The sequence below is a fragment of the Sebastes fasciatus genome, chromosome 9, assembly GCF_043250625.1.
Source record: "Sebastes fasciatus isolate fSebFas1 chromosome 9, fSebFas1.pri, whole genome shotgun sequence".
Classification (NCBI taxonomy): Eukaryota; Metazoa; Chordata; class Actinopteri; order Perciformes; family Sebastidae; genus Sebastes; species Sebastes fasciatus.
This window is the reverse complement of record NC_133803.1, coordinates 27276230-27332320: the sequence shown is the minus strand read 5'-3', so window position 1 is coordinate 27332320 and position 56091 is coordinate 27276230. Positions and strand designations below refer to the sequence as shown.

The 56091-nt window shown below is 40.5% G+C and overlaps 1 protein-coding gene across 1 annotated transcript; it reads left to right on the top strand.

Moving 5' to 3' along the window:
- Positions 1 to 14830: 14830 nt before the first annotated feature.
- Positions 14831 to 24233, top strand: LOC141773591 (uncharacterized). Its single transcript, XM_074645435.1, has 26 exons — positions 14831 to 14987; positions 15384 to 15586; positions 16594 to 16782; positions 16932 to 17113; positions 17273 to 17405; positions 18130 to 18240; positions 18402 to 18476; positions 18580 to 18752; positions 18874 to 18969; positions 19053 to 19130; positions 19254 to 19349; positions 19473 to 19568; positions 19691 to 19786; positions 19910 to 20005; positions 20129 to 20224; positions 20348 to 20443; positions 20567 to 20662; positions 21223 to 21282; positions 22062 to 22121; positions 22245 to 22340; positions 22464 to 22559; positions 22683 to 22742; positions 22866 to 22961; positions 23085 to 23180; positions 23353 to 23393; positions 23490 to 24233. The coding sequence occupies exons 2-26, from the start codon at positions 15410 to 15412 to the stop codon at positions 23585 to 23587; spliced, it is 2589 nt and encodes an 862-aa protein (XP_074501536.1). The 5' UTR covers positions 14831 to 14987; positions 15384 to 15409; the 3' UTR covers positions 23588 to 24233.
- Positions 24234 to 56091: the final 31858 nt, after the last annotated feature.

The following is a 56091-nucleotide window of genomic DNA, read 5'->3' as shown; positions in this document are numbered from 1 at the left end:
TATTTTAGACAGAAAAGGGTTAAGAAGCATGTACTCATTTGTAAATAATAGTAATAATCCACAATTAAAAGCTGGTACTTTATTCATTCATGGAGCCCTGCAAGTCACTGCATTTTCTACAACACTGTCCTGTAAATATTTCAGAATAGGTTTTGGCAACCAAACTACTTGGTACGCACGGACAGCGGTCGCCTGGATCAGAGCCCTGTGTTTATAGAAATTACTGCCAAATTACCCCAATATTAACCTCAACATTTATCGAAAATTATTTTATTATAAACAATATTTAATAGTGATATGCTAAAATAGCATATAATCGTTAAAATAGGGCCCTTAGGCTTGAGAAGCGGCTGTGCGCTGCTCTTCATCGGAGGTGGAAAACCAAAAGTAATAGAAGACTGATTGTCTACACAAATGTAACCTGTAGCTAATGTAATGATTCAGGGAGTTTTTAAAGAAATTTCAAATAAGTTATTTGCTAATTATTATATATTTATCAGCAGACATGGAAATAAAACATATCAATTAACTTTGTATTATTTTCCTGGAAATGTATTAAATAAATTAGTGATAATCATTAAATAATGTTTATAATAAAGTAATTTTCAATAAATTGAGATAAATGTATCACCTAATTACCATGACATTTGTGGACCTGTAAAATGAAGTGTTACCAAAATCTGAAACGATTGCATGAAAGACTATAGAGCACACATAGTATAGTTGTCGGACCGTGGTCAGAGCTGGCCGATGCCACGCTATGATTGGCCCCTCTGCGTTCAAGGGGCGGGACTTAGCGAAGGGTCAATTAAGGTCTCAACTGCTGCCGTTTACTAAATGCTAGTTTAAGATGATCACTCTCACTGATGTGTGGCAGCACACGTTGCTTATGCTGCCCCCATCAATAACATTACTTACTGTTTGTGTGTGTGGTAAGCAGATCAGACATTATTTATTTATTTAATTTAATTATAGCAGTAGTGTATTTCTCTGTATATGTGTGTGCTCTGTGTACAGTGAGCAGATGGCTGGCTGGCTGCCAGAGGAAATGGTCCCCTATTATTTATTAGCTGGGATGGCAAAGGATCAAACAAATTTGAATATGAGCCACCCACTCAGCACTCACTCACACACACACAAGCAGCATAATATGCCAAACCTGCTTTCCTATTTACATATCTCTCTCTCTGCCTCACACAGAGGAGGTGACTTGCTTATTAAGGTGTGTCACTGTAAGCATATACAAACTCTCACTTTCTCCCTCTCACATACACACATACAGTGTACAGTACTTGTAGCTTCACTCTGCAATGCAGCAGCAGTGTTGGGCTCTCGGTGTCACTGTCAGTCTGCCAGTATACACGTCTGTCCTGGTTCCTTCGTGACTGTCTGTAGCTGGTGAGTCACCCTGTCTGTCTCGGTCCTTTTTTTCCTGACAACACCCAGCTGCTTTCACATATTTCATGATTTCTGGTAACTCAGTTAAAAAGCCTGCAGTGTTCTCCTCTTGGTCATTGAGAGAGTTGAGACGGGAGAGAGTGTGGCTCTGTTCAAACTGGGACAGGAAACCTGCAGCACTGCTTTATGAAATCCCTACAAAGTTGGAAGGAGTGAAAAACTGATATTCATGGAAACTTAAAAGGACTCTTTGTAAGAATCAGAAATTGCTCGTTAACCGCGACACCTGTGGCCGTTAAGTCAACGAAAGTCCGCGTCCTGTTGCTCATCGCTCTACATAGACATGAACGAGCATTGATCAAAACAGTGAGGCGACATACGTCAGCTAAAACCACAATATCACTCTATATTTCACCTGTTTGGCAGTAATGTTAGCTGACCAGACGAAGGTCTCTCCATGGATCGATGCTGATACTGTGTTTCCTGCTTCAGCCTCCCGACCGCGGTCGGAGGGAACAGGGGAGACACCGACACCCGGTCACAGACGATAACGTTACTCGCTCCGGAGCCCTGACACTTCACTCAGCAGCAGGAAACAACACGGGAAACCTCTGTTGGTCTGGAGGAGCTGCAGCATTTATTTCTGCACAAACGTCCACTGTACATTCACTAGATATTCTCAGAGCTAAACTAACTCTTCTGCAGTGTGTAGTGTGCGCGCATGCACGTGAGAGTGGAGCGAAAGAGCAAGAACGAGCGCGGTGTGTGAGTGAAGGCAAGCAGTGCAGAGAAGCAGACACAGCATTGTCTCCCCTATTATATGTCTTCTGGCCGCGGTCGGGAGGCTGGAGCAGGACGAGTTGAAACTGTTTTGCAAGACGGGCTTCACTATATCTAACTTTGCGTTTTTTGTGCTTCCGTGTAGTTTTATGTTGGAACAGCGTAGCCACATAAGAGTGTAAGTTTAAGAAGTTACAAACAGTACCTTTAACAAATCTATTTTCGCTAAACTATTGCTAAACAAAGCATTTCCTGTGAATACATTTGTTGTGCTCGCATTCCTTCCGACACAGGAACGTTTTTTTCTTCTTTCTCATACCACATCCATACATGGGTAGTAGTATACAGCTGTTAAAAGAAAACTCATTATCTTAATAATTTTTTTGCTTATGTTTGAGGAAAATCTTATAAAGGGTCCTTATTTTTGCTGAGTACTGTGCACTGTGGCAACGGCTGTCTTAAGGCCTTTAAACACCGGGAGTGTGGTGATTAAACAACACAAAATGCAAAAACACTCGCCTGCGAATATTAACTTTTTGAATAATAAAGTTTGCCGACTTGGTTCGGACTATGGAGTCTCTGTGTTGTTGTGCACTATAGTGTATGTTTTGAATATGTTTGTTCCGCACAGCTTGATTGGTTGATGCTTTTATTCACGGTGGGAAAGCTCAGAAAATTCAACCTTGTTCCCAAAAAAAATTACGTTGTTTTCTCCGCATAATATTTGTGTTCTATGTGAAAGTATTCATGACAACAAAATCACACAAAAAACCTCGGGAAGGCAACAACTGTTCTATGACTATGTTATTCCTCACATGTAGCTCGAACCGAGCATGCTGAAGGGTCAACAACAACAGGGTCCGGGGTCTGCCCTGGAGTCTCCTCCCAGTTGGATGAGCATGGAAAAACCTCCAGGCTTCATCCAGATCAGATGCCTGAAACATCTCAAATGGCTCCTGTAGACCAGAAGGAGCAGCGGTTCTGCTCTGTTCCCTGCAGACATCTGAGCTCCTCTTCACCCTGTCTGCTAGGATGAGCCCCGGGCACTCGATCCGACATCTAACCCTCAGCTGAAAAACAAGATCCTGAGATGAACTCCTTCACTTGGGGTAAAGAAAAGGGATGTCCTCTGAGATAATTGTGCTGAAATACACAACAACATACAATATATCACACTGGGCCAACAGACAAGGACTCAGAAGCAGGACTCAAACACAAGTGCTGATATAATAAAACGTCTTTACTTGCAAAAGGTTCGGTACAAGACAGGCAAGAGTATCCAAAAACCCTGGGCAAAGTCGTAGTACACGGAAGCAAGGGTTAAAACACACGAGGAACAAAAGGCTGGACCGCTGACTGTGAGAGCAGATGAACTGACAACAGACAAAGGACAACATGAGGACTATATACACAAGGGCAGAGGGGTAATCAGGGCCAGGTGAAACTAATTGGGGCGGGGCAGGTGATCACACAGGTGGGAAACAAACAGGGACAGGAAGTGAAGGATCTGAGAGACAACGGTGAGTATAACAAAATAAAACTGGAAACAATGAAAACATGACCTTAATCAGGAGACACAATAGAGCGGTGGTTTCCAACTTTTTTTTCTGCAAACCGAAAGATTATGCGTTACATTTTTCCCCACTGCTCATACGTGTGCCAACTGCAATTCCACCGCATCCTCCACCATCCTCCTCCTCCCAGTGTGGGAACCACTGCACCGCAGTATAGGCTAATTGATGAAACACCACACCATAAACAATATTATAATAAACCATCTGTCATCATATTGGTCATGCAGTGTCACATCCAATTGTGAGCAAAATAAATCATGCATTTCAGTGTGACATCCTGCAATAGAATACAATATGATATAACACACAAACAAATTCCATATTGCCACTGTCAGATGAAAAGCTCAGTTTTCCGGGTCCATCCAAAGGTTCTGGATAGAGTTACGTAAACCTTGTTTGTACAGTTAGAGGGCAATGTACTGTAACTGCAATGGCCTGTAGTAAAAATATGATAACACTTCATTTTACAGGTCCGCAAATTTCATGGTAATTAAGTGATAATTAGCAAGTAACCTCTTTGAAATTTCTTTGGAATTACTACCAAATTACCCCAATATTTACCTCAAAATTTATCGAAAATGACTTTACTATAAACATTATTTAATAATTATAAAATAGAGCCCTTAGGCTTGAGAAGCAGCTGTGCGCTGCTCTTCATCGGAGCTGGAAAACCAAAACTTCAAACAAATAAATCTCACCATTGTGTGACTTACTGTGAGTTTTATAAGAAATTTCAAATAAGTTATTTGCTAATTATCATCTATTTATCAGCAGACACGGAAATAAAGCATATCAATTAACTTTGTATTGTTTTCCTGGAAATGTATTAAAGAAATTACCAGCTATTTATTACTACTTATTGGGAAAAAGGGGACTATAATTATTAAATAATAGTTATAATAGATATAAAATAATTATAATAAAAGTCATGAGTCAAGTCCCAAGTCAAGACAGCCAAACAATGTAATTTTTGATACATTTTAAGGTAAATATTGGGGTAAATTGGCAGTAATTCGAAAGAAATTTCAAATAGGTTACTTGCTAATTATACAATGCAAAAATATAAACGCAAAAATATAAACACAACCAAAATGTCATGTTCTGTTGTTTTGATGCATTATGATATACCGGTAATAAAATATGGCATGCCAGCTCTCTGACTTAGATTTGAATCTACTTTATTCTCCAGTCATGAGCTTGCTTGGCCCTCCTACTGCCAGCCCCGAGGCTGAGGGCCTATTTTGGGTTTTGGCACGGAGATCTGGAGAAGTGGGCAGTTTGATGTCATTTAAAATGCTCTTTTTTTCTATCTCTCTTTTGTTCTGAATGGGCAGTCATAAGTGAGCAATGGTTCAGTCAGGCAGATAGTCAAGCTAAATGTAGGCATATATCCTGTGTGCACATTAGTTCCTTACATCACTGGCACGCTCCCTTCTGCCTCATTGACTCTGCTTGTTCTTACATAATTGTCTGCTGAGCCGTGAACAACTGCTGGCTAACGTGACCTCGGTGCTTCCGCTGGTTTAGTCTCAGTCGCTAATCCTGGATTGTGAAAACTCATTTTCCCAGGAGTCACTGCAGGTGCTCTGCTCCAAGCATTCCCCGAGAATCTGTCAACAAAGAAAGTGACTGAGAAATGATGCGTCAGGAGGATCTTTAAAAATAAATAAAACTCATTGAGACTCAATACGATTTTCAGTGTCATTTTTGTATCCCATTTTTATATGACAGGATGCAAAATCACTTATGCAACACGAGACGTGGCGTGCTCCTGTCCCTCATCATGTCTTCAGAGGGAGCAGTGAGTTATGATGCAGGACAGCTTCTCAGCTTAGGGCTTTGGTGTGTTTTATGTGTGTGTGTGGGGGTTGTTGAGTGGGTGTGTGAGAGACAGCAGCTTGTATCAGAAATGTTCACTGACAAGCTGCAGTCTCTGCTGCTAAACCCAAACTCATATACCTGCATGAGCTGGGCATTGCATTAAAACTAATACTGGGGTGTAAACGTTTACATAACCTACAGTTCACAGACACTTACGTCAAGAATTGCCCATTTATCGCAAATCGTTATCAGCGGCCCGGAATGAGTTTTGAAGTGGGAGGGACGTCCGGTTTTGGATGACGTAATACAGGGTTTCCGACAGAATTTTGTGGGACTGTGGTGGGTGGAACTCAGACCCTCTGGGGGCAGGGGTCTGCAACCTGTGGCTCCGGTTCTTTAGCTCCTCTCCAGTGGCTCCCTGTGGACTTACTGTATAAACATTAAAATGAATAACCGTTTTTTGTTTACATTTTCATATTTATTTATCATTGTTGTAGGTCTATGGTACGACGGAGTATTAGGGCCACATTGAAGAAAAAAAACAAATCTGAGATTTCGAAGATAAAGTCATAATATTATCAAGTAATAATTTGACGTGTTATTTTCTTTTTTTCTCGTAAAGTTATGACTTTATTCTCGTAATAATACAAATTTCTCTCTCGTAAAGTTATGACATTATTCTCGTAATATGACTTTTTTTTCTCGTTGAGTTGACTTTATTCTCGTAATATTACGACTTTTTTTCTCGTAAAGTTCTGACTTTATTCTCGTAATATTACGACTTTTTTCTCGTGACTGGTAAATATTGGGGTAATTTGGCAGTAACTCCAAAGAAATTTTAAATATGTTACTCGTTAATTATCACCTAATCAATCGGCCAATTGATTGGTGAACATAAACAATATACCTGCTAAAATGCTGATGTTAGCATTTAGCTCAAAGCACTGCTGTGCCTATGTACTGTTATGGTCGGTCTTAACATGTACAGCCTCACAGAGCTCCTAGCATTACTGTGGACTAGTATGTGTTTTGATTGTTATGTTAAATCACAGATTAATATTGGATCTGGCTCTGGATGGATATAAGGGACCTTCAGGCACAGACCACAGGGCCCTCCCCAACCTCTAATTGCCTGTCGAACTATAAAATGGACATCCACCACCCCCACCACTGACTCACACACGAGACAGAGAACGCCAGCTTCTTACTTAATTAGCTCTCCATTGAGAGATAACTCCTGTTGAAGGCCAATCTTCAATCTAGTAGCCCAGAACTATTATAGACACCCCTTGACAATAGGGGGAAGCAACACTGAAGACTTACCATCAAGAAATGAGTCGAGCAATTAATGTATGTATTTAAATGACTTCCTGAGCTGCTCATCATACATCCTGTGTGTATTTTTAGCATCACCCTGTGGTGTGAATTGTTAACCCTCACACGTGTTGTATCTTGTCACTTGTCAATAACAAGTACCGCTTCTTTAAAATGTCTATTTTAACACAACATATGTCACATTCTAACACATTCTACAACAACTACTACTACGAGTTTTAGGGACACATTGAGGAAAAATAAATAAATCTGGGATTATGAGAATAAAGCCATAGGTTTGTGGGAAAAAAGTTGCAATATTATGACAATAAAGTCAAAAGTTTACGAGAAAAAAGTCTTAATTTTGAGAATAAAGTCAAGTTTATTAGAAGAAAGAGTTGTAATATGAGAATAAAGTCATAAGTTTACGAGAAAAAAGTTGGAATATTATGAGAATAAAGTCAAAAGTTTTCACACTTTTTTTTCAGACATTTTTCAGATCTTTTTTTCAGACTTTTTTTCTGACATTTTTTCAGACTTTTTTTTCCATACATTTTTCAGATCTTTTTTTCGGACATTTTTTTCAGACTTCTTTTGTCCGACATTTTTCAGATCTTTTTTTTCAGACTTTTTTCAGATCTTTTTTTCAGACTTTTTTCAGAATAGATATTTTTTTTCAGACTTTTTTCAGATCTTTTTTTCAGACTTTTTTCAGAATAGATATTTTTTTTCGGACATTTTTTCAGATTTTTTGTTTTCGGACATTTTTTCAGACTTTCTTTCAGACATTTTTCAGATATTTTTATCAGACTTTTTTTTCAGACATTTTTCAGATATTTTTTTTCGGCCATTTTTTTCAGACTTTTTTTTCAGACTTTTTTTCAGCCATTTTTCACATATTTTTTTCTGACTTTTTTCAGAATAGATATTTTTTTTCAGACTTTTTTTTCGGACATTTTTTTCAGACTTCTTTTGTCCGACATTTTTCAGATTTTTTTTTCAGACTTTTTTTTCGGGCATTTTTCAGATATTTCTTTACAGACTTTTTTCAGAATAGATATTTTTTTTCTGACATTTTTTCAAAGTTTTTTTTCAGACATTTTTCAGATATTTTTTTTCAGAATTTGTTTTCTGACATTTTTTCAGACTTTCTTTCAGACATTTTTCAGATATTTTTTTCAGACTTTTTTTTCAGACATTTTTCAGATATTTTTTTTTGGACATTTTTTTCAGACTTCTTTTGTCCGACATTTGTCCGATATTTTTTTTCGGACATTTTTTTCAGACTTCTTTTGTCTGACATTTTTCAGATATTTTTTTTCAGACTTTTTTTTCGGGCATTTTTTCAGACATTTTTTTCAGATATTTTTTTTCCATACATTTTTCAGATATTTTTTTTTGGACATTTTTTTCAGACTTCTTTTGTCCGACATTTGTCCGATATTTTTTTTTGGACATTTTTTTCAGACTTATTTTGTCCGACATTTTTCAGATTTTTTTTTCAGAATAGATATTTTTTTTCTGACATTTTTTCAAGGTTTTTTTTCAGACATTTTTCAGATATTTTTTTTCAGACATTTTTCAGATATTTTTTTTCACACTTTTTTTTCAGACATTTTTCAGATATTTTTTTCAGACTTTTTTTCTGACATTTTTTTCAGACTTCTTTTGTCCGACATTTGTCCGATATTTTTTTTTGGACATTTTTTTCAGACTTCTTTTGTCCGACATTTTTCAGATATTTTTTTTCAGACATTTTTCAGACTTCTTTTGTCTGACATTTGTCCGATATTTAGACTTTTTTTCCGGCATTTTTTCAGACATTTTTCAGATATTTTTTCTGACATTTTTTCAAACTTTTTCAGATCTTTTTTTTCAGACTTTTTTTTCTGACATTTTCTCAGACATTTTTCAGATATTTTTTTCAGACTTTTTTTTCAGATCTTTTTTTTCGGAATTTTTTTCACCCTTTTTTTTCAGTCATTTTTCAGATATTTTTTTTCCATACATTTTTCAGATATTTTTTTTCAGACATTTTTCAGACTTCTTTTGTCCGACATTTCTCAGATATTGTTTTTCAGACTTTTTTTTCGGGCATTTTTTCAAACTTTTTTTTCAGACATTTTTCAGATATTTTTTAGTATAGTATGACTTTATTCTCATTAAATTACGACTTTTTTCTCGTAATATTATGACTGTATTCTCGAAATATCTGATTATTGTTTTTCCCTCAATGTGTCCCTAATACTCCGTCGTATGTTACAAATCCACATGTGTAGTTTCTCTTGCTTCATTTTCTTGAAACCAATATCTGTCTTGGAATAAGGCAAACACAAACAAGCTGATCTACTTCTCTCATCCTGATGGCAGGTTTTTGCACTTTCAGTTTCTCTCTCGTCTCACATTACTAGCAATTAAAGGACCGTATATTAACTAACAACATGTTTATCATACGGTTTTGTTGCTGTCCAATAAATCTATACCAAACATCCTCCTACAGCTTTAATAGACAGAAGATAGAACTGAAATTTGAAAAAAACAATACACTTCTTAATTCCCTGATTATAATCTGTCTTGTCTTAATGTGTATATTCAGCTACTTATTTATCTTTCAAAACCTGTCCACTTATTGATGCATTGACATTTTTATGTGTAAAGCCTTCTATTAATCATGTTATACTGTCCCATATAAGACCAAGACCTCCATGCATGAGTTGCATTGTGTGTGTGTGTGTGTGTGTGTGTGTGTGTGTGAGTGCTAAAGAAAGAAAGAGGATGAGAAAGTGTCTCAGTAGCTTTATTGCTTTCTCATCCTTCAGTGTCAGCCGGGCCGCCGCTGTCTTGCAATTCTCTGGTCTAGATGCCTCAGCAGCACACTTGAAACAGTGTGTGTAAATGAGTGTGTGTGTGTGTGTGAGGATATGTGAGGAGGACGGTGTTTAAGGAATCAGATCACAATCTGTATAATGCCACTGCAGGGTTGAGAGACTGAGGAGGAAAGAAAGACTGAGAGGGGCAGAGAGAGAGAAGAAAGTTGTCGATTGATCTCAAGAACGCAATCGTTATTTTGGAGGTTGTAGCGGGTTCAATTTTAAAGCTAGAGTAAAGACATTGGCATCATATGACACTAGAAAAGTTAATGAACCCATTGGTACCAACCATATCTCGAAGGAGGTTAAATAACGCTCCAAATTTACGCAAAACGTTTGGGAGGAGAAACTGGCATGACCATTTTCAAAGGGGTCCCTTGACCTCAAGATATGTGAATGAAAATGGGTTCTAGGGGTACCCTCGAGTCTCCCCTATACAGACATGCCCACTTTATGATAACCACAGTCACGTCACAATTACGTGGATTACATATAAATTGATTACGTGGGTTATATACGAGTTATAGTGCATTACTTTTCGTAGGTGTAGATACAAACAGTGTATGAGAACAGTCTGACAGGTTAGGTGTGAAAGCACCCTTCGTTCCTGAGTTTAGTTCCTGGGGCTCCTTGTTTCCTGGAACTATTTGGTAAAAAAGGGCTATAAGGGCGCCTGGGTTAGCTCAGTTGGTAGAGCGGGCGTCCATGTATTAAGGCTTGGTCCTGACCGCGGCGGCCCGGGTTCGAATCCGGCCTGTGGCCCTTTCCGCATCCACTCTCTCTCTCCCCCCTTTCCAAGACTCTATCCACTGTCCTCTCAATAAAATGGAAAATGTCCCCAAAAAAATAACTTAAAAAAAAAAAAAAAAAAAGGGCTATAAAAGGTTTTGTTGTTACTGATGAAAAGGTAACGCAGTACAGAGAGATAACTTGAATTACAATAGTTCGACATCCGTCTTCTCTTCGCTGCCTTTCGCACTTCTTGACTCCCCCCGTCTCTAAATGCTAGGGATAATAAAAACACAAGAAGCAGAATAAAAGCTGTATTCACTAATCCTCTACAATGAAAGTACTGTAATCACTCATAACCAAATACTAATAAATGGCAAACAGTGAATGTGCTTCCTGCTTGGCTATGCAAATGTGAATTGTGCCCCTCATCTGAGTAACACTTTGTTTACTCAAAGCCAAGACGGATGAGCTAACATCCCTCCTGCTCTTCTGCCACTGTTGGCACAACAACAGCCCCCTGATTGCGAGCGCTGTTCATTTGCATTGGACACATGGTGGAAATGAGATTCCCATGGTGATGGATGGGCTCAGTCTCACTGCTATTTAAACAGACTGACTGAAGACCTGTGGGGACGCGTTCCCAGCGCCACACATTCCCAGTTTCTTCATCCACAATCCCATCTCCAGATAATAGACTTGGAATGGGAATTGTCACTCTGGTGGATTAATGCTGTTTTCCCACGCTGGTTCACGTTGCAAAATTACTTAAATGGTTATTGATCATCTCCCTTCTACATGTAACAACCCAGTTGAAATTATTTTAAGGGACAGTTCTGCTACAGTGGTGAAAAAAGTTAGTCTGGATCACTGCTGCTATTGACTTTTATAATGAATTATTGATAATGCAAGGGCCATAAATATCTAGTCGTGATGATGACGTAATGTAATGACAGCTACTCTAATGTCAGATGACTTTGTTCCCATTCATTCCATTCAAACTGTTATTCCCTTTCTATTTTCATTGACAGGTATATCGGGAGCAAGCAGAGAACCAATGTGCAAACAGACGATTAATGCCGGGTACACACTACACGAGAATCAAGCCAATTTTGGGACAGATTCCCCGACGGTCGTCAGCAAAACACAGATTTTTTGATGGTTCTAAAGATTATCTTTCCAGATATTCCTGTGGTGTGAGATCTGTTAAGAGTGTTTTCTTTACATCCCCCTGATCGGCTCTGAAGTCCATCCTGGCTGCACTGATTTCAAATTGTACATATTAAACATGTTCAATATTTACGATAAGATCTGTTGTGTGTGGGGAACCCCGAGGACAGCGGACGACACAGTCACGTGGGAAAGAACGATAGCCAATGGAGAACCAAGCTGACTGAAGTGGAAGGATAACCACTGCTGTCGTGGCGGCCGCGGCTAATGAATGAGCTGATGCATGAGCTAATGCAAAACACGAGGCTTAAACTAGTAGTAAGACGGACCTCAGAAATGGAGGACCAACTTGTTGATTTGTGGCAACAACACAAATGTTTATTTAACATGTCTCCCTGACTTCATCCATCCTTCGTCAATTAAAGTAGTGCAAAAACTAACATCGCTAATTCTTCCTGTCCGTCGTCCGCCATGTCTGTTTACACTAAAGTCACGTTTGATCGCGAGATATTTTGCGAGATTTTATTTTTAATCGGGGCTCTTGTTGTTTATAAAAGGAATCTGTTAGTGTCTGGTGTCCTGTTTTGGCTAAATCTGCTCATCACACACTATAGGAACAAAACTGTTAAATTTAACATAACATGTCGTTATGTGTGGAGTCTCTCACATTTTCGAAATCTGTTAAGATTTGAAAAAATCTTTTAGTGTGGGCCAGCACCTACAATTTCCACACATTTATCTCCCTCGGGAGTCCAGAGGACCCGAACATCACATATGTAATATAATTGTGTAATTATTTCATGCAAAAGAATCATCCATCCATATGATGCAGTTTCTCGTTTTTCAGCAAAATGTTAGCTTGTGTTCAGCAGGTTTTCCAGACTGTCTTTTCTTTACATCACCCATTTAAATGGACCAATTACACCACTCGCCATTCCGAGTGACACCGTGTATGGAGTAGCAGCAAAGGATTGGCAGTGAGAGAAAGAAGGTCTATATACCTCCGTGATCCACTGACTGCTGATAATGTCACGTTTTGTGCTGACCACAGGCCTTTCAACCTGGCACACTTGCACCTATTTGTTCCTTTTGGCTAGTTCTATTGTATCTCTGACATCGATGTGTTTTTAACAAAGTGGACAAATGCATTACAAGATAAATAGCAGCACTAACATTAGCTGTTGTTAATGTTATGGCCTGGTATTGTTGTCAATAGCCCAGTAATGAGGGAATCCATTTCACTCCAACTGCAATCAATGAGAGTGTTGCCTGAATGAGGCCAGCGTGGCTGCAGGCCAGATGGATAAATACCTCTTGTAGTGAGCCGGAGACTCTATGGGAGCTTACAATGAGTGCATGTGGATAACCGAGTTTTCCCAAAAAACACAAACAAACCCACACAAAGACTGCACAAGGTCTAAAAGACATTTGTTTTATTTATCACATTTGCACGTGTGCTCAGTCACAAAACTATCAATCACCAGCATAATAACCGTTCTGTTCCTGCAACACTATAAGACCATTGTTTTAGGCTTAGAATAATGGAGCATGTACAGCACATGTACACAAACAGCTACACAAAGTTTGTTGGTGGTACGCTGCAGGCTATTAAAATATAGAATAATTTATACTATTATTGTTATTAAGTCATTTACCCTAGACAGAAAGAGCAACAGAGCGCAGAACAACTTGAGTGTGAGACCTGAAAGATAATAACTATATTTGGTAATTACGTGTAATTCTGTGGTTTAACAGTGAAGTCAGTGGGACTGCAGACTGGAGTCTCTAAATGCTGACAATTGTAGTTTAACAGTCAATGTTTGCTACGTCCGAACAGCGGTCTCCTGGATGAAAGTCCTCCCTTTGTTTGACCCATCCATCCAGCCTGACCTCCTCCCTAAGCGGACTATGTTTAGAAATGTATTTGGGATACATCAAAAACAAACATAATCCCCGAGAAAATGTTTCCCTCGCAACGTAATTGACAGTACAGTTTAGTTGTACGGGTGTGTGGGGCTGATGCTGTTAACTTTGCACACCATTAGCTTAGGTCCTAACCAGCATTCAGCTCTTCGGCAGGAGACTCCACAATCAATAAACTTAAAGGGACTGTTTGTAAGAATCAGAAATGCTTGTTAACAGCGACACCTGTGGCCGTTTAGTCAACAAAAGTCAGCGTTGGGCTCACGCTTGTGCTCGCTCTAAATAGACATGAACGAGCATCGCTCAAAACAGTGAGGCGACACACGTCAGCTAAAACCACAATATAACTCTATATTTCACCTGCTTGGCAGTAATGTTAGCTGACCAGACGAAGGTCTCTCCATGAATCACTGCTGATCCTAGTGTTGGCTTTTCCTGCTTCAGCCTCCCGACCGCGGCCGGAGGGAACAGGGGAGACACCGGAGTTTTGGTCAGAGACAATAACGTTTCTTGCTGCGGAGCCCCGTCACTTCACAAGACACAGGAAACCTCTGTTGGTCTGGAGGAGCTGCAGCAGTTATTTCTGCAGTGTGTAGTGTGCACACATGCACGTGAGAGTGGAGCTAAATAGCGTGAACGAGCGCAGTGTGCATGTCCAAAGGCAAGCAGGCAGGCAGAGGAGCAGAGCACAGCAGAGACTCCGGCCCTGGAGACCAAAGCTATGGTCTCCCCCGCGTCTTCCGACCGCGGCCAACACTGTTTTGCAAAAGGGGCTTCACTAGATATATCTTTGCGGTTTTGGTGCTTCCGTGTAGTTTGTGTTGGAGTCTGAGTCTGAACAGCGTAGCCACACGCGAGCGCGCATGGGACACCGACCCGGATTGATTTATACGTCTAAGAAGTTACAAACAGTCCCTTTAAGTATGCTTTTGTTAAGCATATCTCTGATAAGTACATAAAAAGTAAACTGAAAGTATATACTCTTATGTTAAGTTTAAAAGAAGTATACTAATAGCACACGTGAATAAACTTTTTTTTGGGTAAGGGTCTACGAAGGCCAAACCAGTGTTTTTGCATGTTGCACTGACCCACCCATTCTGTGCTTCCTTCACAATTCTATTGAAGTGAAAAATAGTCATTAGTGCTTCACTGCATTTTGTTTTTATTTAAAAGAATGTTACCGTGGTTACTGCACATCCAGTCACATGTCATACAATTCTAAGCTGAACTGAATTTAGAACTGTATGACATCACGACTTGATGACATCTTAAAGGCGTTCTAGAACTGAGAGCTTACATAAGGTGATGAGAAAGTCCTACCAGACAGACAAGAAGCAAGGCAACAAGCTCCTTGTCAGGTAAATCGAACCAAACCGAAGAACCAAACTTTGAAGCCAAACTGTGTAAGGTGAGTAACTCTATACTGCTCTCTATGTAACAACATTTTGAGCTCCTAAAATCCTCTAATTTACAACCAGAGGAGGAAAATAGGAGAGAAATATACAATATTAAGATCTATTTAGTCAGTCATTAAAAGTAGCCACCTATTGTCCCTTATTCTAAATTTAATTGAGGTGAGAGGTCATAGAGATAATCAATTTTTCTACAACACTGTGAAATATATAATGAAACAAATGATGTGCTTGTGTCAGTAAATGTAACACGCAGTTTTGCAAGTGTGTTATAATCTGTGAGAATGTAGATTAGATTTACCAATTTGATATTGAAAAAGTAAGTCTCAACAACCTGAGCTCAATCAGCACTCATAACATAATACATAAAACGTTTTCTCTTTTGTTCCCAGTTCACTTTCCAGCTCTTTGAGAGAAAATGAATACATCAGCGAACAACTCAAATAAGGACCAGCTCCCAATCCCCAGAGGATATGAGTACCAGAAAGTTCTGGCTGAAGGCAATAATGCACAAGTCATCAAGTGTGTGAAACCACGCACTAGAGAGACTATGGTTGTGAAGATTGGCAAAAACGGCAACGACCTCATTCACGAGGTAGGACACTGTTTGTTTTGATGACTGATTTTGATTTCATGGGTGTAAAATAGACATTTGAAAAAATGGGGTGGGGTGGGGTATGTACTAATGGCTATGGTAATAATGGCAGTACTGCATACTATATACAAAACTACACCAAAGTGGTAACAAAGAGCCTGACTGGTACAGTGTCCCAGACCATGAATGGGCAGCACAGACTATCACGCTCAATACTTGAACTGGAGGAAATATACTTGAATTATCAAGTGATTTGATTAATTTAAAGAGGATTTGACTGAAACAGTTGTGATATGATGAAAACAGAGACATGTTCAATCATTTTCCCCGTTTACATTCATCATTCATCATTCACAACAAAAAATTGCCATTTATCATTTAAGGAAAGTGGCTTCAAGGGTGAAAAAAAAAAGACATTTGCCTGCACTGTAGTCAGTGGGCGTGGTTTATAATTGACATTTTGGGTGAAAGTAACAAACACTGCGTGCTGTAAATTATAAATGTCATTTAGGTGTTGTGAAGGATGAATGGTCGACAGGTGATTATCAGATCAACACTGTTTCAAATAAAATGTCAATCAAGTTCATCAAACCAATTAACAAATTTATCAATCTATTTTTCCATTATTAATTCATAAGCATTTTCATCACTTCCCTTTCCTTCCAATTAGTTTTTGTTACTTCCACCCTTGAGGCCCCTCTTTAAATGACAAATAGCAATTTTGTGTTGTGATTGACGAATGTAAGACGCGGAAAATGATGAACCATGGCTCTGTTTCCATCATATAACGACTGTTTTAGTCAAATCGGCTTTAAATTAATAAAATCACTTGATCATTTCTTCAATTCAAATGCATTTTCATCACCATTTTTTTTTATCAATTAATCTTTGTCACTTCCACCCATCAAGTGTTTCTAATATTTCTGGGTAGTAGTGATGACTGTTGTTGTTGATAATGGCTAGTTAGTCCATGTGAACATATCAGTTAACATTTCATGTCTCCCCAGGTGAAAGTGCTAGAAGACCTCAGGAAGCACAACATGACCAGGTTCAACATTGTGGATTTTTTTGGCACGGTCATCAATAACGGCAAGACTGGTCTGAAGTTTGAGACGTTGGATATCGGCCTTCTGGACTACATTCGAAAAGAAGGCGGCCAGATGCATCTGGAGGACATCCGAAAAGTCATTGAGCAGGTAGGGCATCGGCAAGAAACTTAAAGCTCTGTCACTTTCGAACTGTGCTCCACACTTCCAAGCACTTTGTAACTTTGGAGTTCTGTTTTTATGTGATCAAATTTTCTATCTCTACATTTCATTCTTAATATTATCATTGTTCCTTGCAGCTGGCATTCGCATTGTATGGCCTGAAGACGCAGGGCATAATCCATACTGATGTGAAACCAGACAACATCATGCTGACGAATCGCAACAGAATTCCACTGAGGGTGAAACTCATTGACTTCGGCAAGGCAATATACAAATCTGATGTCAAGCCGGACACGGATGCCGAGCCGGTTTACAACAGGTAAGAAACACCGATAATTTTTTAAACTGAGAATACTTGAATTCAGGGCTGCATACTCCCCACCTTCTGTTAAAAACGTGCTGCTGCTATTATTTAGTTTGTAACTCCAAGTTATGTTTTGCTTTGATTATTAAATCAATGTTCCTCATTTCATTCAAGGTTTTTAAGCGCTCCAGAAAATCTGTTGGGACTCCCGTTTTCTGAGGCCATCGACATGTGGTCTCTGGGCTGCGTGTTGGGGATCATGTTGACTGGCCGGACACTCTTCCCCGACACAAACAGCCATGACACAGTGAGTATTTGACCACAAAACAACTCTCTGCCTGCTTTCCACTCTATTTCTGAATAGACCAAGTACTGCTGCATTTATTAACTCTCCCTAAATGGCCAGCCTCAGTTTGCTATCTAAAGAATGATTGGGCCTCTATTTGTTTTTTGTTTTTTACAAACTGAAACTCATTTTCATTACTTTGAAAATCACTCTTTTCAGTTGAGAATCACAAGCACACACAATCAGAGTTTTAAACCAGTAGTCCAAATATGAAATACTATTTATAAATGAAAACAAACAGTTAATAAACTAATGGACTGTAAAGGTCCATTCGTTTTTTGCTGAGCTACTTCCTGGTACAACTTTGAGTGCGTGTTTGGCTTCATCCGAGTGAATTCTTTTCAAGCTAAAGCACATGCTCAACCAAGCTAGAGCATCGAGCTGGTAGCACTTAAATGAGGAGTATCGAGGCCTAAATTTGATTGGAAACTGGGCGTTCCTAATTGAAAGCTACAACACAGATGAGGCTTGCCAGACCAGTGCCTCTTTTTAGATCTTTTTTAAAGTAGTTTCAAGTCTGATTATCTACTGTGTGACACTCTGGTGTTATTCTTTATTTTTGGCAGCTGCAAAGCACGTAGTACAATTGCTATGAATGTTATAATTGTAACCATAGCAATGTTTAATGACAAAAGAATAAGGTGGCATTACTAATGATTATTTTTATGATGCGTTTTGTATCCAGCTCCGATCCATGATCGACCTCCTGGGTCCACCACCGAAGCACCTCATCGACGCTGGTCTGAGATCCAAGATGTTCTTTGAGAAAACTATCTCCGATGAGTGGATTCTGAAGGTATAATACCCATTCTTTTATTTTTCCAATTGTTAATTTATCTTTAACCTTCCTCCTCTTATTAAAACAAAAAGTTTTTCTACAGTTATTACAAGTAATCAGCTAATTATATTGACATATATGTATCTTAAATATGTTCAACTTTCTTTTACACGCTTCAGGAGCACCCGGGATCAGCAGATGACTCCTCAGACGCCCCGCCCGACACGTTCCATTCTCTGGAAACATTGAAGGCGGTAGGTGGTTAGCTGCTGAAACGTGATTTTCATTTATTGTCTTTTCATGATTTAGGAAAAAGACTTGACCAGTGTTGTATTTTCCATTTGTATCCTAAACCAGATGCGTCTGGAGAAATACAATGACAAAGAAGCCGATCAGAGGGGGGCATGCATTGATCTGTTGAAGGAGATGCTCAGGTGGGATAGGGGGTTGAGGATTTCCCCTAATGCTATTTCCAACCACCCATTCTTAACCAGGCGCTACCACGAAAGCAAACCCCCCCTCAGGTCCTGGTAAGTCCTGTGTGCATCTGTTTGTATGCCTGGTGCCCCCAATGAATCATTGTTATTGATTGGCTTAATGATCAGTGTAATTAATAAGAATGTCATGTAATTGTATGTCTTGATTCAACAGTATCTCACTGACAGCCGGGATCGTCATGGTTCAGCCCGCCGCCCCCGAGAACAGTACACACCTGGAAAAGACGTCTGATCTGGACAGTGAAAAGTGGTATGATTATTTTCTCTGAACATGGCACAATGATCAGTGTAATCAATAAGAATGTCATTTAATTGTATATCTTGATTCAACAGTGTCTCACCGCCATCCGGTGTCATCATGGTTCAGCCTGCAGCCCCCAAGAAGAGCATTGATCTGGACAGAAAAAAGTGGTATGATCATATTCTCTGAACATGGCACTCATCCCTCCAATGGAAGAGAGAAATTGATTGATTGGCACAATGATCAGTGTAATCAATTAGAACATAATTTAATTGTATGTCTTGATTCAACAGTGTCTCACTGCCATCTGGGATCATCATGGTTCAGCCTGCAGCCCCCGAGAACAGAAGACACCTGGAAGGGACGTCTGATCTGTACAGTGAAACGTGGTATGATTATTTTCTCTGAACATGGCACTCATCCCTCCAACAGAAGAGAGAAATGAATTAATTGGCACAATGATCAGTGTAATCAATAAGAACGTCATTTAATTGTATGTCTTGATTCAACAGTGTCTCACCGCCATCTGGTGTCATCATGGTTCAGCCTGCAGCCCCTGAGAACGACATTGACCTGGACGAGGAGTCTGATGAGGACAGTGAAACAAGGTAAGATTATTTTCTCTGAACATGGCACTCACCCCTCCAACAGAAGAGAGAAATTGATTGATTGGCATAATGACTGTGTAATCAATAAGAACGTAATTTAATTGTATGCCTTGATTCAACAGTATCTCACTGCCAGGCGGGATCTCCATGGTTGTGTCTTCAGCCCTCAAGAACGGTACACACCTGGAAAAGACGTCTGGTGTTGACAGTGAAAGGTGGTAAGATTATTTTCTCTGAACATGGCACTCATCCCTCGAACAGAAGAGAGAAATGGATTGATTGGCACAATGATCAGAGTAATCAATAAGAACATCATTTAATTGTATGTCTTGAATCAACAGTGTCTCACCGCCATCCGGTGTCGTCATGGTTCAGCCTGCAGCCCCCGAGGACAACATTGACCTGGACGAGGAGTCTGATGAGGACAGTGATACAAGGTAAGATTATTTTCTCTGAACATGGCACTCATCCCTCCAACAGAAGAAAGAAATTGATTGATTGGCATAATGATTAGTATAATCAATAGGAACGTCATTTAATTGTATGTCTTGATTCAACAGTTTCTCACCGCAATCTGGTGTCATCGCGGATCAGCCCGCCGCCCCCGAGAACAACATTGACCTGGAAGAGATTCCTGATCGGGACAATGAAAGAATGTAAGATTATTTTCTCTGAACATGGCACTCATCCCTCCAATGGAAGAGAGAAATTGATTGATTGGCACAATGATCAGTGTAATCAATTAGAACATAATTTAATTGTATGTCTTGATTCAACAGTGTCTCACTGCCATCTGGGATCATCATGGTTCAGCCTGCAGCCCCCGAGAACAGAAGACACCTGGAAGGGACGTCTGATCTGTACAGTGAAACGTGGTATGATTATTTTCTCTGAACATGGCACTCATCCCTCCAACAGAAGAGAGAAATTAATTAATTGGCACAATGATCAGTGTAATCAATAAGAACGTCATTTAATTGTATGTCTTGATTCAACAGTGTCTCACCGCCATCTGGTGTCATCATGGTTCAGCCTGCAGCCCCTGAGAACGACATTGACCTGGACGAGGAGTCTGATGAGGACAGTGAAACAAGGTAAGATTATTTTCTTTGAACATGGCACTCACCCCTCCAACAGAAGAGAGAAATTGATTGATTGGCATAATGACTGTGTAATCAATAAGAACGTAATTTAATTGTATGCCTTGATTCAACAGTATCTCACTGCCAGGCGGGATCTCCATGGTTGTGTCTTCAGCCCTCAAGAACGGTACACACCTGGAAAAGACGTCTGGTGTTGACAGTGAAAGGTGGTAAGATTATTTTCTCTGAACATGGCACTCATCCCTCGAACAGAAGAGAGAAATGGATTGATTGGCACAATGATCAGAGTAATCAATAAGAACATCATTTAATTGTATGTCTTGAATCAACAGTGTCTCACCGCCATCCGGTGTCGTCATGGTTCAGCCTGCAGCCCCCGAGGACAACATTGACCTGGACGAGGAGTCTGATGAGGACAGTGACGCAAGGTAAGATTATTTTCTCTGAACGTGGCACTTATCCCTCCAACAGAAGAAAGAAATTGATTGATTGGCATAATGATTAGTGTAATCAATAAGAATGTAATTTAATTGTATGTCTTGATTCAACAGCTCCTCATCGTCATTCGGTTCAGACCTGGACGAGGATTCTGATGAGGACGGTGAAACAATGTAAGATTATTTTCTCTGAACATGGCACTCACCCCTCCAACAGAAGAAATGAATTGATTGATTGACATAATGATTAGTATAATCAATAGGAACGTCATTTAATTGTATGTCTTGATTCAACAGTTTCTCACCGCCATCTGGTGTCATCGCGAATCAGCCCGCCGCCCCCGTGATCAACATTGACCTGGAAGAGATTCCTGATCGGGACAATGAAAGAATGTAAGATTATTTTCTCTGAACATGACACTCACCCCTCCAACAGAAGAGAGAAATTGATTGATTGGCATAATGACTGTGTAATCAATAAGAACGTAATTTAATTGTATGCCTTGATTCAACAGTATCTCACTGCCAGGCGGGATCTCCATGGTTGTGTCTTCAGCCCTCAAGAACGGTACACACCTGGAAAAGACGTCTGGTGTTGACAGTGAAAGGTGGTAAGATTATTTTCTCTGAACATGGCACTCATCCCTCGAACAGAAGAGAGAAATGGATTGATTGGCACAATGATCAGAGTAATCAATAAGAACATCATTTAATTGTATGTCTTGAATCAACAGTGTCTCACCGCCATCCGGTGTCGTCATGGTTCAGCCTGCAGCCTCCGAGGACAACATTGACCTGGACGAGGAGTCTGATGAGGACAGTGATACAAGGTAAGATTATTTTCTCTGAACGTGGCACTTATCCCTCCAACAGAAGAAAGAAATTGATTGATTGGCATAATGATTAGTGTAATCAATAAGAATGTAATTTAATTGTATGTCTTGATTCAACAGCTCCTCATCGTCATTCGGTTCAGACCTGGACGAGGATTCTGATGAGGACGGTGAAACAATGTAAGATTATTTTCTCTGAACATGGCACTCACCCCTCCAACAGAAGAAATGAATTGATTGATTGACATAACGATTAGTATAATCAATAGGAACGTCATTTAATTGTATGTCTTGATTCAACAGTTTCTCACCGCCATCTGGTGTCATCGCGAATCAGCCCGCCGCCCCCGTGATCAACATTGACCTGGAAGAGATTCCTGATCGGGACAATGAAAGAATGTAAGATTATTTTCTCTGAACATGACACTCACCCCTCCAACAGAAGAGAGAAATGGATTAATTGGCAAAATGATCAGAGTAATCAATAAGAACGTAATTTAATTGAATGTGTTGATTCAACAGTTTCTCACTGCCAGGCGGGATCTCCATGGTTGTGTCTTCAGCCCCCAAGAGCGGTACACACCTGGACGAGGAGTCTGATGAGGACAGTGACGCAAGGTAAGATTATTTTCTCTGAACGTGGCACTTATCCCTCCAACAGAAGAAAGAAATTGATTGATTGGCATAATGATTAGTGTAATCAATAAGAATGTAATTTAATTGTATGTCTTGATTCAACAGCTCCTCATCGTCATTCGGTTCAGACCTGGACGAGGATTCTGATGAGGACGGTGAAACAATGTAAGATTATTTTCTCTGAACATGGCACTCACCTCTCCAACAGAAGAAAGAAATTGATTGATTGGCATAATGATTAGTATAATCAATAGGAACGTCATTTAATTGTATGTCTTGATTCAACAGTTTCTCACCGCCATCTGGTGTCATCGCGAATCAGCCCGCCGCCCCCGAGATCAACATTGACCTGGAAGAGATTCCTGATCGGGACAATGAAAGAATGTAAGATTATTTTCTCTGAACATGGCACTCACCCCTCCAACAGAAGAGAGAAATGGATTAATTGGCAAAATGATCAGAGTAATCAATAAGAACGTCATTTAATTGTATGTCTTGATTCAACAGTTTCTCACTGCCATGCGGGATCTCCATGGTTGTGTCTTCAGGCCCCAAGAACAGTAGACACCTGGAAAAGACGTCTGATGAGGACGGTGAAACAATGTAAGATTATTTTCTCTGAACCTCACCCCTCCAACAGAAGAGAGAAACTGAGCCATATTTAAGCAGATTTTTTGTCATGACAAAAACAGGACTAAAATACTAACTCTGTGTGCATTTATATTTTTAATCCCCAATCTGCTCCACTTCCTCCCACATCTGTGGACGCCACCAGGATCCATCCGGACAACGAAGACCTCTCTCCCGACACTTCTGGTAAGAAGAAATGATCTTGTTTCTTAATTGTCGAGAATTCCATAATATTGTTTAATCTGGGGATGGTTGAGGTGTTTAATGTTGATTTATTTTCAGACAAAAAGAAGAAAAAGAAGAACGGCTTCAAACGTTTCCTGTCCTGGATGAAGAAGGCCATTTGCCCTTGCTGCAACGTGAAGAACGTGCAGGACTGACAGTTTCTACAGAGGTTTAGTAGCAAAAGACCTGAGAGGTGACCTCTCAAGTGTTCTGCTACAAAAGCATTTGTAGTTGTCCTTACAGGCAGCATGGTGGCATTGTTGGTGTTTGTGTGAGTTTTCACCGGTTGTTCCGGTTTCTCCCACTGGCCAAACACATGCCTGTCAGATTGGTTGGAGACTAAATTGACGCTTAAATGTTATGCGTACGTTTAGTCCGGGTGATCCGGTTTCTCCCCACTGGCCAAACACATGTCTGTCAGATTGGTTGGAGACTAAATTGACGCTTAAATGTTATGCGTACGTTTAGTCCGGGTGATCCGGTTTCCCCCCACTGGCCAAACACATGCCTGTCAGATTGGCTGGAGACTAAATTGACGCTTAAATGTTATGCGTACGTTTAGTCCGGGTGATCCGGTTTCTCCCCACTGGCAAAACACATGCCTTTGAGATTGATTGGAGACTTAATTGACGCTGATATCTCATGCGTGGGTTTTTACTGGGTGATCCGGTTTCCTCCTACTTAAAGGGACTGTTTGTAAGAATCAGAAATGCTTGTTAACAGCGACACCTGTGGCCGTTAAGTCAACGACCGGTTGTAACTGTAAAATTAAATAAATATATCTACTCTTTATCATATTACATAATTGCCTCTGCATTCAATTATTATTGGTTTTAGTAATAACTTAATTCTGGGAAAAATTATTGCAAGCAGACATTCAAGTGTAAAACTATCATACAATTTATTTTAAAAATTATTTCAGTAACAAAAACACATGCGTGTGCATCGACACAAAAATACTGAATGTGAATGGCATTGATAATAGTAAACATGTGGCTGTATGAACACACACACCTGCACACACACACACTGAGTACATACTGTACACAAAGTAATATACTAATAAAGTCAAAGTAACAATAAGGGTTGTTTCATTTCATAACTATACTGCTCAGGTTCTGGTTGAGGTTTCTCAGGCATAATGTGGACGAAGTGGGATGTGAGAGTGATGCTGTCTGGCCCTGTACCCACCAAGTAGATCTCTATTCACCCTGAGACACCATATTACACACCATCCTAATCCATGGATCAATCCCTGCACATAACAACAAACACAAAACACACAAAATGCAAGCGCCACCATTAGAATGCACGCATATTACATTGTGCCTATTCTTGATTGAAATACATTTCATGATATTGTATATACCTGAAGGTTAAAAGCGTACCTATTTGTTTTCTGGCCGGACGACTGACGCCATTTTTCTGAGGTCAGTCCATCGATGTCTGGCTTAAGGTCTTGTGCGGTAGCAATCCGTAAAACAGCGTGGAGGTTATCATCGCTGATGCGTGATCTGTGCTTGGTTCAGATTTCTGATTGAAAACATCTGTTTGCACAGGTAAGTGCTTCCAAACATGAAGAGGACATGGGCAGCTTGAAGTCGGAGCTGTTGCATCAAAGCAGGGGGGAGGAGACGGTAAAAGTCCTTGATTGCAGCATCCTGTAACTTTGCTCCCAGGCTACTGTTGCATTAAAGTTCTATTAATTCCATCTGAAGGTGATGCGGTGCACTGTCAACGTCGGTGGTGAAAGGATTGGCAAAGATGGCAAAGGTTTGGCACTGTGCTTTAAAGTCGGAGAAGCGCAGATCGAATTCATTAATCAACCAGTTCACTTTGGTAGCTAATCGATCGCATGAAAAAGCACCCGGGATTGAGGTTGAGATGATCTGTGTTTGGGGATTTTCACAGATTTCTTGGGCAATAAACCCAAATTAAGTCACATAATTTCCCAACAGCACAAAAATTGACAGCCTATACAATCATTAAAAATATATTTCAGCTACATCATCTAATGCTGCAGAGTAGAGGGAGAAATTGAGATGGGAGCAGCACAGAGTGACACAGACAGTGAGAAGCATGACTCAGCCCTTTCCTTCCTCATTAGGAGTCTTGAGTGTGTGCCGAGCTGTTAAAATGTTTAGGATGCTTCTCCAAGCTGGGGCTCCCTCTCTCACCTTGGCCAAGTTCATCTTCTAACAGTAAGGGAGTGACACACAGATGTACATGAGTACACTCCCAAAGTTACTCATAGTCACATCTAAAACCTTTTTGGCTACTAATGAATTAATCTTTTGTGAATTAAGTCTGATATGCTCTGAGAATACCTATTATTCTGCAACCTTGTTTGCCTTTTCCTCCCACACAGCTACAACTTTGCTGTTTAACTGGCTGTAGCGTTAAGCCGATGAATTACTTTCCGTGAGTATGAGTGGGTCTGATGAGGTAAATATTGTCATCATAGGAGACATCAATTTGTTGTGACTGCACGAACTTGTCCGGACTTGTCTGTGCGGCCACTATGCTACAAGTGGTAGAGCAGCGATCTACTGCGCACGTGTGGAACGCATCCTCCAAGTGGACAGTATTAACGGAACTACTAAGTGTCCATGGTGTCCACTGCTGTCCGTGTCCGTCTGGGAGTATTTTACTGACAGCGTGTCCACACCGCTCACGTGAGCAGCGCCTGTTGTTTTTTTTATTTCGACGTCCATGTTAACAGGTTAGAGCAGCCACACGTCTTCAAAGAAAATGACGAACATGTGAAATTCGTGTCTATGTACACGAATCAATACATTTCGTGACTAATCATGAACTACTGTGAATAAACTTTACAGTTCACTCTTTAATTAAATGACAATAAATAATTTAAAATTCAAGATGTTTTTTTGTATTTCATTTAGTCTAAATAGTATAGAGTATAGTTTAGTAGAGTATAGTTGCACCAATATGGATTGTTGAATGGAAACAGATGTAAAAGGTAAGTTTGTATAGGTAAATTATATATACGTATTGGTCACTCATTAAAATTTTCTTCTTTACCAGTGTAGTTATATTATATAACAGGTTAGAGCAGCCACACTGCCAACATGAGCAGCAATCGCGGCTGCGTGTCAGCGGCATCTCTTCTAGAGATACGAAGTCTTGCCTATTTGTACCGCGAGCGGTTCACAGCAACAACAGACAGTGAAAATGATCAGTTGACAGTAAATTGACATCATACCAGCAACATTACAACACTTTCAATGTCTGTATCTGTAGAATATGTTACAGACTTTAAAAAAAGTAAAGATTTATTTTTAAATCAACACTTCCTTCTTTCATTTAAAAATAAAAGCCCTCAAACGTTTTTTTTCCACTAACTAGCTACCGACTCAACATTAGCATACCAAAACTACCATCACAAAGTAAAACTCGTCTCCAAAGCAAACAGTAGAGACATTATCGGCCTAATGTTACATGTGTTCGCCTTTTACTAGCTAATTAAATGCCAAACGCACTTAAAATCCCAAGCCGACGGCCACACGGACCGCCTCAGTGGGCTGCTGTCAGTGGCAGGACGGGGGAGCCCTAGTCTTCGCTTCGTTGGCTTTGGATTATAACTGAGTGAGATAGTTCGTTAGTTGAAGAAGAGCACTGGCAACATTAGGCCAATAATGTCTCTAATGTTTGTTTTGTAGATACGTTTTATTTTGTGACAGTAGTTTTGATATGCTACTGTTCTGCCGTTAGCTAGCTAGCAGAAGCTACCGGCAAATTACATAAACAAACGCTATGACGTGGGCTTCAGAATAAAGTAGTGCTTTTGGCATTTATTTTCTCAGCGAGCCTGTCTTTGAACGGTCTGAATGAGACAGCAGAGAGGAGACAGAAAATATGAACGGTAGTTAATGACGAGACAAATATTTTTTTGATTCCCGTTTGAATTGTACCATGAATCACACATATGCTTGTCAATTTAAAACATAATTTTGCAAGTCAAGAAAGTTGCAGTATAAGACTGTGAAAAACTACACACTCAAAAGTCAAGTGGCGTTTCTCTCGCTGAAGCTACGATGCCTGTGTTTCGTACTGGGATGTACTCATATGAGCAACGAGTCCGGCTAGACTATCATATCAGGATTTGAAATGTTGTATTACACATCCCTATCATCTTCTCTCCAGTCAAACTGCAGACTGAGGTCAGTGTGATAACATATGGTGTGCGGGCTACATGCTGCATTATACTGAGACGGGCAATGAAAGGATAACAGGGACTTTCCTTTTGCGAGCCTAAGCACTTTGTGAACCCCAGCTCCGTGTGGTAATTGACTGGACTCTTCTTAGACATCTCCAGGTTGCTAATTAATGGCTCATGTTAATGACTACCTGTGTTAGATGTAATCACATGAATAAAACATTCAGTTGTGAGGAAAGACCAAGGTCATATATTGAGTCTTTACAACCTACTGTGTCCTTTCTTCTGTACATGTGATGTTGGGGAAGAAGGATACTGCAGCACACTAAAGTGCAATGCACATTGGCGCCAAAACCACTATAGTAACCCTGGCGTCACTTTAGGATTAGGCATCAAAACCACTTTAGTTAGGTTTAGGGAAAAAAAATAATACATGGATGGGTTGGCACTGAAGGTTGTGAACATGGGACACGAACAAGCAGCTTATTGTAAAGTGACGCACACTACACGAACAGCGGTCTCCTGGATGAAAGCCTTGTGTTTGTTGGACCCATCCACACAATGTGTCTCTTTTCACTCTTTAAACTACACTCCAGGCACAGTTTATGGAACGCCCGGTGTGTTTCATACCAGCGCTAAAGGGTGCCTTGTGCGTTGGTATATAACGCCCTGGGAATGAGATCGGACTGGACTGCTGCAACATCCAATTTTTCAGAGAAATTGTCCTGAAAAGGTGTGTGTATAAAAAGTTAATAATCCAAAAAAGAGGCTATCTTTAAATAGTTTTATAACTGTGCAGTGACATGACTTGAATTTTTAAATTGGAATTACAGCAACTTTCACATGACGTGAACGTGACATGAAGCATAGCTACAGCCGATAAGGCACAGCTGCAGCAAACAAATACGTTAATGACATATCACTGCTGAGAGTGATGGAGTTTAAAGTGATGAAGGATAGTTGAGTATGAGATGTCCTAAAATTGACACCGTGCTATAGATAAAAAAAAAAAAACGTACAACAGGGTTGCCAACTCCCATGTCATATTCAGACACATTCTCCTTTAAATTTACAGTCTGCAGAAAACAAGCTCTGTTGGTTAACTCCCGATCCACTGCTCTATATCTCACCCTCGGTGTTACCCCCCTCACCATCTCCTCTCAGTTAAGGTGTGAACGAGACACCTCTGCAGAGGTGACACCAGCTCCAACACAAAGGAAGATTTAACTGGAGACATTTTCGGCTTCAGTCGTGTAATTTCCTCGACAACATGGCTGACTGCAAACACTGAGAGACACAATAAGCCAAATGGGAAATTACATTACAGCAGTTAAGTTATGCTAACTTCAGTTCTGGGATTTACTATCCAATTCTGTTAGATTGGTCTCATTTGCAGGCTCCTAATATTGAGTTTGGAATTCAGAACAGGGCTCTCTGTCTCACACAAGGTCATCACATACATCTTAAACAGAAATTCAAGAGGACAAACTATTGGTGATCCATGACCCTGTTGGCAATATACTAATACAATTTAACACATTACATGGACATTAAAAAATCAGTGGCATGATGTCCTAACTTTTCAGATCAATGCCAGAGGAGGTTGGTCCATAGAGGCAGAGGAGTTTAATCCTCCTCTATTTATGAGAGGCAAGAGGGTGATCAAAAACGGGTTGAAATAGACCATTGCCAAATCTCAGTATATCATTTATAAAAAAAAATTCTCTAGTCTTTGGAAAAAAAATCCATGGATGTGTAAAGAGAACTCGATACAGCATTGTAGGTGGGCTCCTGTTCATTCCTGTGAGAGTTGATCAGTGGCGCATGAAGCCAAAATGGCTCGACTGCTGAGTGATAAAGTACCCGAATCTTCTAGCGGTCTTCTGCATCCATTGGGCCCATAGAGCAGGCGCAGTAGCGTTTGCTTTAACCCCGCCTCCCAGCCCGCGGTCTGGGGCTCATTCACATGAATGGAGGAACACAAGGTCTTTTCGTATTAGGTACGATCAAGACCCCAGGAAGTGCACCGGTAGTCGATCTGGACTTTTGTAGAGGCCAAACGGCGGTACTGCAACCTTTGTGTCAGTCACGTGATACATTGGGCCAAAAAATACTTTTTCCAATAGAATTCCATTGAGAAAGAGACGTCTGTAACTCAGCAGATAATTTTTTTGAGGTGAATCAACTCCCCAGTACGAACACTCTTATAGCTCTAATTTAAAAAATAAAGTTTTTAAAGTTGTAAAACGCACCAACAGCTGAATCCAGAGTTATTTCTCCCCCTCCATTCATGCGAGTGAGACCCAGAACGAGGCTGGAGCGCAAGCCGTGGCGACGGCCTGACGTGGCGACGGCCTGACGTTGACCAAGTCATGTGACCGAGCGGACGCTACTCCACCAATCATCTTGGACACTACGCCAAGATCCGGTTACTTTTCCAGATGGAAGTCGAGCCATTTAGGCTTCATGCGCCAATGAGCAACTCTCATATGAATGAACGGGGCCCCGCCTCCAAAGCTGTATCCAGTTCTTTTAATACATCCATGGTTTTCGTATTAGCTATGATTGATTCGTAGCGTGCCAGAGTACGATTGAGTACATTAGTAATGTTGTTATGTAGCATCAACATTTTCGTGACATTTTTTTGTGTTGATGTTTGCATTATGCCTAGCTAAGGGCAGAACATTAAATTAGCTAAATAAAATGACAAACATTCAGACTAACAAACTGGACTTTGGGGTCAAGTGGATTCGGATCCGAGCCTGGGTCCCTGATGTGAAAGCCTTCTAAGCTGCTAGCATGGCTGAACACTCTTAACACTAAAATTAAGTAGTTTCTTCACACATTTATGTGCTTGTTCATAGACTAAAAGTAATGTTACACACAGAAGTTACCTTTTTTAACAGTGGAACTTACTTTCCTGGGTAAAAATATGAAGCCAGAGAAAAAGAAGGTTAAAATAACAGACTATCTCACAACTGAGAGAGGGAAAAGAAAAGAACCTGTCCTTAAATTGGTTCTGAGTAAAGCCAGAGAAATGCCTGTGTAAATGTCACAGGAACCATCTGGGGTAGCCTATTAACAGTATCACACAACACATGGGCCCTTGTAGGTGCCGTTTGCTCATGTATGAAGGCAGCGTTGTGTAAAACCGCACTGAAAAAATCTGTCAATTTGTCTCCTGAATTACAGACAAAGGCAGAAACCGTTTCTTTTAATTGCTGCATTCAACCATCTGGTGCATCAGGCAACATTTTTATTTAAATATAATCTACATTTTAAGGCTCTGTATTGACATTTCCTATTATATTCTATTCTACAGTCCTATATGCACTTCTGGCATTGATTCAGAGTCGAATTGAGATACACTTTTGAGTCACGCACCATGGGATGACAATATATCTCATTGATTTTTCACGTTTCGAAAGGACACATGAAGATTTATTGCCTTTGCTTTGGCCATGAGAAGCCGAGCCTCGGGGGAGTACACCCATACATCTTTTTCGGCCGAGGTCCACCTAAAGGCTCGGTCTGGCCGCTTGCCTGTCGGTTACCACGGCAACCCCATCCCCCATCCCTTCTGAACGCACGCTGGAAGTGAGAGGATGTGTGTCTATTGAGTGGACTGTGTTCTTTTAATGTTGTTGTGTCTGTATCTTATGTGTGAGTGGAAGTCTTTTGGCATTGTGGAACCGACACAATATTACTTATAACACTGATACACAGATCATATCACAGAATTTCGTTGTTTCCATGTTTGTCCCCATCTTGCTGTTGCATGTAACACACAGCAGGAGACGGCGCAATATTGACATAAGTGTCAACAAGCCACCAACAAACTCTGAGCAGATTCCCCACTGAGACTGACGAGTGGGACTCCACATTAAGAGTCTGCTTTTCTGTCTTCCTGTGTGTCATTTTCGTTTTTTCACATCACTTATCATCCCTTTCTTTTTCTCTTTTTTTTTGTCTCCAGTAAGGCCTATTTTCTCAGTCTTCTCTCCCTCCTTATGTCTCCGTAGCCTTAGGCCATCACAACGAGGTGTTGAAAACTGGTGTCAACAGAGGCGTCTGACTCCCAGACAACAGTCCCGCCAGATAAACTCCTGTCAGTGTCAGAGACAACACTATATACCACAAGTACACTTTAGCCTTTAAACAAGCTCTTAAAGCACTGGACTAATGCAGTATTATCGAAAAATACAGCTTAGATTTTTTTGTTTATATTATGTTCATTTACTTATAAGATACTGCATGGTTTAAACTGTTTATTCTAACAGCCAATAGTGAAGTAAGACAAACAAGATCATTCAACGAAACATTGCTCGACAATTCACGTTACTCAAACTGCTTTTTCAGTTACAGCAACAAAACAGTGGACTGATATCCCTACAAATATTAGAGTAATGTTAATAAGGGTCGTCAGCAGGTATCTTTCTGCCCGGTCAGAGGCAGCTCTTTCCCTCACCACTCTGCTGTGCTGTGGCCGTTCTGTGAGCATCACTGGCCGGCTGGCGAGCGAGCGATGCGATTGTGGAGCTTTTCAACTCCAAAACGGCAGGTAAACACAGCCTCCTGTTAAATTATAATGGACATTTATGTTGTGATATTTAAACAAACTATCCGTCAACAACGAAATAAGAGCCCCAGATACTCCTGTCATGACTTTCATGTTGAATTACTGCTGATTTATTTCAAATACTTAGATGGTAAATTGATATCAAAATCATTATAAATGCTGTTTTGACAAGACAAGAACATAATGACAAATGTATGTATGTTGTAATGTATTTACTTTATCACTCAGCATTTACCTGTGTCCATCTCTACAAATGCCCACACAGGTACGTGGGTAGCCTGCGTTTGACAACAACAAAAAAAGAGCTCTCGCAAGCGGTCTTGTACCGGTTGTTTTGGTCCTCACCAGAGAACAATTACTGCGTTCACAAATGCTCCAAACGAACAGCGCCAGGGGTTGAACCACACCAGAGTTCGATTAAACCGTACTAAATGTTGGCTTGTGAAAGTGCCCTTACAGACATGGACCTACTTTAATTTATTCACAGTGTTTGTTTTAATCTGTTTGGGAGAGCAGATGTGAGAGACTAATGTATACGGATAGTTCAAGTAGTGTCAAGGAATGTCATCAGTCAGAGAAAAGTACACTGAATTGAATTTAAATACTCTGTGGGTGGAAACTCTGCATATCTGGCATCTAAGTAGGGTAAAGCAACTCTTTAAAAGCATCTCCACATACATTTCCATCCAGGTCTGGATGAAAAAATAAAACACATAATGCTGAATGTGGTATTTTTCCAGCCTCCCTAAATCATACCCCGTCACTCCACCACATATATTTTAGTGCTGAGACATGAAGCAGACCATTTCTCCAAATTACTGATACGTTAATCTCCCTTTATTTTAATACATCCTGTAGCCCATTGAGGTTATAGCAGAGCCCCTGACCCTGATAACCTCTCGTTACCCCTTTCAGTTTCTCCTCTGTCTCTGCCTCTCCCTTCAGACTGTGTTATCAGCACCACAGACTCTACTGACTTATGATGGGGCGTTAACCTTTGAACCCTGACGAGTGAAAGGTCACGGCTAGGGGGATAAATAATCCCTCTTGGCGAGGGCGATATCTCCACTGGTCTGGCATGTCGCCGTTACATCAACGGACCCGCAGGAGAAGATGGCTGGAGCCTTTTGTACACAGAGGAGGTACTAAAGTGAGGTAATCCAGTGACCTCCGGATGAGTCAGACAGACGCAGATACATGTAGGCTTCTCATTTCTGGTGATTATGCCGGCTGAAATGACAACTGTCAGATATTTTTTAGATATAACTAGCTTGCAAACTAACAAAACTTTGAGAGACCTTGGGTCGAAGGATCTTAAATATGAATTTGACGGTATGTCCCGTGTCCCTCATAGATGTAACAGAGTAGACAGAAGAAGTTGAAAAATGTCTCCAAACTTCTACTTTAAACAAACCGGTAATAGTAATAACGCTGCGTTCCCTTTTGGGGGAAAGAAACTCGCAGTCACTGCAGAGAAAATTATGAAAAGCTGTTGTGTAGCGGGTTAACCAAAGCTTTCACACTGAGATTTGAGGCACAAATTATTAGTTATTATTAGTTATAGCAGCATCAGACTGCCGTTTCCAACTAAATCTCAGCCTATAGATCAAACAGTTGTCTATTAACACGTTGGTTATTTCTAGTCGTGATTCAATCAAATATGTACAGATGTCTGGATAGGCAATATCCGGCCACTGTGTTGGACGGGTGAATACAGAAGGGACATGACGGCGATCAACCTTAATTTATTAAGGTATCGCAAACGCTCAGGTTCAAGCAAGGTCGCAAAATAATTATTAGACATGTTTATAAAACAAACATTTGTATAACAAGAGATGAAAGCTTACGATTTTGTCAAAATTATAATCCAAACATACGTCAAATTGCATTAAAGATTATGTGCCGGTCTGCTGTATACATGCTACAAGTTAAAAAAAACACCTTTCTCATGTTGTAGTTCCACTAGAAATAAAATGCAATGAAAGGCATACTTTTTGTACTCCCAGAAATTTTAAAGGTTATCTGAAGTCATTTGTAGATTAAAATAATTATACTGGACTTTTCATGATGAATCACTAAGAATAAATGTCTAAAATATTATTAATAAAAGCCTGAGAATTTGTTTTATTCATACATTTAAAAAATGAAAATGTTTCAGTATGCTGTTTGGATTTTTTCTTTTTTCTCCTCTCCTCCTTTATATGCAGTTTTATAGGCATTTTTAGGACGCAACTGCCAGTTCCCAACACATCACTCCTCTCCTCCTTGCTGTGAAAACAAACAGCTTGTAAACAACCTAGTCACAATGCAAACATCATCAAATCAATTCTCTACAGCCTTCACTCCTACTTTGTAAGCGCTCAACTGCTGTCTCGTGTTATTTCCCCAATGAGGAGAGGGGAAATTGCAGTAATGAACGAGGCCAAACAGATTTTCCATGAAAATCTCCTCCACTCTGTTTCAGAAAGCACCTAGAAGGCAGACTTATGGCTCCTTAATGCCTCAATTGCTTCGTTAAATAGAGCCCCACTAATGAAAGCACAGATATATGGTGTATTTGAAAGTAATTGAGAACACCGTTATTGATCTGGTGCCCTTTGCCCTCTCACCTCATTGTTTAATATTGATTATCTTTGATGTTTTGAAGAGGTGTTCTTATAGCATTGCCAATAGAGTGAGGAAAATTCACTGTATTCATAAAAGCACAGCAGGTTTAAAAGATGTGGTAATTGGCCCTTAGTGGAAAACTGTTAGATATGTACATGCGCATTTACACGTTGAAAGAAAAATGTCATTTTATTTTTTAGATGGCCACTGTTTTTCAACCGAGTGTTACTAAATGAAAGAATAAAGCGATCCATTGTGTACTCTAAAGTCATCTTTTCGGTGTATTTATTTTTGATATAACTATCATATATATATTTTTAAATAGATCTTGCAAGGGGAGCTTGAAATAAAACAAAAAGACATAAGCTTCCCCCTTTTTCCCACCAATAATATTCATATAGTCTATAAATCAAATCCTGTTTTAATGTCTAATTTTCCAGCTCACACAAGTCAGTAATGTAACCGATCTGTCTTCTGTCTTCTTGGATGATAAATTGAAAGTATTCATCTAGGTTTATAATTTACTTTAATTGAAACGAACTAGCCCGGAGGTGTGAAGGCACTCTGGACATCCATGTCAAGGGTCACTGCAGTGGATTGTGGTCTATTGATCTCAAGTACAGGCACTGTCCATCCATCTTTATAAAGATTTATAGATTGAGATAATGAGGTCAAGACAGAGTCTAGGTGGACATTACTTAATGAAGAATGGCTCTTGAACACTCACCTGTTTAATGCTATTTCAAAAGTACTCAAAGTAGTTCCAATTTTAATGGGAATATAATGTATTTATCTTAGGGTGTAAATTTAGTACAAATACATTATGAATTGCTTATGATATACTATTCAGTCTAAGGGAATATTTGATCACACAGGAAAACATTTAAAATGCAATTAGAGCTGTCACTTACAAACTACTTAAAGGACCTCCATACGACACTCAAAGCTATGATTCAGACGTTGGCTGCAGTCGAAAAAGTAAAAAAATATGACATCCTAATGTCTTTTTCTAACCACTTTTCTCTGACCTCGATGGAAAACGTCTTGCGGTCAAGGAAAGATGTGAAGGAGGATTTATAAGGACTTAGGAAAAGACAACCGCGGAGAGTCCAACTGCACTTACGCTGGGCTCCGTAATTATCACCAACTCTGCGGTTTCAGCTAATTGTTTTGGTTTTATGGCCTGCAACTTTTGGTTCAGTCTCAACCATTTTCAACAAAAAACCTCTGCAAACCCACGTCACACTATCTGCCCAGCACCAAACCGCAGACAAAGTCAGCAACTAGCTGGTCAACCTAGTGGAGCATTTAGCAGCTAAAGAGACAGATATTTCCCTCAGGAGTTGGTAGAGACCAAAACAGAGCTTAAAGGAAAGTGAATATTGGACTTACATTCATCAGGTGGACACAAACACAATTAATGATAACGTTGCTCTGTATCTGCCGGTAACTGTTTGCTAAGGAGAAGCATTGGCATGTTTTTTTTTAATATTTCAAAACAATAAAACATTCACAGAATCATGATAATGCTGCTACTACAAAATTCCTGTCCAATTCTTATTTCAAAATAAAATGTGAAAATTAGGCTGAAAATTGATAAGGAATCTAAGAGTGCAAGGGCAGCAAGTGCGTTGATGTGAATTTTAATTAAAAATCTCTTTTCACCTGAATTTACCGTCTGAGGCTCTGAGCTTTGTGTAAAAGTGTGATGATCGTTTTTCCTCACAAATACATTTATATACTGAGCTCCAAACATTTTCATTCACAGCAGGTCAAGTTGCTTTTCTCCAGAAAGAAATATTCTTTTATTTAAAGCTGGTGATAGAAAGCCTGACAACGTTAGCAAAGCAGGTACGAGCCAAAGGTGAGAAGCAAAACAGCTTGTGAGAACATATTGTATCTCACCGTTCAGACGAGATGGAACCTTGACTCGCTCTTCATGGTGTGAAATAGGGTATACACTGAGCAGAGAGGAGAGGTGAGAAGGGGAAGCTGATGTGTAATGTGAGCAGTGGGGAAGAATCTGAGTGAAAGTGAAAAGAAGGATGTGTCGGATGCAAACAAGTCTCTTGTAAATTCTCACCAAATTGAGAAAAAACTGAAATTAGAACGAAATTTGCAGCCCAGTCGCATAGCAGGTCGTGAAATTGTCACAAAATTTAGTGTATTGATTTGTGTACATAGACACTCAATCAATTCCTATGTAATCCACGTAATTGTGAACCAGTAAGTATAAAGAGCAGCGAACGCCATGTAGGGAGGAGATCAGGTTGAATCGGTGTGCCAAAAAACACATCATTTTCACCCAGGAGACTGGTGTTCGTGTCCCGTGTGACACCAGAAGTCAAAGTTGATTTATTTGTCACGTAACTGCCGTACTTAAGTTACAGCACTTCTGGAGTTATTTTAACCCAAACCACGACCTTTTCCGAACCTAACTAAGTAGTTTTATTGCCTAAACCTAACCAAGTCGATCTATTTCTTAACCTAACTATGTAGTTTGTTGACTAAGCCTTACCAAGTTGATCTATTCCTAAACCTAAATAAGTAGTTTTATTTTGAAAAGACTGGAGTGGAAATTGACACACGTGCGTCACGTGTTGCTGGACATTTTGTAGGAAAAAGCACAAACAATACATTGTTGAAAGTTGTGCTGGGTGTCACGAAAGAAAAGGGAGATTTTGTCTGTAAACCAATCAAATAAATTAAATTTCGTGACTATTTTACAAACTGCCGTGAGACTGTGTTGAAAATTCGGGCAAATAAGGTGAACCTACTGCTTTTCAGTCACTGGGTGTAGAGCACTCTCAGGTTGAATGAAGGGTTTTACATCTTCTCATTAAGGTTTAAAAACCCATTACTTAATTTTAACATATAGGGGTTATTTATCCTGTAAAAACCTTGGATGTATTAAGAGAACTGGATACAGTATTGTAGGCGTCCTCCCGTTCATTCCTATAAGAGTTTCTCAGTTGCGCAGGGAGACAAAATGTCTCAACTCCAGAGTAATAAAGTACCCGGATCTTCCAGCAATCTTCTGTAGCCATTGGGCCCATAGTTTCCTTTAACTCCGCCTCCCAAGTCCAGCCTCGGTATTGGCCTCATTCACATGAACAGAGGAAGGGAAATATCTCTAGATTCGGCTATTAGTGCATTTTACAACTTTTAGGACCTAATGATTTAAATAAGGGTTACTCAAGTGTTCGTACTGGGAAGTTGATATACCGTAAAGAAATTATCCGCTGATTTACAAGCGTCTCTTTCCCAATGTTAGTCTATGGGAAAAAGTATTTTTTGGCCCAATGGCATCACGTGACGGACACGGAAGCTGAAAGCCTGGCGCTCTACCTGGGGGCTTGGTTTTTCATCTTCTCATTAAGGTGTAAAACCCATTCCTCCATTTTACCACGTATCATTTTCTACATACATGCCTTTGCGTATATGCATTCTCCATTGAAAAAATAGAGAAATGTCCATTTAGAATAATTTATGCTGTAAAAACTCAACGAGCAGAACTGATATCCTGTTAAAACTCAAGTCTCAGCAAAAACAAAACTGCTGTAAATCCCCAGCTACATGACAGAATCATGTAGGACATCTCGCTGCGTAATCTACCTGTGATTTCATAATAGAAAAATGAAATGGCCCGTAGCTTGCTGCATGCATGCATGCATGCATGTTACAACCTACCAACTTGACAGATTTAATTATGCAGTTATCAACGCTTTCTATCTGCAGTATTGTTTAAAAGGGCCCTTCAGCGTGGCAGAGAGATATGCTGTGCACTGCTCCTCACCCCTCTGCCTTTAAAACCTTGTTTGTGTCAGCAAAGGCACACGCACAATCTCTCAAAGGTCTTTATGACTGCTCGCGGCCTCATAGATCTTCATAGATAGGCTAACATAGATCACAGCATGAAGGCCGGGCTGTTCATATTTTATTCTCCCAGTGTGTGTGTGCCTGGGTGGCTGTGGAGGAGAGCTTTATGCTGGACAGAGACATAAAGAGAGAGGAAGAAATGGAGACATAGAGAAATAACGAGTGGCTTGAGAACAAGATTGTTCCCAAGCTACAACAAGCAGATGACCAGAGGCCGTAACTCCTGAACCGATGAGCCCCTAGTAAAAGAAGTAAAAGGCTTATCTAGTATTTAAGGGGCTGATTATGAAAACAATAAATTAAGTGTTTCCGCCATACAGAAATGGCTGAACGCCACAACCATGCTACAACTCCTGGCAACGATTAACTTATAATGATAAATGTGCATACTGTGCTCCAAAATGTCACATCGGTTATTAAATGATCGCTAGCTAGTTAGCTGGCAGAAGCTACCGGCAAGTCAACGTAAACAAACACTATAACATGGGTTTCAGAATAAAGTAGTGCTTTCAGCGTTTATTTTCAAAACATGCATGAAAGATAAAACAAAGCTTATTTTTTCTTTTAAATACTTTTCTTTAAAGGGACTGTTTGTAACTTCTTACACGTATAAATCATAGCGGGTCGGTGTCCCATGCGTGCTCGCTTGTGGCTACGCTGTTCAGACAAGACTCCAACACAAACTACACAGAAGCACCATGGCCGTGGTCGGAGGACGTGGGGGAGACCGTAGCTTTTAGTCTCTGCTGTACTCTGCTCCTCTGCCTGCTTAACTTCACTCACTCACCGCGTTCGTTCTCACCTGCTCTTTTGCTCCACTCTCACGTGCTTGCGCGCACACTACACACTGCAGAAGAGTTAGTTTAGCTCTGAGAATATCTAGTGAATGTACAGTGGACGTTTGTGCAGAAATAACTGCTGCAGCTCCTCCAGACCAATAGATGTTTCCTGTGTCTTGTGAAGTGACGGGGCTCCGCAGCGAGAAACGTTATCGTCTCCGACCAAAATTCTGGTGTCTCCCCTGTTCCCTCTGGCCGTGGTCGGGAGGCTGAGGCAGGAAAAGCCAACACTAGGATCAGCATTGATTCATGGAGAGACCTTCGTCTGGTCAGCTAACATTACTGCCAAGCAGGTGAAATATAGAGTGATATTGTGGTTTTAGCTGACGTGTGTCGCCTCACTGTGTTGAGCGATGCTCGGTCATGTCTATTTAGAGCGAGCACAAGCGCGAACCCGACGCTGACTTTCGTTGACTTAGCGGCCACAGGTGTCGCTGTTAACAAGCATTTCTGATTCTTACAAACAGTCCTTTTAAATGCTTTTCTTTAAATGTTTTACTCTGGTAATCATTGCTTTTTTGGTGAACAGTTTTGGCAGTTTGGAAAGGTGCTGCGTGTCATACTCATATGGTATAATCTCATTTACACAGTGGAATAATCTAGACAGATCATAACATAGACATAACTCTTTGGTACAGATTGGGTCTTTTCAATTCTTTCCAAAGATTGAAACGTCTAATGAGAATCAGCATGACAAGATCACACAAAGAGTTGAAATCGATGTTGCAGTGTGTGTGCATTGACGAGATGAATACTAATGTCTTTTTTGACATTTGGAAATACTGAAAATAACGATCAGCCCATAGTCAGATATCCCTCATTGTCGGGTCTGGCCAGTGAGAAGAATGACATCATTGAGTATTATAGCCAGGTCCCAATAACCTCCATGCTGACAGCTAAAAGCTGCAAGGGATTGTGGGGGGAAAAAATACCCAGGGATACTTGTGAAAAGGTTACAAGTGAGGTAACCGAGGTAAACAGCTTAGGCAGCACATCTGAAGGTTAATCTTGTATGTGAGAGTGGATGTGCATGTGTGTGTATGTGCCTGTTCACCAGTGTGTGTTCATGTGTTCCTCTGTATATACACACAGTGGGTGGATCACTGTGTGATAGACTTGTAAGTAATCTGATGCCATTCAGCCAATTTATGCTAACAGAAAATGACATTGGTGACAGAGTCCAATTCACTGAGCCGGCCCGCTGACTGGTGAAGAGGCCGTGCTATTGATCCATGCTCACACATGCTGCCTGTTGTCAGAGCTTCAATTTCACTGGAAATTAGCTGGATGACACCTTGAAGATGTTTCAAGCTCGAGAAATTGCTTTGGAGAGTGAGGGCTTACGGGTGGAAGCTGAATACTAAACACAGTCAGGCCCTCCAAGGCTCTTCTGTGGCCCTCTCAGTTCAAGCATGCATTTATACAAAACTAATACACAAGAGCCTGGTCTGCTAAAAATTATGTTTCCGTACAACAAAACAGAATTGTCAATTACATTTGTTTTTGATGTATCACAAACACATTTCTTATCACGGTCTGCGGACATCCGCGTAGGGAGGAGATGGGTGGGCAAACACAGGATACCCAGGATACCGCTGTTCGTGTCCCGTCTGTTTACAATTTATTTTAATGTACGTCCGTAACTTAAATAACGTAACAAACATACTTATTTTAAGCCAAACCATTACTTTATACTAAACTTTTTTGTTTCGTTTCAGTTTACGTTTACCACGTATTTAAAACTATGACCACAATCCGGAAGAAAATATGTTTTATTCGAAACGTTATTGAGAATGCAGTTTAATTGTGTGAGAATGTGTAATTTTGTAGGAGACAGTGTTGCAAGTACATACACAAACTTACACAGGACTTTCACCCAGTAAAGTGATAATTAATATCTCAAAACAACATTTTTTTTTCCTTTTAGTCTAGGTTTTTAGCTTAGCTTTTCTTCAACAGCACAACCACAAGTTAATCTCTTAAAGGTCACATATTATGCTCATTTCCAGGTTCATAGATGTATTTTAATGTTGCACTAGAACATGTTTACATGCTGCAATGTTCAAAAAACCCTTTATTCTTCTCATACTGCAGCCTGAGTCTGCCTGCCTCAGAGCCTAATTCAGCCTCTGTCTGAAAACCACTGATTCACAGCCTGTCTCCTCCCACTCTGCTCTGATTGGTCAGCGTTTTCTGTCAATCAAACTTCCTCAACAACAACAGCGTCACCCTCCCCCTCCCTCCCGGAGCAGCTCTCTAGAGAGAGACGAGTGGAGAGATAGCAGCTAGAATAGAGCTTATAAACCACTTTAAAGTTTATAAACCAGAAACTTCACCCAGCGCACGTTACCGGAGGAATCTGATCAGAAATCGGCGACACATGATGAACATCTGCGGTCCAGATTCCAGGTTTTCCTGACGGTTTCTCTCAGGTAAATAATACTATTTATATCTCTGTTAGTTAACTCAGTGTTTACCTCATGCATCAACTCTGTAAACCGTAAACATACACTCTGTTTTACGTCTGTCTTTACAGATCCATCTGTGAGAAATGACCGACAGAATCATCCCAGAGGAGAGCAGATAGCTGAAAGCAGATGGGAGATACAGAGCTAACCTTAGCTACATGCTACCGCTATGAGACGGTGTGTAAACACAGCGACCATCAGGGTGGAAAATAGAAGATGTGAAACAGTAATCAGTTCATTATTTCTGCTAAAAGATAAATGTATGGAAGATCAGAGTAATGGTATATTATTTACAGTAGTAGCTGTCTCTGTGTTACCATGACTACAGACCACCGGAGCTTAGCTTACCATAGTTTACCAGAGCTGAAAGACTTTCTCCTGTACCATGTCACATAACTAACTAACAGGTGGGATGATTACAAATGCTGTGAATAATTAATATTGTCATCTGTCTACTCAAATAAAGTTTGACTGTGAAACAGAAATGTGTTGTGTTGCTTACAAGTCACTATTTACTACCTGTACTCTGCTACATGCATGACATCAAATATATATAATATATAAATATCATCTGTTTAAACAGTGTAATTACATAAAGCCTTTGTGAAAGAACATGTTATATTTAGATGATGGGAGTACATGAAGCCTGTTCTGCTGGTTCTTGCAGACTTTGCTCAAGTTAGGTTGAGGAGGAGAGACAGTGACGCGCTGTGGGGCGGGGTCAGCTACTGAAGGTTCTCTCTGGTTCGACCAGGAAACCCTTACATGGCTTGCATTTCTGCCTAATGACGTCAGAAGAGAAGGAAAAAAAGCGATTTTTTTTTCTGCACCCATTTCCGGACAAACGGAGGAGGAGAAAAAGAGAGAGGATGGTCTTTTATGATACTATGGTGGCCTGTAGACACACTGGGGACAGATATTGATGTTTAAAAGACATGGAAAAGTGCATTTTGCATAATAGGTGACCTTTAAACAAAAGCCAGTATTCAAATAATGGCAAAGTGTCAAATAACAGTACGAACATTAAATACTGGTTGTTACAAAAGGCCGAGGGGGTTGGGACTCAGCGGCAGGTTATGTTCCCAACACATTTATTTTAATATAAACATTTTTAACAAACACAAGACTTTCACCCAGGAGCTGTTCGTGTCCCATGTGAGACAAAAATTCAAAGTTTATTTATTTTAATTTGAAACGTTTTGCACATAACAAACACAGGACTTTCACCTAGGGGCTGTTCGTGTCCCATGTGAAACTTAAATCAACGTTGACTTATTTTAATTTTAAATGTTTCGTACATAACAAACACAGGACTTACGCCCAGGAGAACACTGTTCGTGTCCCATGGAGACCAAAATTCAAAGTTTATTTATTTTAATTTGAAATGTTTTGCGCGTAACAAACACAGGACTTTCACCCAGGGGCTGTTCGTGTCCCATTTGAAACTTAAATCAACATTGACTTATTTTAATTTTAAATGTTTCGTACATAAAAAACACAGGACTTTCACCCAGGAGAACACTGTTCATGTCGTATGTGAAACGAAAACTCAACGTTGATTAATTTTAATTTTGGTCAATGATCAATCCATAGTCTCTTATAGCCTATACACACTACTTAACTATTTTTCTTCCGTGTCTAAGATGAACTCCAGCTAATGATTGCTGTTAAGACACACACATTAAAGACTTACTGCCTCCACTTTCCTTTGTGAGACTTTTATGACACGAGAGCAGTCAGTGAGCTGGCCCAGTGGGCTCGTGAGATATTGCGGTTATTAAATTTGGGTTTTATTGTTGACAGTGGCCGTAGTTGGTCGGCTGAGCAGTGAGCAGCGTCTCGTGTGAGTGAACAGAGTGATAAACAGACGCTGACACTGGCAGAGAGGAAGAAAACAAGATGAAAGATTGAAACGGAGACGGAGAAAGAGAGAAAACGGAGACAAAGAGGCGCTTTCGCCAGGCGGAGGACAACAGTGATCATCCATCAGACATCCTGAGCCACATGTTTTAGTTTGATCACATCTCCCTTTGTTTTTTAAGAGCCTGTAAGCCTAATGGACCCATATACAATTCTCTATTCTTCTCCATGTGTCAGTTTTATAGATTGCCGTTTAAAGATAATTCTTCTAGTAAATGGACGTCTCACCAGTGAGTCTACACATTCATTTAGTTCTGTGCAGAAACTAATGACTGAACAGTGCGTGTGTACCTTTACGTTTGTTGTGTCAAACCTATTTATCTTCTCTTTATCTCCACTTTCAATTTTTGTCACACCTGTGTTATATATTTTTTTTGCCGTACTTAAATGTATCCTTTGTTGACATTTTTTTCTGCTCGCATTCCATGGAAACAGGTTTTCCCCCTTTCTTCCTGCAACTTTCATGGATAGTTAATGAATCTCTCCATACCAGTAATTTAAAAAAGAGGCATCAGTCATAGTAAATGCATAGAACTTCATGGGTTCAAACAGTACGCAGCAATGTATAATGGAAAAGTTGCTCTGTGTTGTACTCCGAGCGGTTAATGGTGTCCCGACCCACAGTGGCGGATTTCTAGCCAAGGCTAATTTGCGACCCATGTCACTGGTTAGACCTTTCCTCATAAAAAGGTAATATCATTACCAAGAGTACAGTTATTAGTTATTAAAAAGTGTGACATGATCATATAAAAATTACAATATTTATGTTCACTAATTCATGGCAATATACGTGTATGTGCATAAATGTATGGGTGTGTGTGTGTGTGTGTGTGTGTGTGTGTGTGTGTGTGTCTGTGTGCATGCATACATATAGTCTTTATGACTATGTTTGTATGTATGTTTATCTATGCATATCTGTGTGCGTGACAGTCACCACATGGGCAAATAATAGAATGATGTGTGGGAAAAAAAGAGATCTTGATAAGAAGAATGAGAGAGAGGGAGAGAGAGAGAGAGAGAGGAGGTTACTGGGAGTCTTGCTCCACCATTGTCATCCAAGCAAATTGAGATGAATTGTCTCAAGACAGGAGAGCAAAGGCTCAGTAACATATCAAAGGAATCGTGGTGTCAAGCCGACTGCAAAGTCCCAACCACCATGCCTTAGATCTTCTCTCCTCCGTTTCTTTACTTTCCATCATCCTTCCTGTCTTCCTTCACTACCTCTTTCAATCATTTTAACTCTCTTTCATCTCGTTGCCTGATTTTCTCCCTTTTCCCTGTCCGCCATCTTATACTCGCTGATTGGCGCTTTGCTAAGATGCTTCTTTAGTCACATGCTTTCATCTGTGGGAACGGTGTGACCAAGGGCAAAGGAGAAGAACATCTTAATCCAACACCTCCCTTATTTGTGTGTCTTTGTCCAAACCGGTCTCACGGGAAGGCGTATAAATACCACGATATTAGACGGACATTCCGCGTGTCAAGAGTACGCATTTTAGCCTTTTACCGTGTCATTTGTACGCCAGGTGACTAAACCACGGTAATGTCCGCAGTTACATTCAGGCAACAAAACCAAGCTCTACAAGCCATACTGTCCACATCTTCCTCGCCACCCACGAGTCCATATACGCTGGCGCCCCCTTTTTTTTAGACGTTTCAGCAGACAGGATGGCACATGTGATCAAGGCAGCACGTTTCTACCTTGTTAGCATTGTGACCCGTATAGACCTCTGCTAGCAAACAAACTTTGCCTGCCTCGGAGCTTTCAAACAAATCTTTATTGACAACTGTCAACAGCCAAAGCTGTCCGCAGGAGCCAACGGGTCGTGTTTATTTCTATTTTACGTGTACAGTGTGAGCACTCAGGTCGTGGCCGACGATCAGACCGAACCGTGTGAGCACAAAAATCATGAGATTTGGCTTTACAACGCAAACGATCTACTCGTACAGTAGGAGTAGGAATCAAACAACATTTTAAAACCGTACAGTGTATGCCCGGCTTAAGTAAAATATGTACGGAAAAAAACGTAACACAACTACGGAAAACCCGTCACAAACGTCACTAAAAAATGTGACAATCGTCACTAACGTAACTTACAAATGCCGGTCAACAATGGTCTCGGAACACCGGTCTCCTGGTTAAAAGTCGTGTGTTTGTTGGACCCATCCATCTCCCCGCTTGCCCATCATAAGTGTTTTTTCTCGCTTTTCTACGTGGATGTGTTTAAATTGCAGTCAGTACAGTATACATGGCACGCGGAAATCAAGAAAGGTGTACTTATTGCATGGTAAACGTGGCATTTATAAGCCTTTTTCGTGCAAACAGGCAAAACGTCTTACACACAACCTACACACCAATCAAACTGACAGACAAGGAGCACTCCTTGTCCTTTTTCTTTCACACACTCATACTTCGAGTCAACAGTGAGGTGTTATACATTGACGTGTCACACTGAACAGCTTCCAATCTAAGTATAGAAAGATAATAACGATCCCAGGAGTTCACTTGCCAAACGATGCAGCATCAGATGGCAACTTGGCTGAGAAGAATTATTGTGGAGCCTCAAGATTCCCTCTGAGAATGATGCATCATGGGATACATCATGGGGCTGAGACAGCTGTGTTATAAATCATCAGTGTGTGAAGAGTTGATATTGATTGATTGCTTTAAATTGCTGTAATTTACTTTGATCCATCCCCTTACCCACCACGGTGTCAAATTGTCTACCTTCACCTTTTCAGATACTGATGATTAATTCTGTTGAAGTGATATTGACACAACATCACCTCATATACATTATATTTGAACAGCATCCACAGCAATAAAATACACCTTGAGAGGCAAAGTGCATCAGCAGTAACAGTTTGAGCATTGCAGAGAGGATTTTTGCCTTTATTGTGACACAAACAACCCAAACTGTAAAAAAAAAAAAAACCTTCTCTGTGCTTTTCCGGAGAAATTTCATAACAAACAAGTGACAGGAAATTGTGAATTTCTACTCTCCATGTCTTCCTGCCTCAAATACAACGATACGATGCAGTGTGCCGATATGTAAACGTGAGCGTTATATCAGCCTATTCATCACTCCACCCCTCAGTGTGCATTTGTGTCACTGTGTATGAAAAATCACAGCGTTTTGTGTGCATGTGAGTAAGAGACAGATGAGACGTGATGCTTCAAGTATGATCACTGCACTTGTCATCAAACATTGAGTTGTATAACATGAAATATTGAGCATGAAAGAGCATTTTGCTGCTGTTGCATAAAAACCTTGTAACTTCCGTGTGTGAAGTAACATATTGTATTGTTTTTTAATTGCTGAGAAAGTTGAATTTCCTGTTAACAATCTGTAAAGGTCTTTGCACATCAAGTCCGTATTTTTCATCCGAAATTATCGTATGTTTATAGATAAACTTGTCCGTCATTAAAGTTTTCGTAATATTAGATTTTCTACGTTTTTTCACATCCGTCAAAAGGCAAAAGAGGGTTGTTTGACTCGGAGAAATAACAAATAAAAGAATACAGAGCTGCAGAATTTAAAGATAGATTGTGGCAGGTGATTGCAGAACAGCTTGGAATCAGGGATGGTCGCAAAACAAAGGATGTAGTAAAGATTAGACAGTAGTGATTGTGCTCTAGGCAGCTAAACGAAAGCTTTTTGCTAACGTCATTCATTCATTAGCCCTGTTTGGGACTAGTGCTATTCATTGCACCCACGTAATTCATTCAGTTTTGTCTCGTATTGCGAATTTTCACAACAAATAGACTAATAAAATGCATCGGACTTAGTGTGCAACGTTTCTGCGCATAACCTTTTTTATCGAATGACGGATTAAGGAAAACTAAAAATATGGACTTAGTGTGCAAAGACCTTAAGAGTGATGCTGCAGTTTGAAGTTTGATAATAATAACCCAATGGAATAATAATGTATTGCTTTCCAGTGCATCAGTGTTTTTGAACATGTATTCACATCAATTGAACTAAGGTGAACTCTGAATTACACTGACAAAGGAAACGCAAGTTTGAATTTACGCGTTCTATGGGCTTCAATTGAAGCCCCTTGTCGTCACTTTATTTTCAGCATCAACACCACTATTGTTACCCTTGGCGTTACTTTAGGTTTATGCAACAAAACCACTATAGTTAGGTTTAAGAAAGAATGTTTGTAAAGTGAAAATGACACTGAACATTGTGAACACGGGACACAGCTGATTGTAAAGTGACGCACGGGACACAAACAACGGTTTCCAGGATCACAGCCTTGTGTTTGTTGGACACATCCACCTCTCCTCTCACCTGCCAGGTGTGTCTATCTCGCTCTTTAACTTCGTCACCACACTCCCGACGCACTTTCTCGGAGCATTTATTGTTGCCGTGGACGGGTTTACATTGTAGTTAATGGGTGCCGTGTGCGGCGGTACCGATGGCCGTGACAAAACCTCTGTAAACACCCTTGGAATGAGAACAGGCTACAACACAGCAAGATGACCTCTAAGCCTCTATTACATTACAAATAAGTTAAATACACCGTAAAGTGTCAGTGAAAAAGGAAGTATTAGAAACCTTCACTAACCTCGATGTAAAAACAGGAAGATGGAGATGACCCAGGAGGAACCCCATCACCTACTCACACTGTTTACATTTTATAGTACTCTCCTCCCCTCCCCTGGGGAACCGTTAACACGTTAACGCAGCACTTTCTGCAGCCTTCGACCAATTAGGCTTGATTGATATGGCTGGGATTACCATCCTAACTGTCGAGGTGAGCTAATGGGAGGTAGGAGCCCACCCTCCCTAACGCTGTCTGTGGAGCCTCAGGCAAAACAGCAGTATGTAATGGATGATGGCATCTGCCTTCATAATGGCACCAATGAGAAGTGTGTGTGTGTGTGTGTGTGAGGGAGAGAGAAAGCAAACAAGAAACTGCATGCACGCTATCATCTGAATGTACTTTCTGGAGTTGCAGCAGCGCTAAGTGACATGGTGATAATGACACGCCATTGCTTTTTTTTTGGTGCCGCTTTAAAAATAGAAACCAGGCCTGGGATTTACCAGGAATCCAACTGTCGCAGAATCCCAAAGCTTGTCAATTCAGATGTCTGGTTAACAAAAGAAGCAGTTAAATTCACTGTGTGTAGTTCTGTGGCTATTTTTATCAACCCCCCATGTGTGTGTACACATATTGTTACTTCCTTCTCAAACCTGCTGATTACAAACTCAGTAAGCATCTCACAGAAAATAAAGATCAGTGTGGTTTTTAAGGTAGTCAATTCAATCAAGTAAATTTAGTATGAAGAGGTGTAAGGCTGTCAGAAATGATCATTAGCTACCATAGATCTAGCAGCACTACTCAACTTCACACTTGTGTCTTATCTTTCCTCATTAAAACTATTAGATAGGGGGCGCCGCTGTGGCTCGCCTGGTGGAGTGGGCGCCACCTGCATTTCCTGCATTATGTTACCCACTTGCTAGCTTGCTAAATTGTTAGCCTCTGTGGCTTCTAGACTTAACGACTTAACCACTTGAACGCCAAGCATATCGTGTACACGACTTCCCAAAAAGTAAAGCAGGTGGGATGATAAACCAGACATGGATTTTCCCAACCAACCAGTTCCTCTTCCTCCTTGTCTTTTCTCTTGTAAAAACATTTCAAGAAGTCAAATAATACCTAAGGGAATTTCAAGGTCAGTTTCAAGGTCAGCAATGTAGCAGTCCGAGCGCTGCTTGCGCTGGTCGTTGCGGCACCACGAAAACAGGGCCCCATATCTCTGGTCACATGGCATCATTATATAATTTTATGTCCTGCAAGCCATAGATGACACATCTTCTCTCATCTGCATCTTCACCGAACACTCCTGAACTTGAGACAAACGCCATGGCACTCATTAAATCTGTCCCACTCATGTACCAATCAGTGACCTCAGAGTGTGATTGCATGAGAAGAGCGTAGCAGCCTCGTCCGGGACAGAACCGCCAAAAGAAGAGCTCGTATTAGCGGTGATGAAAATGTCAGCTCTCCACAACTCGGGCCTCAAGACGCATCTCATTCGTTTTAAAGATTACTTTTATAGCATTTCTGCCTCACCTGACAGCTACGACAAGAGCATGACAGGAGGACACACGGGACTGAGGAAGAGCACGGGGATGAAGTGTGACAAACGCCACGGGCTAGATGTGATCCTGCAGTTCTCTGCTCTTTTCACGATGATTGGAAAAGAGTGACGGAGGGGAAAGAGGCAGGACAGGAGAGAGATAAACTCAAGATGAGACTGAAGGAACATATAGCTTTAGACATTACTGGATGATGAATGGACTGAAATCTTAAAATCACCACATTAATGCTACTGTAAGTCGAGCAGCTCTGAATGCTCCGCGGCAGATTTTTATCTAAAGAAGGTAAAACACGTCTTCTCTGGTAAAAGTCATACGTCTCTCTTCCTCTCTGCATGACTGACCCATAAGCAGCCACAGCGGTTGAACGGCACCGTTTGTCATGATTACCTTCTTTTCAAGTCACTCAGCGCACCATGCACGACTTAGCATCCGAATATTACCTCAAGCAAACACGCACACATGCTACACACATGCACATAGGCTACACTCATACTCGTATTTCAGTAGGAGCTAAGGGTGTAATCATATGATGTATGCTGCAACTTGTCAGTTTGTACTTATAGAAGAAGTCTAGTGTCATCTAAATTCTACATTTTTCTTATTATCAACAAATCCCTGAGGCTGTGGCACTCGGCTCAAACACCATTTGTTTCTATAGAAGACTTAACTTTTTAAAAAGGCTAATTCGACATTTCAAAAATGTAAAATTTAGGGCTGTCAGAGTTAACGCGTTAAAGTAAATCATTTTAATGCCACTGATTTCTTTTACGCGTTAACGCAACTTGCGATTTTTAATTAACCTTCGATCTTCCGGAGGTTGTTTTAAAGCTAGAGTGAAGACATCATTTGAAACTAGTAAACCTAAGGAATCCATTGGTACCAACCGTGTCATACTAGCTTGTCGCAAAAGAGGCTAAATAACGCTCCAAACATGCTCTTAATTTTGGCAAAAAAACTGGCATGGCCATTTTCAAAGGGGTCCCTTGATCTCTGACCTCAAGATATGTGAATGAAAATGGGTTCTATGGGTACCCACGAGTCTCCCCTTTACAGACATGCCCACTTTATGATAATCACATGCAGTTTGGGGGCAAGTCATAGTCAAGTCAGCTCACCTTTATGAGTTTATTTTGTTGTTATTTTTGTCGGCTGTGTGTGTGGCTGGTTAATAGCTTGGTTTATTTAAGAGATGGAATAAACACTATATATCTATGTTAGATACTTCAATGATTTTTTTGTATCCTAATCCTCTATGTCCAACACAATAACTCAAATGAAAACAGTATTCATTACAGCATGCTCACTGGTCGTGTGTGTGTGTGTGTGTGTGTGTGTGTGTGTGTGTGTGCGCGCGTGTGTGTGTGTGTGTGTGAGAGAGCATATTGCTGCAGAATGGTCCTCTGTAGATAACGTGCTGTGCTGGCTGCTGTATTTATGAAGTGCCAGAGCAAAGTCGGGAATCACAGGATGATCATGGAGCTGCAGAGCTTTGCTTCTGTGTGCACATCAAACATCGTGACCAAGGCCTCGTGGAATGAACCAGACAACTGCTGCCCTGTGTGATGGACCAAGTTCTTGTGCTGGAGCAGCTTCCACAAAATATTGACCCGTTCTGGCCGTGTGCACTGCCAAAAAAAACTTGTCGTCAACGAGCAATATGGGCTCCATGTGGGCAGAGTGTGAAGCAGACGGTCTCAGCCAGGAAACTAGTGATTCAGTTGAAAAAGAGAATCCAATCTATGGAGTTGCAGAGTGGAGACTCTTCCATCACAGACTATCTCTGGCTGAGTACAGACACCAGCTCGCTGCGAGCCCACAAACCCGACACAGACATGTTTGGTCTGTCATTAAGTTACTCACAGAATCAATAGGCCCTGTTCAACGCAGCCATCTTGACATGTCATTGCAGGGTAGACACAGGTGTAATTAATAACATTAATTATGGCCCTGTTTTATAGGGAATGGGAATGTGACGTCACCAACAGCAAGTTGGCAATTTTTGGAGGATAAAGGGTAAGAGTGTCTACCTGAATATGTTGCACACTCTTTGCTAATGACAAGTATCATCTGAGTTTAATGACAATGTGCATTTTGCCAACCTCAGCGCAGCCAAATCATTTTTCGCTTTCACACACTTTGATTTTCACCTGGATATGCAGCCAAATGCTGCGCTGTAGAGCCCGACTAGCAGGAGGTGGACAGAACAGTAGAGTACAGTAAAGAAAGGATTTAGGATCAGCTTTATTTTAGTTGCTACCAAACTATTCAAATATGCCTGGATCGGCCCTGATAGTGATCCTTAGAATCGGCTCGGGACATCTCTTATTACGACTTTTTTCCTAACCATGGCACTTCTGCATACTTGCCAACCCTCCCGATTTTCCCGGGAGACTCACATTTTTCATTGCCCTCTCCCGGTTTCCTCCCAGGATCACAATTCTCCCGCATTTCTCCCGATTTATGGCATTTTTTCACACCTTTTTTTCATTTTCATTATCTCAACCTGTTTCTCGCACCATACAGCGTGTATAATCCCTACTATTTCTACCCGGACGGCAAGAGAGCTACACTAAATGTCATTTGCCAGCGGAGGAGATCTGCTCGCCACACATCACAGCAAAGCCGTCGTGGCACAGCGCAAGCCATTCGAAATAAAGGGTTTCAGAGCGCAGTGCTGCCGTTGTTGCATTGTGTCTTATGGACTACTAAGAGAAAGAAATACTCAAGGAGAAGCAAAAATATGAATGAATGAAAACTGATGAATATTAGAGATTCACACAAGTTCATGCCAGAGGGGGCGAATTAATCAGTTTTCTTTCCTGACAATTAAAAGTAAAATTAAATGTAGACCTCTTTAACAAAAAGTGCTGTTGCACTGTACTTATATTAGGAACCCCCACACCCCCCACTTTGGTTTTGAAAACCTCCCTATTTTTGATTTCTGTTTCAAGGTTGGCAAGTATGCACTTCTGTGTTCACCAGATCATCTCTGTCCTATGAGCACTTCCCTCTGCTTTGTGTATTTAATGCCTTAGCGGACATGTCTGTGCTGTCACTGCAGTTTGTTGCTGATCCACAGTCCTGGGGGAATCTCTCTAAACCCTTACCAGGCTAAATAAAAGCAAGCCTCTTGCAACTACCATCTTACATTTGGGAATGATACTGATTTCTTGTCATTGTTTCAGCACACACACCACATAATCAACAAGATGAGTCACAGCTGATGGCATAGACTGACAGCCTAATCAAACAAGGTGAATAAGCATATTTCCCAAAATGTGAAGTATTCCTTTAAGGAGGTGGATATTATCATATAAACTGTATTTAAAGCATCAGGAGGAATGCTGCATGGGCCGGAGGTTGGCATCAAAAAGTAATGTGCTAGAGCAATTTTGCCATGATCTGAATTTTAGAAAAGCGCTGTATGACGATGAGTCAGAGATTTAGTTTGATGAGAAACTCTTAACACCTCCTCACTCCCAATAGTTTTCACTGCAAACATTTTATTTAGGCTATATGGGAAACACACAAACTCACACAGGAACTGAAGCGAAACAGTCTAAAAAAGAAAGGAATCCTGAGAAAGTTCAGATCTCTCATCTCTTCTCTGTACTGTACGCAGCTCCTTTGTGTCATTTTATTTTTATCACAGTAAGACAAGCCCATAACTTTGAGTCAAACAGGAGGAGCGAGTGTGTCTTTGTGAGGACAGGAAGTGATTTGGACTTCTGAAGGTGCACACTTGGTGGTGGAACACGAGCAGTTTTGGATCCATCCCTAAAACGACTGTTTTGACCCAGATTGAGTCAGATATTTTTAACCTCATTCACAGCCATTGCCACGTTATAGCCTAGTTACAAAGTGGGACCAGGCAGAGAGCAGAGCCTTTACGGGTAATAGTATAGGTATTGACAAATCACTCAGTTCCCTTTAACAATGGTATAACTTGTTATCTTGATATAGTATTGCAACAACTCAAAAGAGAGCATAAAAATGTAATTTTGATGTTATTTTAATAATCTAAAAACTGCAGAACAACTCTTCAGTGTGTTCATGAATAGTGATTTACTCAACGTATCCTCAAACAACGGTTCGTATGATATCTTACGAAAAGTTATTCCTCATTTTTTGTGCGTTTTCCTACAAACGTCCAGCAATACGTGACGCATTTGTCACTTTCTGCTCCAGTCTTTTCAAAATAAACTTCTGTCTTTACAGGAAACAACTTGGTTAGGTTTAGGAAAAGATAGTGGTTCGGGTTAAAATAACACCGGATGTCGTGTAACTTTGTGACACTGACTACGTCCACTTCCTATGTACAGTCTATGGATAACAACTGAAAACGGCTATTTAATGGGCTGATAGCATTCAAAATGGGTGAAAATTACTGATAACTAATACAGAGCCCTTTAATGCATCTTAAAGCAAGCTAAAGGAACAGTTTGAACTTTTCGTAAAAATGTTAGTTTGCTTTCTTTTGAGTGAGATAAGAAGACTGACACCACTCATGTCTGTCTGTTAAATATGGAGCTAGATATGGGACGTTGGTTAGTGTAACTTGGCATAAAGGCTGACCTGGCCGTATGCTTACTGGTCCATCTGCTTCAATCACACCAAAGTCTCTGTGTGTTGTGCTATGTGGATGAGCACCAGAGCCAACCGACTGGAGCACTACCGTGTGTCTATGTGTGCATGTTGGTCAGCATACACGGTCTCCCGCTGGATTCAGGCCCAGAGCGATCAGAACATTTGGTCGAATGCTGTGACACCATGTGCCTTATATACGAGTGAGAGGAACAGTATCTCCATACTACAAGTAGTGCTTTTGCCTTCATTGTTGCTTGTGTGTGTATTTGAGGGGAAGGGAGAAGGTAATGCTTGGCATCAGACAGGGTCAGTCTCGACATGATGTCATCCGGCACAAAGCACATGGGGTCAGCTACACACCCACTCAAACACACAAAACATTCAATGAAATGTGTTATTATTGTGAAAGCATTTCCATGATGTTAATCCCGGTCACACTGCAGTGTTTCCAGAGTAATTTATCACCATGACTGATGGGTAGAGTTTGGGAAATATTCATATATTGTGTGTAAGCCGCAAAATGTTACAAAGCCATGATCCAAACATAAAATGCATACACACACAGAAGAAAAATAATGCAATAATAAACCAGACTATTACAGCCGCAAACGGCAGTTCGCGGGTTCAAGCTTGCAACAAGCTTTCTGCAACTTTTAAAAAAGCTTGGTCCAATAATGATCCACAGAAAATTTGGTAGAAATCGGATTCGTGGTTTAGGAGGAGAAATCAAAAATGTGTTATTAAAAAAATTCCTACCTTGTGACTGAAATGTTTTTTCTGCCTCAGAATGGTTTGATTTCAATTATGAGGATTATATCTGACAGATTATAGCCCACTCAGTCCTTTTAACCTGTTTAAATTCCTTTAAAGGACCATTTCAACCCATAAAATACAGTTTTCACCTGCCAAAAACTGATTGCAGCTCCTACCTTGTGACTGGCAGGTTTTTTCTGTCTAAGAATGAGGATTATAATTGACAGATTATATCCCACTCAGTCCTTTTCACCTCCTATCTACCAAGATTTACAATGATTAGACTAATGGTCAATGAATTATGTCCATTTTCCTATTAAGCCCCACCTGTTGAAAAGTTTGTTGATCATTATCTTCAAAACACAACAAGATATCAGCAAGCTTTATGCAACTTTAGATGAGCATCATCCAAATGTGATCCACAGAAAATTTGTTACCAATCGGATTTACGATTTAGGAGGAGATGGTCTCCTGGTTAAAAGCCCTGTGTTTGTTGAACCGCCCACCATAAGTGGTCTTTCTCGCTTATTATACTACGTCACTAACTCTTACCGTAGCATTTACTCGTGGATGCGTTTGCATTACATCAGTACAGGATACATGGTGTACAAATGACACATGGAAATCAAGAAAGGCGTACTTATTGCACACTAAATGCCTTGCGCATTATCGTGGAATTTATACGCCTTTTCGTGCGAATGGGCTGGGTTTCACACAGGGTACGAACACCGGTC

What these genes read in the sequence shown, in the direction of transcription:
- LOC141773591 (XM_074645435.1), top strand. Translation starts at nt 15,410, where the DNA reads ATGAATACATCAGCGAACAACTCAAATAAGGACCAGCTCCCAATCCCC. An exon ending in GCCGAGCCGGTTTACAACAG is followed by an intron (nt 17,114 to 17,272) that starts GTAAGAAACACC and finishes ATTTCATTCAAG; the next exon opens with GTTTTTAAGCGCTCCAGAAA. An exon ending in GATCTGTACAGTGAAACGTG is followed by an intron (nt 19,350 to 19,472) that starts GTATGATTATTT and finishes TTGATTCAACAG; the next exon opens with TGTCTCACCGCCATCTGGTG.